General features: G+C 32.1%; 1 protein-coding gene and 1 long non-coding RNA gene across 4 annotated transcripts; one reads left to right on the top strand and one right to left on the bottom strand.

Moving 5' to 3' along the window:
• Positions 1–1,264: 1,264 nt before the first annotated feature.
• Positions 1,265–43,666, bottom strand: LOC127733296 (SH2 domain-containing adapter protein F-like). 2 transcript variants are annotated; one of them, XM_052242656.1, is made up of 6 exons: positions 43,332–43,666; positions 30,184–30,301; positions 15,098–16,063; positions 10,633–10,732; positions 8,070–8,189; positions 1,265–5,190 (listed from the first exon to the last, which is right to left on the bottom strand). In XM_052242656.1, exons 1-6 carry the CDS (start codon positions 43,599–43,601, stop codon positions 5,007–5,009), a joined length of 1,758 nt encoding a protein of 585 aa, XP_052098616.1. In that variant the 5' UTR covers positions 43,602–43,666; the 3' UTR covers positions 1,265–5,006. The 2 variants fall into 2 exon arrangements, with proteins under 2 accessions (XP_052098616.1, XP_052098617.1); XM_052242657.1 differs by lacking the exon at positions 43,332–43,666 and adding an exon at positions 31,668–32,343.
• Positions 21,412–40,548, top strand: LOC127733325 (uncharacterized). Of its 2 annotated transcripts, XR_007997075.1 has the most exons (4): positions 21,412–21,662; positions 29,508–29,565; positions 32,357–32,440; positions 38,755–40,548. It is a non-coding gene; the product is annotated as an uncharacterized LOC127733325 (long non-coding RNA). The 2 variants fall into 2 exon arrangements; XR_007997076.1 differs by lacking the exon at positions 29,508–29,565 and having other exon boundaries at positions 21,424–21,662.
• Positions 43,667–60,948: the final 17,282 nt, after the last annotated feature.

The following is a 60,948-nucleotide window of genomic DNA, read 5'->3' as shown; positions in this document are numbered from 1 at the left end:
TTACAGGAAATTTTACAGTAGCTTCCTAATATTAGAGATACAATCTAGAGTTAAGTTTTCTTTCATTTTCACTAATAAGTGGTCCTGTTTTTTTTGGCAGGCAACATATAAGTACAGTTTGTGGTAACTGATTTCAAAACTTGAATAACTTTGTCAATCCTGCACGGTATTTTACAAAACTGTGGAGAGAAGTTCTAGATTTTTGGTTTTCATTTCCTGAATTTATAGAATCGACAGTCTACATTACACTGTAACAAGTCAGGCTGTCTGGACCATGTGTTTTTCGTTATTGTTTGTAGGTCTTATTGAGGAGTGGGTCGTTGTTGGTTGGTGGGTTTGTTTATCTTATATATGTATTATACAGTTTCACAATCACGTTTATGGACAGAAATATAATCGGCTTTATACTAGCCGGATAAGCTGAGACTGTCTTTTTTTAAATGTGCTAGCTCAACAGAAAGACATATCACCTAACTCAAACACATTAATTTTAACCTGAGCAGACAAGTGTTTGGTCTTACTTCTGAATGTTTTGTGCTTTGTAGAGAAGCAGCAAATAACAATTTCAAGTCATTGTTTACGACTATAGGAATAGGAATGGAAGCTTCACCATTTGGAAAATCTGCAAGAATTGGCTAAAGGTGTACAGCGTTAAGTGTATATTTTTAATGTACAAACACACAGAAAACATGAAGGTTCTGGGTTGAAAACTGTAGGAGGATATAAGAGAAGATTACAAGAAATGGGTACCCTACACCAACGATTTGTATACAAATCTATGCCTACATCAATGAAAGTTTTGTCATCTGGAAAAACTACAAATAATATCCTAATACGAACACATTCTGAGACGTGGATAAAAAACATTTTAGAAAATTTGAATACTCTGGTTCCAAAAAAAAATGACAGGAGTTGGTTATAAAAAATAAGGTAGTTTTTCTTTTAAATTTCTACGCACAGAATTCACTGTGTTATAAGCAAGACTAACACTATGCACAACCTGGCCAAATTAGAGCACTTAAAATTATTGTAATGTTCTGGCCAATACAATTTCACAGCAAAAATTGGGAGTGATAAACATGCTCTTCCATAAAAACTGAAAAGAAAACAGTCTGAGTAAGGTGTTCGAGAATGGTGCAACTGGAAATGAAGTCAAAGAAGAGTAATTTCCTCTTGGAGGGTGTACCGGGAAATAAAGGCAGATAGAGTAAGGTGTTCTGGAAGGGTGTATCTGGAAATAAAGGCAGATTGAGCAAAAAAAACATAACATTTCTTTTTATTTTTTAATCAAAACAAGTCTAATTAGGACTTTTATCATTTATATAATAACCAGATTTATCATTCATTTCTGATATAATACTTTCTATAAGTTTTACTCCTCTTTTAATAAAGAACGAATAATAAATGTTTCAATGAGGATTGTGTGCAGAGCATGTAATTGTATGAAATATGAAAATATGTAAAGCTTTGTTTACATGCCTTCCTAGAAAGTCAAATGAAATATAAATAGTATACGATACAAATGCAGTGACCTTGTAACTTCATTAAAATATATAAAAATAAGGTGAAGTGGTATGATTGCCAATGGGACAACTATCCACCAAAGTTCAAATGAAGTTAATGTAAGCAATTACAGGCAATTGTACGGACTTCAACAATGATAAAAAACCTATACTGTATAGTTGGCTATAAAAGGCCCTGACATGAAAAATATGCAACAATTCAAAAGAAAACAAATGTACCTAAATTTGCGGCTACCCTTTATCCAGCAAATCCATTGAAAATAATCATTTTAGTATTATTGAATATACAGTAATCATTGGTGGTTGCTTTTAACAATATCACATTTGAAGAGTCTTAAGGTGGTACCTAACACTACAGGGAGATAACTCTGTAAAAATCAGCTAAACGTTTTAATTACGTTGTATTGTTAAGGAAATATTAAGCTTCTCAATGATCAAAATTAGTGTTTGTCAAATTGCTATATAACCAAAGAAATTTTTCTGATAAAGTGGTTGGTTCAAATTTTTTGAAATTTTTATATTTTTGTCAAAGGGTCAAAGTAAACATTTTGTCAAAATTTTATGAAAATTAAACGAGCCAAATTAATATTAGTCAAGGTGTTGGGTACCACCTTAAGAGGTCAAACTCAAGGTACAAAATTATAAGCCTGGTATCTTTGGTGAGTTTTTAAAAGGACATATGCAGTTAAAGTTACAACTAGGCCCTACTGATTGTATTATTGATACACAGAATATAAATGATTGAATAGTATCCTATTAATAATATCTCAGATTTATTTTTGACTATAATTTTCACTCTTACATACACAGTACTAAATCTTATATCCTGGCACTTATTAAAAGAGTTGTAACTTACATTCAATATTGTACATGTCTATATATGGATTTTAAGAATCATACCCTTGAAGGAGTACAAGATTGGGAAATCCCATACACCTGAAGTAGAGATTCACGTTTTCAACAAGGCTTGTTTAAATCCAAAATTGATTGAAAATCTATTCTTGCCTGCATTTAATATTTTGGTTGAATGAGACAGGAATATCTCAGCCAATGGAATATTATGAATTCATTATTATTTGCGTGATACCAATTTTTGTGGATATTGTGGGTACAAAGGTGAACCATGAAATTAAATGTTCAAAATGGAATTACAAAATTTTACTCGCCTTGTATGCAGACTTTTGCAAAACCACCAATTCAACTATCCACGAAAATCTATTTTTCAACAATCCATAAAAACTGGTACCCCACAAAAATAAATGAATCTACATTAGTAAACTGTCAACAAGGCAACAGGGTGATCTGAAACCATCTTTAAAGCAAATAAGAAAATCCTTCAAGCCAGATCTACTTATATCCATATATACTTATTGTTGAATGCTGACAGTTTATCTTTAATACACTGTCAAGATATGAATTCTGATGGTTTACTTATTCTTGCAGCACTTACAAAACCATGAAATACTGTACCCAAGAAAATGCTTATTCTTGCAGTACTTACAAAACCATGAAATACTGTACCCAAGAAAATGCTTATTCTTGCAGCACTTACAAAACCATGAAATACTGTACCCAAGAAAATGCACTATAGATGAATATATTTTATAAAATAGCCGTAAAATATAACTAGATTAATTAATTTAGTGTGACTCACAAAACATCAAAAATTGGATGACGAAAACATTAATGAGACTTGAATTCAAATCATTGTCATTCATATTATACTAAAGAACCAAGCAAGATTTTGTAAAAAGCTTGCAAAATAGATATTAAAAAAAAAAAAAAAAAAAATAGAAATTTTCTCTATAATTTCAGTCATATAAATAATAGCATTCATCTAGAAATATAATGAAGCACCAATAGCAGTTAGTTTTATATAATATCTACACCAGTGTTAGAAGAACATGCAGTTGTTAAGAAGATAGGCAAAACAAAATTGTTTTGACAAGCAAAATGGAAAAAACAAGAGAGAAAGAAAAAAGGTTGAGAATGCAACTGAATTAACAATACAATGAAAACAACAGAAAAAATGATGTACTTGAAGAACTATAATATGAATTTTTAAGAACGTGTTTGAATATTCCATATTCCATCAACTATGGTTGACATATAACAAAGATCACATATTACAAAACACATATACCACATATGTTATAACAAATAAGGCACTTATATCACATAAGCCATTAAACATATATCACATGGAACTTTTTCTCTTAAAATTAACAATAACAAAATATCATAATTTCTGCTGTACACATTTTTTTAAAAGGTCAAACCAATGATCAAAATGAAATATGCATGGTCCCAAAAAATGTCTGATTCTGAATTACTGTAAATCTTAGGGACAAAAACATATTTCATGCTAAATACCGTACAATAATTGAAAACTGTCGGTCCTAGCTGTTTATAATGTGAGTTTTGGTGAAAAGTAAATATTCAATAACAAAGTGAAACAATCAACAATTCATCATCATCATCAACATTAAACAAAAACCTTGAATAATTATTATTCAAAACACTTAAAAATGGGTTCTGTTAATGACAGCATGTTTTCATAAAAATAGCCTTTGAATATCTTCAAAATTAATAGTTATCAAAATATATATCTATAACTTTTTTAGAGAGAGGGATTCGATTGCTCTCACATCTGCCATGGCCTTTTGAGGATTTGCTGGGTCAAGGTCTTACAGCCACAAGCAAGCCCCAGAATAGGCTTTCAGAGGAATCTTTGGTTTGGGCTTGTGTGACAATTTCATAAACTTTAGTATCTTGATTATTTTTTTTCCGCTCAATTTGACCCTTTTTAAATGTAGATTTAAATCATCATAATAAAAATGTATAAAGTGTAACAGAAACAGCTTTTATGTCTTTTAATTATGAATACATCGACTATGACCTTGAAATTGAGGTTAAGGTCAAAGGGCAATTTAACTTTCTAGATTTTGTCCTTGGCTTGTTATCTTTAATATGTATGCAAGGCATAACAAGTAAAAAATCTCAACAACAATACTGTTTCTTTGGTTAATTTTAACTACAAAATTTACGTCAAAAGAAGCACCACATAACAACCAGAAAGAAGTCTTTGTTGACCTAGTTATTTATTTACAAATATTCATCTACACATAAACTTTAATGACCTTGAGTTTGTCATAATACTTATGTTGTATGCCTATTGTTATTCTAGAAATGAGTACACTGCTGAAGCTGAAATACATGTTTTTATAGACTGTTACCATGCATAACATTGTAATTATTTTTCAAAATATATTAAATGTAACATTTACATTAAAATGAATGATAACATGATCTTACTTATATTTAAACATAACCACGTAAAAAATGCAAAAATATTGAAATAATTTTCATTTTCTATCACATTCAGACTCTGTGAATGAGCAATGTTAAATGATTATAAAACAAAAATAAATAGTGAACAATTCAAATCACAGTCTGTATATGTTTTCTATGATTTCCAACCTCTCAACTATGCCTTGGAACAGGATGCAAAAGTTTTATACGATCGGCCTTAAGAACTGGCAATTCAGACTGTGTATAATGATCAATCATTTCTGGCACTGTAGGAAATGGTTTACTGTTTTCACCAAGGATATACATTCCGTTTGCCAAACTTATTCTTAAATGCATCGGCATTCCTCCAACTCCCCTATAAAAACAAACAGAGAATAAAATAAAAGTAACAAGCATTCTGAGAGTATTGCATGGCAATACATGGTCCCCTACCGGGTAAAAATTCATTATACTGGAACAAAATGCTAACTTGTTCTATAACTTGTCATGGTGTAAACAAAAAGTAAATATCATGTCAATATCTTTAAGCATGACTAAAAACAGTGTGGAAAACTGATTATATGAGTGAATTTTTCAAGTTCAAGGACCATAACTCTGCACAAAATTATAAGACCGAAACAAAAATTTGAACTTGATCTGTAACTTGTCATGATAAAACTATATACCAATTATCAATCAATATCTTAAAAGCATGATGAAAAAAAAACATTAGATATGATTAATAGTTCTCTAAAATTAGATATGATGTAATACAGTGTATATCTATTTTCAAATTATAATCAAATATAATTAATAGTTCCAAATATTTTTTCTTTCATTTGTCACAAACTAATATAGATTTGTAACTTATCTATAAAATGTCAACAACTTTTATCTACACAATGTAATGTATTGAAATATATACATCAATAAAAATAGATTATTATCTAATCAAAGGATTTCTCTTCATAATTTTTTTTTATATATATATAGCATTCAGAAAATTAGTTTATACTAAATAACAAACAAACCTGCCAAAAAATTCTTCAAATAATTTACCAAAGAATGATCTCCCTTTGAACAGAAATATGGTTTAGTACTCTAACATTAGATATGGTGTAGAGTTATGGTCCATAACTCTAGACTAAATCATCAGACCGGAACAAAATTAGAACTTGATCTATAACTTGTCATGATAAAACTATATACCAAATATCAAATCAATATCTTCAAGAACAAAGAAAAAAAGTGTGGAAAGCTGATTTGCCGGACTGACGGATGGACAGACGGACAGACGGATGGAGTGCAAACCTAAAGTCCCCTTCGACTTCGTCGGTAGGGGACTAAATAAAAGATATGTATATAGTGTTGTCTGTGAGTTAATGACAGACATCAAACCCTATCCTTCAATATTTTACACCTTAGTATCTGTTGAATTGTTGTAAAACCTTTGGACAGATATATACTCATAATAATATAAACTTCATGGTAATAATTTACAACACGTTTAGATCTGATCACATCTGCTACACACTGTGAATAAATTCTCAGTTAACTAAGTTCAGAAATTATTACGAGGTTTTTGTTGATGTAAATGACTGGGTGAGTATCGCAATAATAAGAACTTGCATTAAGATATTGATACGTGTATCTGTATGCAGCCTTTCTTGCAATTTACAGTAATTATTATTGTGTAATTGATGTTTAGAGCAATATATACCTTCATATTTATGATACAAGTGAGTGAGCGTGCAAGTGTGACTTTACTATTGTTGGAGTATTCTCTGTGAAATCTTATAGTTTAAGTGTATAAATCATACCTTTGAGTTGTGTTGATGATGATTACAGCGACAAAGACTGACAACAATTATTCATGTGCCTGTCCCTGTAGTTCAGTGAAATTTTTTGGTTCATGTCTGTCATATTTGTTTTTCGTATATTGTTTTGTTACAAATTAGGCTGTAAGTTTTTTCTTGTTTGAATTGTTACAGGTTTTTGATATCTGGGCCTTTTATAGCCAACTTTATGGTATGGATTTTTCTCATTGTTGAAGGCTGTACAGTGGCCTTGCTTACTTCCACTTCATTTGAACTCTGGTGGATAGTTGTTTCATTGGCAATCATACCACATCTCCTTATCTTTATAAAGTCAGTATACCATTATCAGCAATCAAAGAGCATACTATTTACTGTCTAACATAACCTTTTAAGCAATACCAAGATGCCATTAGTTTCTACACGACGCAGTGGTTGTATCTATAATTTATCAATTTTGCAACTTTCTTCTTGTTGCTGCTTATACAGTGGTAATAATGGGTAACTGCAGATATTGATTAAGTTTTAGTACCGTAAACTGGGAAATTTTTTAGGCAGTCTTTTAGTCAGGATTACTTGATTGAATTTAAATTCATGTTGCTTTGAATTTTCGATTTCTAGATGGTATTTATTCATGTGAGGTTCTATCCTATGAACTGAGTTTCCATGAAAAATTTGTAGTAGTTACGTTTTTCCTGTATGACGTCTTACAGTGCAAAAGTGAATATAAAAGTGCTGCTAAAATTTAGCCTGTTTACATTATTCTTTTAATTGACCATCCGACTTTTGTAGATAGCTTGAATTTGAATTCATAAAAGAAAGTTGCCTGCATTCTAATTCAGTATGCAGGTATTGCTTCAGTAGATATATTTTTAAACAATGAAAAGATTTGGACGGTTATCCAACTTGCTGTGAGTGATGGATAGTTATTTAACTTTAAACAAACCATACTTGATAAAGTCAATTCTATTCTTAACATAAAATATAGAAACATAAAACAATCAAAGACAATAGTTGTTTTTCATAATAGTATATATATGTAGGTAAAAACACCATATATATTTTTATCTTTATACCAGGAAGTAAAACATTGCCAATGATCTTCTAAAGGAAATTTTTTTTTTTTTAATTTTTCAAATTGTAGAGTCAAATTATCTTTAAGATTTGAAAGGTAGTTTCAAATTCACGTAAATTGAATTTGAAAAGAAATTTATATAAACGAAAACATATATGCATGACTCAAACCATATTGATCAGCCACAAATGAATGGATTAACTGCCACTCCTAAACTTTTCCAGCAAATTCTTTTCTAAATAGCGGGTAGAGATACTAAAATTCCTGATATATTCGTTTATATATATAGCCTATGTGAGACCACCATAGTACAAGGGAACAAATTCACATGATACAAGGTGTATTTACAAGAGAGCAGTAACTTACTTTAATGACAAGGAGAAGACATTGTCTTGTGTTTCACTTCTTCGTACCAAGTAACTCCCTTCTCGATGGATAAGAAGCAACGATTCGGCTTGTTTTCTTCCAATTTTACCATGATAAAACCTTCAAAAGAAACAAAAATGCAAATACTGATATTAAAATAGCAATACATGTAAGTTGTGGAAAATATTCAAAGTCAATGAACCATGACTGAAGGAACAGGGCCAAACAATCTCCATGGAAATGAGATATGCTAATGTTAATACAACTGCATACCAAAAATCATTGACCTACCACTAGATGTTCCCCATAAACTGACCTAATCACAAACAAATACATGTAAACTAAGCAAAAGTTTCAAAGTCAATAGACCATGACTGAGTTGGTGTGGCCAAAAATAATCTCCATAGAAATGAGATGTGCCAATTCTAATGCAACTGCAAACCAAATATCATTGACCTACCACTAGTGGTTCCCCTTAAACTGAACTTATCACAAACTAATACATGCAAACTAAGCAAAAGTTTCAAAGTCAATATACCATGACTGAGGGGGTGGGCCAAATAATCTCCATGGAAATGAGGTGTGCCAATGCTTATACAACTGCAAACCAATTATCATTGACCAACCACTAGTGGTTCTCCTTAAACTGACATAATCACAAACTAATACATGCAAACGAACCAAAAGTTTCAAAGTCAATAGACCATAACTGAGGGAGTGGGGCCAAATAATCTCCATGGAAATAAGGTGTGCCAATGCTTATACAACTGCACACCAAATATCATTGACCTACCACTAGTGGTTCTCCTTAAACTGAACTAATCACATACTAATACATGCAAACTATGCAAAAGTTTCAAAGTCACTAGACCATGACAAAGTGGGTGGGGCCAACTAATCTCCATGGAAATGACTAATATCACTGCATACCAAATATCATTGACCTACCACTAGTGGTTCCCCATAAACTGACCTAATCACAAACTAAAACATTGTTGAAGCCGAAGCCGGAAACAGCATACCTATGTCTCGCCTTTTAACTCCGTCAAGGCAAGACAATAAAAAATAAACCACCAATTCAAACGGTGAATCAGGTCTTGAACTTTCTGAACTTTGAATGGCATTTAATCTTTTTCCATCATACCTACCACCAAAGAGGAGAGTCACAGGAACACCATTTGTTGACAAGATTGCCAAATACCTTTTCAATGATTGAAATGGTCACTTCAGCATTTTTGTGAAAGACAATTTCAATTTGTGAAAACAATTTCTTAAAATTTCATTTAACTTTCATTAAATGCATAATTAAAAAGCTGTTTCAATTGACTGTAAGTTGCTTATCATAATTTTATTACAAATAATTATGAATATACAAATTATGACTGATTTCTATGTAAAAAATTTTAAGATCAAGGTTTTATTGCAGGTATCACAAACACTTGAACATTATCAATGATCCATGAAAATAAGGTCAGATGAACCCTGCCAGATTACATTACATGTACAATCATCCCATACACCAAATACACCTACTGGTCACATACCTGCCAACTTCTCAAATTTTTCATGGGGAATTTTAGGCACAAAAGGACCTAATACATCTCTCATACCTGGCTTTAATTTAATATTCTGGGCCAAAAATAAAATTTAAATTGTTTGATGTTGCCTACCTATAGCTACCCACCTAAAAAGCAGCCTACCTGATAAGTTTTATGACACAAATCATTTCAAATTTTTTTTTAAATATTTTTTCCTGCTCTAACGTCGTTTTCTTATCTAAAACGTGTAATGTAGGGTATGAATGATTCTTTCATTGTTGAAGACCCTACATCAACTTTCAAAATGAAGAACAGGAATAAAAGCCCTGTTCATTGATAATTTGCTATGTATTGTGTGCGATTTTGTCCCATGTAAATTTACTCCATATCCTTTCATTTTCTTTAGATTGTTGGCAAAAAAAAAAAAAAATCCCTACCTATCTACCAAACCCTATGAGGCATGGGTAGGCAACATGAAATAAATATTTTTTTAAGGGTGACCCTATGGTTTAAAATAACTAAATATGTACTTTAATGTCATTTTAATTCCTATGAATGCCTCATTTGTGGTATTCAGCTTATATATAAGGATTTCCAGAGTTAGGTCAACACCTCTCAAAGGGGGAACTTTCCCTAAATTTGAAAATTTGACAGGTCTGACTGATTCAGATGGCATGTCCAGTGAGCCTTTCCTCGTGTATGCAAACCCTAAAGACTGCAAACTTAATGACAAGAATAATAAATGTTCATAGACCACCATGCCCTGCATTGCATTATCACATTTCCATGTGAAACATGAAATCTGGGTCAAACCTTTATTTGGCATATAGTTTCAAAATTTTACTACATAAGGAACATGTATACTAAGTTTCAAGTTGATGTGACCACAAACTACCTTTTACCAAAACTTGAACCTAATACTGGTGGACAAACAAAAATCTACCGGACACATGCAATGAAAAGAAAACATAATGCCTGTCTACTATTGTGGGTTAATGTAGCATAAAAATGAGTCATTCAATTACTTTTGTATATCTAATGGAATATCAGGGTTAATTCGTTCTGCAATCTCTGTCCGACTTGTTCTCATTCCTTCTGACTGTCTTCTTTGGTTTGGTGAATTACCTGAAAAAAATAATCAAAAGATTTTTGAAAAATTCTTCAATTCTACAAATGTTTTTAATTTCCTTATTCCATTTAATAATTTTCCATGTAATCATGAGAAAAGATCCATGCAAAGCAAACATCACTATTTCCAAATTTGTCTGGAATTTGAATACATTATATTCATCTAGTAAATTTCTTTAGGATAACGACACAATTTTTTTTTACTACATGTACTGGGAAATACATGTACTATAAAGTTAATAGAAAATTTATGAAGGATGTGTCCATGGGACACATATGCCTACCGCTTGTAAATATATGGCAAATTCTGCAATTTTTCAATTTACAAAGGGACATAACTCAAGAACAGTAAAAGTGACACCACCCAAATTCAACTTGATCTGGGTTTTGTGATAATAAGCATTGTATATGAGGTTCATAACATTTGGTTGAGGCAAACTTATTTAAGTTAATTTCGAGAATGGAAACGAAAAATTCAGCAATTCTTCCATTTGTAATGGGGCATTAACACTAGAACGGTAAAAATGACACGACCCAAATTTAAATTTATCTGTATTGTGTGGTAATAAGGATTGTGTATTAGTTTCATAACATTTGGTTGAGGCAAACTAAAGTTAGAACAGAAACTTATTTTGGGACTACTTACAGAAGGACGTAGACGGACATGGGTAACACTTAATGTCCCCTCTGCTGCCGCAGGGGCATAAAAAAAAAGGCCAAAAAAGTACAAAGTTGAAGAGCATTGAGGGCCAAAAATACAGGAGGTTTTGCCAGATACAGCTACGGTAATCTATTCTTGGGGTAGAACATCCTTAGTGTAACTCATGGTTTGATGTAACAAAAATAAATGGAGAATGTGTCCATTGGCCACAGATGATGCGCATGCTTGCATACAATGTTATAAAGGGAAATAACTAGAGAACTAAAAGTGATGCCACCCAAATTCGAATTTGATGTGTTTTATGGTAATAAGCATTGTGTCTAACGTAAGTCTCATAATATTTGGTTGAGGCAAACTAAAGTTAGGTAACGGAAACGAAAAATTCAGCAATTTTTCCATTTGTAAAGGGGCATAACTCATGAAAGGTAAAAGTGATGCCACCCAAATTCAATTTGATCTGTGTTTTGTGGTATTAAGCTTTGTGCATAAGTTTCATTACATTTGGTGAAGGGAGACCGGAGAACGGTGACCAATTTTGGGACAGACGTACAGACGGATAAGGGTAAACCTTAATGCCCCCTCCACCACAGCAGGGGCATAAAAATTCTAATTATCTTACAGCAATTTTTTTGTGGGTGCAGATAAGTTATCATGATGTGGCTAATTGTGTGAATACATTCAGGGTGCCTTAATTGTAAATATCTGGATTTGAATCTTGCATGTTAGAATGTTAGTGTTTATAAAAACTTCCACTTTAATCACATGTAACATGTGTAATAGACTTCTTTATGATTATTTTTTTTTAAATGTGTATAAATCACAGCTAACCAGTATGTAACCTTCAAACCTTTAGGAGCTACAAAGTGGGAGATCTTCCTCTTTGCAGCTTCACTAAGGGGAGAGATTATATGAGATGACCTTATTTTCATTCAATTTTTTTTGTACAATTAAGATACTTTCAGCAAAAACAGCAGATAGAATTTAATTTCTATATCATAAAACATGAAAAATTCCTACAGCTTCATTATTATTGATTATATCAAATATTATATTTCACCCTCCAATAATCTCCAAACAAATATTTAAACAACAATGCATTTCCTGAAAATATTTTCCCTCAGTGAACAAAATGATCATGAACATGTCAATAAATGCAATTTCCTAAAAACATAATTTTAAATTATAAAACTTAAAAAAAAAAAATTTTGTTTAAGATATGTTCATAATTATGCTAGACATAATTTATAAGTTAATCTATTAAGATACCCTAGGCTTCTTTCTATTTGTGAACAAACTTAGAATTCAATCAACAAATTTGTTACATGTGCTTCACAATAATGTTTTGAAAGATACTGGACATCAAAATGAATCAACAAAATCTTTAAAACACTAAAATTAAATTATTTTTTGAAACGTTTTTTATTCGTGATAAATCAAAATGGCTGCATTTCAAATGTTTGTTATAGGTCCACTTCAAAGGAAAAAAGTTCTCAATTTTCCTTTAAGAATTTGTATAAATCTTTAATGTCATGCTGTATATATGCTACTTTTAACAAGGATAGGGATACTTTTGGTTCATATTTTATCCCTTGCTAATGCTTAGTGTAAAGACAAACCTAACCCATGTTACATTGAACTAAAGAGCAGACATATTTCTTAATCAGGAAATTCAACTGACATTTAATTACCTCTGCATTCATCCAATGCATTAATAGTATTCTATACTGTTACCTCATCTTTAAATACATTTCGGCAATATAAGACTGAAATAACATCTTTACAATGGCAATATCTGATTATGTCTATGAATGAGTAGAGCACCTCATAAAAGGCATTGAAAATGATTATAAATCTGTCTTATCCAATATTTAAATATATATGCTTACCCTTTCTTTTTTAAATATAATTAGATCTATATACATGTAATTAAATAATCCTATGCTTACCAGTAACCGTGTGGTCCTTAACACCAGGTATTGAGGGTATCTTAGTTCCATGAAACATTTCAAACAGAAAATATTTTATTTCCCAGGTAAAAATTGATAAACGATAAATTGAGATTAATTTTCATGATTTATGCAGTAAAACTAAAGCAATTTCTTTTCGCATCAATGCATCCAGGAAGAAAGAGACTTTTATTTTAAAGCTTTTGATCGTTTGTGAAAGCTTGTTCAAATAAAATAATTTTCACAAAAGTATAAGAATAAAACAAATTCAATGGCATTCAAACAATATTCAGGAAGAAGGAATCTGCATTTTGGATATTAGTGACAATTTCACCCCAAAATATTCCATATGATTAGAGCCCTGACATACGCTTCAATTTAACAAACAAACAAAAAACATCAAGGTTTTGAAATTGATATAAATTTTTACTTGGCCCACTCTTAAAATAATATTCGTTTGATGTTGCCTACCCATGCCTCATAGGGTTCGGTAGGTAAGTATGGGTTTTATTTTTTTATGGCCAACAACATAAGTAACATGTTTAAGACAAGAAAACGTCATTAGAGCAGGAAAATATATATTCATATACACAGATGATGCCCCTGCTTGCATATAACTTTATAAAGGGACAAAACTCAAATTCCGAACTTGATCTGTGTTTTGTGGTAATACATACATGTAATAAGCATTGTGTATAAGTTTCATAACATTTGGTTGAGACAAACTTAAGTTAGAAAACGGAAACGAAAAATTCAGCAATTTTCCAATTTGTAAAAGAGCACAACTCTAGAACAGTACGAGTGACACCACCCAAATTCAAACTTGAGATGTGTTTTGTGGTAATTAGCATTGTGTATAAGTTTCATAACATTTGGTTGAGGCAAACTAACGTTAGAGAACAGAAACCAATTTCAGGACGTACAGAAGTATGCTGCGGTGGGGGCATACAAAATTGAAATGATATGTGTCATAAATTTTTTTCAGGTTGGCTGCTTTTTAGGTGGGTAGGTAGGCAACATCAAACAATTTCAATTTTATTTTTGACCTTGTTATACAAATCTAATATTAAGCATCTTTTTTGCAAGACTTTAATATTAAAGTAAACATCTATCAAAAGATCATTTGTAGTATTCCTTGCAGTATTTTTTTCTTCATTGCACAACTTTTAAGATGGCTGAATTTAAGATCAACAATATTTTTAAAATATTTAGTTCTGCTTCAGGATGATTCAGTTTGGTTCAAAATTGTTAATATATATAGATTTTTCAGATCTGGCAAAAGACTATGTGGGGTATACATCAATGAAACAGCAACCAAGGTAAGAAAAACAACCCCAAAACATCTAGGTCAACATTCATATATAGATTTAAAAGATAGGCATGTGTCTATACCATATAAGGATCATTAATTTTAATCTGAAGTAGTGAATAAATTTAAATCTGGCAATGATTTGTCATAAAAATGTACTTAAAGAACAAACTAGAGGCTCTAAGGAGTTTGTTCCTATGAATTATGAAAAGTATGGTTCCTGTCAAATTTTAAAAAACATGGTGCTTTGAAATGGCTTTATAATGTCCCCCAAAAATTAGAATGACAATACACACATTGTCATGCAAAATACACTGAACTTGTTATTATATATAGACATCATAAAAAAAATCAAGCTATAAATTGTTATGATATGAAAGCTAAAGTTAAAATCTTAAATCATAACCAATTCTATGAAATATGAGAATACAATATTTATCATTTACCTGAATGATGAGATGTCCGATTAACAAATTGATTTTTATCCCATGTTTCTTCATATGTTTGTATATTTGGCGGTGGGGGTGCAGGAAAACTTGGCACATCCATATGATCGTGACTATTTGGTAATTTTGGTGATTTTGGTGAAATTGCAGCACTATTAAATCGTTTTTCTAAAGCTTTTACTTTTTCACGCTGTTTAATATCCCACGGATCCTCATAGGCTTCTGAATACACTGGGTTCTCTGGATTTCCATTTTTGACCTTTGAACTGGGTTCAGGTTGACCTTTCAGTACTGCCCATGGTTCCTTGTACTCATAAGTATCTCTTCGCTTTACTAAGTTTTGCTGTCCCTCACTCATTCTCCTGTGAGCTTCCTGTACTGTACTTTCTAATTTTTGTTCCCTAGGTTTTAAATCCCAAGCTTCTTCATAAGTTGCTGAAGTTGAATTTGAAGTTGAAGTTGATACAGGTTCTTCATAATCATCTGAATGAGACTTTTTACGATATTCTTTTTTAGCCTTGTCCATAATCTTGTCGAATTTCAACTGGCTATCAGTTGTGTCCCATGCATCCTCATAAGGTGCAGCATACACTGTAGTCTCTTTTTTATGAACATCAGGATTTGTTTGCAAACTGGGATCTTCATTTTCACTGTGTTCATGTATAATATGTTTTTCTGTCTGAATAGAAGTAGGATTAGGTATTACCTGCGCCATTCTGTTTTTACCACTGTTTGTGACCCACGTCACAGTATGATCATATTCATCTGGGTCCTCAACTCCCGAATCTACACTTGTCCCACTTAATGAAGTACAAACTTGTTTACTTCCTTCAGTATAAGTATGGCGGAAACTTTCCTTTTGTGATTTGGATAGATGATCGTTGTCTTCAAGAGGTTTAGCTAAAGAATAAGTAAGATCCTCAACTGGAGCAGAGAAACGAGGTCCTCCTCCTCTACTTCTTAAAGCTGTAAGAAAGAAAAGACTGAATAAATATCGTATTAAAGAAAAAATTTCACCTGAAATATTTATATGAGATATCCAGATATAATAAGTATAACATGTTCATAATGCAGTAATTTCAGATGTGTCATTAAATATTCTGAAAGACAATAGAACTGTTTGCCGCAGTTTAACTGAATTTTGAAGTTTGAGGAAAAGTCGAATTCAAGATAAACTTCATCCCCCTACCCAGCTTTCTGTAAAAAACATTCTATATAAAAAAGAAATTAATAAAATTGAGAATGGAAACGGGGAATGCGTCAGAGACAACAACCCGACCAAAGAGCAGATAACAGCCCAAGGCCACCAATGGGTTTTCAACACAGCGAGAAAATCCTGCAACAGGAGGCGGGCTTCAGCTGGCCCCTAAACAATAATGTATACTAGAAGTATTAATGTAGTTTTTTTGGCATTCAGATTTGTTTCCTCTTGACCTATTGCAAAAAGTTACTATACATCCAAAGAAAATCAACAAGTGGTTTTAAGAAGATCAATTGCTACTAAATTGGATAAATATCTATGTCTTCAATGGTAAAAGTCAAAGGTACATATACAAACAGAACAAACTGTAACTCCTGTTCACAGAATATTTAGTACAGAAATGTCAAATAAAAATATGAGTGTGTATTAATACAGGATTCACAAATGTTAAAACATTTGATGTGACATATTTAGTAAAGTCACATGTTTTGTTTATATCTTAATTAATTACAAATCTTATATTTTTTCATATCTACAAAAGTCTTTACTGTAATACTATCAGCATTGTCAAGATTGAAAACAAAAATCACCAGACTTTTAATTTGGTAAGCAAGACGCCCATTTTGTCTACACAAGACTCATCAGGAGCGCTCAAACACAAGACTCATCAGGAGCGCTCAATTTAAAAACAGTTGGAAGCCTAACATATTTCAAAGTGGAAAACCAAATATCCAAGTAATAAAAAAATTGTTCCAAATCTGGCTACACCTTCATCTATGCCTAGGGGTAGACTAACATTTGTGTTTGGAATTACCAGTTTTTTAAACATTTTTAAGGACATGTAACTTTACAGAGAATGACCACATCAATGAGCATATTCACAGTGAGTTCTAGACAGTTGATTATTCTCTGTGGATCTCCTGTAAATTTTTGTGATAATATCTGGCAAATACTGTAAATTCAGAAATTATTGCGTGCATTTATTATTGCGATTTTTTCATTTTAGACTAAAATGCGATTTTAATTTTTGCGATATTGAGAATAAGATGTTTAATTCATATAAAAAAATTCAAAACGCGAGTTTAAATTATTGCGATTATAACCCTGACGCATTTTTCGCAATAATAAAAACATCGCAATAATTTCTGAATTTACAGTAGACATATAAGTGCCAATAGTGTCAATATCTGACAAATAGACATATAAGTGCCAATAGTGTCAATATCTGGCAAATAGACATATAAGTGCCAATAGTGTCAATTTTTCAAGGTTTATGCAACATCATACAGCAGATTTTAAAACAATTTTACGATTAATTTCTCCTTTATTTATTTGATTTCTTAATTTACTAGAACAATTTACAAACTTTCAAACTATAAATATTTAAGGTGGTACCCAACACCTTGACTAATATTAATTTGGCTCGTTTAATTTTCATAAAATTTTGACCAAATGTTTACTTTGACCCTTTGACAAAAAATATAAAAATTTCAAAAAATTTGAACCAACCACTTTATCAGAAAAATTTCATTGGTTATATAGCAGTTTGACAAACACCAATTTTGATCATTGAGAAGCTTAATATTTCCTTAACAATACAACGTAATTAAAACGTTTAGCTGATTTTTACAGAGTTATCTCCCTGTAGTGTTAGGTACCTTAAAATGAAAGATATTAAGATTTATTTTTTCTCCAACCAATAAATCCTTATAAGTTTAAATAAACTGCAGTTTAACAATTTATTTAAGGGATTTGCCTTATCATGGTGCAGTTCTTGACCTTTTCAAGATTTCTACTTGAAATATATCATGAACTTGTAAATAAATTTCTGTCTTAACTGAACCCTTAGAACATGTGTTAGAAACAAGCCTACACGGAACTGCTGTATAAATACTTACAATGAATATACTTATATGATATAGCCTATTCTAACCAATACCTGTCTATATTAGTAGAACAAACTATTATGTCCAAAAGAGTTTTATTTAGTCAGATTTAATTGTAGTTACCTCATAATTATACACATTTATGTATCATGTCTATATAAATCTACTTTTCTTCTTTAATACAAAGATTAGTAACACACTTATGAGTCATTTAAAATCTGTGACATTTTTAACATATTTATTTGTATGTGGTCATTTTGTATACAATCAATTTGACATGCTTGTATTATCCATGTCAATATATCTATGCATGTTATATTTACATTTCCACCCCCTCATGTCAGGAAATATACATAATATTTTAAAGTTTTTCCTAAAAAATACTGAATTTGAATCTTAAAATAAAGTTATCATATTTAACTAATTTCAGCCCTAACCTGCAGTATTGGTGATAATACATAATTCTAGCAGTTTAAAGAAAATGTGTAAGAATGTCAGTCCTCATTTTACATCCATTTTTTAGCATGTTTTTTTTTTCTTAAAAGAATAGCAAATGACACACATTATTGGGTTTTTGGGTAATTTTTGGGAAAAAATATGTGTTATAAATCTTGAGACCCCAGCAGAAAAAAATCCATCACATCTATTCAAAACCTTCCCTGTAGGTCAAACAGGGACTAAGATATTTATAAAGAATAAACAATTGACCTTTCAAATTCTCTATTTAAAAGATAAATAAAGTCACAAGATTTACAAACGACTTATATCATTTTATTCTGTCTTAGTAATACTTTCAAGTTCCGGATTGTCCTATTGTTTTATCTTATACTTAAACCCATTAATTAAATATTTGGATTATACTTAGAAGAAATTACCTCTATTTTCTTCCCTGTCCTCGAATAACACAAGGAAACAATTCAAAATATGTCCTCATGTTTAAATAACTCAAAAAATTTACCTGATCTTCTTTATAAAGTTTGTATAGCTATCCTAGACCTTGATCATAGTTGAACAAAAGTCATGTGTTTATAATTCAACATTCAACTTAGGATCATTGAAAAAAGTAAAAAGTAAAAATAGCTGTTTACTTTGTAAATAAGGAAATTCATCCATACACACATAAACTATTACGAATGATTAAAATATTTATGATAACTAATGAAACTCATATCACCCAAAGGGGATAAAATATATTACATGTATAATAATAGATTCCTTCGGGCAAAGACGTGTATACATAATATTGTGTTTACATTAATGAAGATCTCAAGTGGAAAAATACATTATAATGGGGTGAAATGCTAATCTTTTCTTTATTTAAAATGACCATTGTGAGAAATTTAGAACATTTAAATAAAATAATGTGTAAAAAAAAACTAATTTTCTAAAAAAAAAAAAAAAAGAAGTCAGTTTTTAGAATAAATTTCAATCACATGTCCATATTAAAAATTCTAATTATGAATGATCAGCTAGAAGGAAATATTATAACAACACTTGTTTGGAAGTCATGGCAGAAGTATTTGTCAACAGTCATACACTAGGATTAAAAGTAAATGCATATTTTCATGACTTGGTTATACAGAAGTATTTAAATAAAAAAAAAATTATGTCTAATTACACAATGTTTGAGGAGAAAGATCTTAAGTAGTTCCATACAATTCATATGAATTCATATTTAGAGCTTGACATAATTATTGTAAAGAGACTCTCATATTGTTATAGAGTATGCCCTGTAAAAAATGTCTTCAATTTTTTTTTAATTTTGTGTTGCATTTGCATATATCCAACAACTTCTTTTATTCATTTACAAGTCTATAGGTCTAAATACTAACTTCATTCAAGGGTTTAGTCCTACTACTAAATCTAAACTTATAATTATTTCTCACTGTAGATTTTTCAGAAAATTTCTATTATTAGTTCATTAATTTGTAGTATTTTTTTCTATATGTAGCCATTTCCAAAAAGTCCATTTCATAAATAAGGAATCTTTGTGTTAAATATATATTTTTAAGCAAGTTATTTCCATTACAGCAAGCATATGAAGTTATTCCAATATTGACAATTGAGGATGAATGATATTATATTGAGTACTTTTTAATCTCATTTATATTGGCACATTATTTTTGGCCAACTTATAATAATCTTTCAATGATTGGTAATTTGTCTATCCAATATGTCAAGAACTTTCTAAATCTTCAAGAGTCTAAAAATTTGTCAACAAGTTGAACTGTGATCTATGGCTCACTAATGATACCCCAAAATAAGTATTTTCTAAACAGGAAGTTGATGAGCAATGTATGTGAAAACTTATCACTCTGTTAGCATGCTCACATGAAGCTTCATGCTAAATTTTAGAAAGTTCTGATTTGTAGTTCCAAGGAAAAATTTGACAAAAATTTCATTCATGGCCATTTTGTGTAAAAATTGTAAGATTATATAAAGTTTTCAATAAGCAGGAAGTTACTAACCAATGAAAATACATCAAGTGGTATAACATGCTCACATGAAGCTTAATACCAAATTTCAGAAAGTTGAACTGTTCGTATTTTCTGAGAAAAATGTGACAAAAGTTTCAAACATGGCCATGTGTAAGAGTATATTCCCTGGAAGGATGTTGATGAACAATGAATGTGAAAAAGCATCACTAGTTGTAGAATGCACATGAAACCTAGTACCAAATTTCAGTAAACTCTAATTTGTAGATGAAGTTCCTGAGAGAAATGCAACAAAATTTCATGGGACAGACACATATAATAAAGGATGGACAGACAGGGGTAAAAAAGTATACCCCTTTCTTTAGGAGCTTGGGTATAAAAAGTATGCCAGAATACATGGGAGTGAAGGAAGGATAGATATGGAAGGTAAACCAGTACAGCCAACAACTTCAAACTGCAGGAACAGTGGACTGTGGAACTATATAATAAAAAAAAAAACAAAAACAAAAGTGGAAAAATTCTTAAAGAAGTATGCATAAAACACATAACTGTGTAGAGAAGGACAAACCTATCACTTCCATAATCATGACAATTAGTGGAAAGAAGCTACTGTTTATGTATGTAGCTTTTTCACTTTTTTACATATTCTGGAAGAAAGGTGTATTAAAGTTGATAAAGTTAGAATTCAATACAAACCTTTGATTTCTGAAAACAATACAAATTGTTGATTAACAATCCACTAATCATCCAGATATTAAAGTAAGCCATATATGTAATAGTCTATTTGTTCATATCATGCAGTGCCTACTTCAAATAAACAATTCATACTTTTCCGCTGGCACTTGAAAAACAATCCCTTGGTCATAAAGTTATATTAAAAAACACCAATAATACGTAAATCTTGTCTAACCTTATTAGAACCAAAACAGTTGTGTTATTATTGCTCCAGGCAAACTTGTATGTCATGTCTCGGAAATGAATAATACTGTCAACAACTCTCAACAATAACTTTCTTTCAAGGAGGGAATTCCTGATTATAAAAGGTTCGTTCTTGATTTACTTATGTACTTGTTAAAGAGATTTCAATTATGAAAACATGCATCTTTTCTTGTCAGATTAAAAATTAGTTTGGAATTTATATAAACAAAAAACAACAAAAAAACAATAAAAGAAAAGAGTTCCTAAAGGCTTGCACTACATTTCTTTTGAATTGACCATACATTTTCAGAGAAAAATTCCATAGGGTTTTATATCAAGCATATTCTGTTGTGCAGCCAATTTGATTTTAAGTGAACTATCACAAAATATTTCCCTGTGACTGCATGATCTAGCATTTGACCATGTCAAAAAAGGAGATGTGATGTACATGTCAAGGTGAACATATACAATCTTCAACAATAGATGTGTGTCTTCACAATATTTGTCAGGCTTTTAATTGCCAGGTGTTAACATGAATTAAAAAAATCTTTTAAGGGGGAGGAATCCAGGGAGCTTATTCATGAAACATTCATTAACTAAGGGACCCATTAATAACTCCGTTAAGTTTCCGCTAATTTCAATTCGTATTCACAAAGTCTCCGTTAATTAACGCACCCGTTAACGTCTCCATTAAATGTTCCGTTAAGCCCGACATTTATTGGGCACTTTTAAAAAGTGCATTGTATATAAATTCAAGTTTCATAATATTTTTTATATGCAAAACAAACACAAATATGATTTTTTATTTCAAAGAAAACTGCAGAACAGTCATAGAATTAAGCAAGATTACAGAAAACTCAATATTGAGCAAATGTTGAGTAGGGGGAACCCAAGCATAATCAATTTCTGTCGTCGCTATGAATCAAGCGTAATCCAATGATAAGTTCTGTGATAAGTATATGTATGAAGGGCCTATTATGACATCGACTAACTTAACTTATAGTCACGGTAAACTGACACACACACACATGTATTTTTAACGGTCATCCAAAGTGATCATTCGGGTTATGGAAGATTGAGATTGGTTTAGTTATTTATGCTTAACTAGTTGTACATATTTTGTATATATACATCTAAATTATATTTCATTTTACAGTTCTTTTTTGATTTTCTTGTCACATACTAAGTAAGTATAGGGCTAATTAACAAAAATATTGAAATGAATAAAATATAAAGACAATTAAGAGAAAAAGTACAAACAGTGAAAAACAACTAAATTATAAAGTGTATAATCAAATGGCAAATTATTTTTACTTGTCAAACTATTTATTTTTGCGATTCAAGGACCCCAGCAAAAATGAGAGGTTTTATATTTGCGATTCGATGAGATCCCATTGAATTTATACAGTCGTTGGTCCAATTAAGTTGTTTACGTTTTTTGTATTCCTAATCGTTGATCAAATGACCTACAACTCTATTTCTGTGATCGAATAAAAGAAATTATTCTTTATTGGCATAGTTTTGAGTTTATGGAAAAACGGAAATTATTAAAAAAATAGGGTATAAAAGAAGACGTTTTATTTCCATTCATTGATTTCACAAGCAGCACATTGTTTTAGAAAAAGCAGAAAAAATAAATTTATCTGGGAATAATCCTGTTTATTTCAAAAATAAAAAACATACAAAAGGGCATATTATTATTGGTACCACCATGCCATCCTTGTGTCTAGTGTAGAGAAGATTATAGATGATTTTCATTTGGCATTCATCAATCAAGTTACAAACAGAAATTAATATATACTGCAGCTGTGCTATTTGCGCAGTCAACTTGCATTGACCGTATATTCATTTGTGATATACAGTCACTGACCGTATATCGCCTTGTTTGTGACGTTGACAAAGTGCTTCCGTAGAGTTTTATTTATGACTTCAATAAAAAATACAGGTTCACGGAAATTTTACGTCGTCCGCTCCAAATTATAACATGCTGGTTTTTCCTCTAAATATTTCATTTGGAACAGTTATAGAAGTTGCAGTATATAATGATGAATAACCATAAATTGTCTCGAAATATAAATTTATTTGTACTCGGCTCAAAACAGGATAGAAATGCTCAGCAAAGCCTTGCTTTCTAACTGTTGATAAGCCTTGTACAAATAAAATTTATATTTCGAGACAATGTATGGTTATTCTATATCTGTTTTACCAGGAAGTGACGTGATAACGACCTTGCTCTATCATTAGTCTATGTGACGCAATAAGCAAGTGAGTGAATTTTCACTCTCGCTCAGGGGATCGTAATATAATCAGATGTCTTTCAAGACCAACATTTTTCTTGAAGGCGTTGTAGCTACAGAGCTTTCTATCAATGCAGATATGCATTTTGAGTCTCCATGGATCCCCTTAGTACTGATACAGATTGCTTTTGCATAAAAATGTATGCCTATAATAGCTTGTAGAAGCTAAACTGCCAACACATTTTATATTCTTTTGTAAGAAGTTGAGGGAATGTTTACTCGTGTAGCAATGTTGACTCAAAATATGCTTCCTTTATAAAATGAAAAGATGAACTAAAATCTTTAAGCCTACGTCACTATCTGATTATACACTTTGTTATGCCAAAATGCGGAGGGAATTGCCTTAGTTCTGAAAGGGTGGCTGTGTTGTCCTTTCCCACACACCAAGTAATAGTTTACAAACATCCTGAAAGAAGATCAGGATAAGCCTCATCTACTGTTGTAGTCTGAGATTAAAAATTTCTTTTGAAAGGCTTAAAATATCTGAAAATTTCTAAACTATTTCTATTTCTAAAAGAATTGTATGATCAAACACATGAAGAATGTTTTATATTTGGATTCAATGACAAGAAGTCCTTTACAGCTTGTAGTATGCTTTTAATGCCTTGTCATACAATTCCCTTTGACCGAAGGAAAGAGATCGAGATGCACTAAAATGTTGATCACATTCAATAAATATTTCATTATTATAAAGCGCTTGATATGCCTGTCAGCTTTTTTAAAAACAAGCATCTTATTATTGTTTTATTGGGTGAAATTCTAAAACACCAGCCTTTGTAATAGTACTTAATAGATTAAGTCCTTTCCTGATCTTTCCTGAGGATGAGAAAATGACAATATTATCATTTGCATATAATAAACAATGGTCTGCTCATCAATTACCAAAGACTGGATTAGGTGATTTTTGGAGACAATCAAGAAGGTAATTTTTGAATATTTTAATAATTTTAAAGGACCTTTAAAAAGTCTGTCGCTCTATCTTTATGATAGAACACAAGATTTACTCAGGGCATACGATACTCTTAATGATATTGTAAAAGTTTGAACCTTACCGATTTTTAATAACTTGAGTTTTATTCCTTGGTGAATGACAATATTGAAAGCCTTCTCTAAATCAAATAAACTGTTGCGCCATGAGCGCATGATACGCCCGTCACATTTTCAAGGAATAAAGTTCAATAACTTCTCAATGTCATATCCGAAATTTATAAAAAAAAACTAAAGGGAGGTTATCTTAATAGATATAAATCAGTCACCAAAGTTTAATGAAAACAGCTCAAAGCACTTTAAGGATATTGTCCGAAAACTTGAAAATACCCCTTTTTTAAATGAATAAAAACCCATAAATAGTAAACGTAACATCTGAAATTTATAAAAATCAAAAGGAGCTTACGTCAATAGATATAAACAATTTACCAAAGTTTCATGAAAACTGCTGAAAGCATTTTTGAATTATTGTCCAAAAACTGGAAAATCCCCCTTTTTTTAATGAATAAAACCCTATAACTAGTAAATGTAAAATCTGAAATTTATAAAAATCAAATGGGATTTTAAATCAATAGATATAAACAATTCAACAAAGTTTAAGGAAAACTGCTCAAAGCATTTTTGAGTTGTTTTCAGAAAACTGGAAAATCCCCCTTTTTGTAATGAATAAAACCCCATAACTCGGAAAGGTAAAATCTAAAATTTATAAAAATCAAAAGGGAGCTCATGTCAACATATATAAACAGTTCATCAAAGTTTCTTGCAAATTGGTGAAAGCGTTTTTGAGTTATTGTCCAAAAGCTGGAAAATTACCCTTTTTGTAATGAATAAAACCCCAAAATTCGGAAACGTCAAATCTAAAATTTATAAAAAACGAAAGGGAGCGGCCCAGCCTCACGTCAATTGATATAAACAATTCACCTAAGTTTCATGCAAATTGGTTAAAGCGTTTTTGAGTTAATGTCGGACATGTTGACGACAGACGGACGGACAACAGTATACCATAATACGTCCGTAAACGCGCGTATAAAAAGCAGGAAACACTTTTTCTTCTTTTGTGCTACATTACTTATCATCAATAATGGTCTTAAGAATGATCGGATATGGTGCTTTTTTTTAAATTGATTTGGCTATCATTTATGATAAGATTCTTATCTAAGGACCTGCAATGACACTGAGTTTTTTTAACAACCTTGATAAAGTGTTCAATAATTTATTTGTTTTTATGCCAGAAAAAATTCATTGATATTAGGAAATCTTCTACTGTACACACAAGGTGTGTTAAAAGTTACTGTTGGTGGTCACTTTTACTGTTAATGATGGTAATTTAGGCTGAAATGTATCTGTTTATATTCCAGAAGGAATTTTTTTTTAAAAGACACGGATACAAGATTACAAGCTTATTTGCCAGTCAGGGCCCTTGAGGGGCAGTTTATTCAACACAAACATTAATGATTCAAGCAAATTTTCTAAAAGAAAGGTAATCTTAAATTTTCTTGTATAAACAAAAATCAAAATACTGTTTTTATATTATCAATTTAATCTCATTATACCTGAATCCAGAAGAAAACAAAGTTTTTTTCAAAATGCTGTACAATTTAGTGCTTGGGGGAAAGTTTTAAGAAAATTACTATTTGAGTTGGAAATAAAACAAAATAGCTTGGAATTTGTGCTTATAAAATTAGGACAATCATCAATGAAATGTATGTCATCCTCTACCACATTTAGATTACATGTATCACAAATACATATTTGACATACATTGTACTAATCTATCCATTTCAATTTTTAATTTATATTGGCTAAATTGGAATTTTGTAATCCTTGTTTAGGATTTATCATGTCACAGATCAGAGTGTTAGCAACTTGAATTATCAGCAATCACCCTGATTCACAGTGTTTCATCACTGAACACCTGCAAAAGTGATAATAAACTGAATCCCCATGTTTACTGTACCTCATGTCAATTTCCAGTTATCTCCCTTAGTCAACAGTTTGAAATAACTACTTTATTATCAGCTTTCAATTAAGTATAGATAAACAGCACTTGTTTAGTATTAACTGAATTTATAAAAAAAAAAAATTTTTTTTTATTTTAATATACTTAATATTGCCCAGTGTTTAATGGGATTTTTTGAAATTTAAAAAAATTTAAAGTAAGGATTGAGGAAAATTCTCTTTTCAAATGTTACAGTGCTTTTCAAACAAAAGTAATTCAATGGCTTATACATGTAGTTCGAAATAAACTGTTGACACAAAGATATGTCTCGTGTTTTGTAATTTTGATGGTATAATGCAAATGTTGAATTAAAATGGCAATATCTAAAATTTAAACTTTGCAAATCATTCAATGTAAATGAACCCTGACTGAAGTTGCAGGGCCAAATAATCTCCATGGAAATGTGAAATGCCAATGCTTATAAAACTCCATACCAAATACAATTGACTTATAATAAGTGGTTCCCTTAAGTGTCAGACTACCAATTCAAAATCCCTATCTATTCAACCAAATTTTTAAATTTCCACAGCTTTCTAAATATTTTACCTTAAGTTTAACTTCATAGAAACCAGGTATATCCTGAATTGTACATGTATCACCTTTCTACATGTCAATTTTCAACCCATGTTTAAAGTCTTTTAATAAATACCAACGTTCCGAAGGTAACTACTACCAAAAATAACAGCTGGTTTTCTGGAAACCTTAAATAAGTATACTGTGAAGCGCATTAATTTAAAAAAATTTTTTTTAATGCAAACTCATGGACAAGTAAATTTTGGCTCAAAATGGTCTTAATATATTTCTCTTTCATCAGCAGTTTCATTTCTGCAAATTGGTTGGTTAGCTTAAGTTAACAATGACATCAAAAGCATTATTTTTTGTCAGGGAAGGACTTCTTTTACATTCATTCTAAATTGGAGTGAGTGAATTGGTGGTGTGACACCTTAAAACTAACCAAAACACAAACTTTAACTTGTAAACTATGCAAAAGTTTCAAAGTAAATGAACCATTACGAGGGGGTGGGGCCATATAATGTCCATGGAAATGAGACTTGCAAATGCCAATACAACTGCATACCAAATATCATTGACCTACCACTAGTAGGTCTCTTCAAACTGACCTAATTACAAACTAATACATGTAAACTATGCAAAAGTTTCCATGTCAATATACCATGACTAATAATAATAATAATAATAATTCCTTTATCTAAAGAGGGTTACACAGTTAGCTACAAAACTAATCTTCCCTGAGGCCCTCATGAAGTACATTGAAATATAACAAACAAAGACTGAGGGGGAGGGGCAAATAATCTCCATGGAAATGAGATGTACCATGCAATGCTTATACAACTGCATACCAAATATCATTGACCTACCACTAATGGTTCCCCTTAAACTGACCTAATCACAAACTAGTACACGTAAACTAAACAAAAGCCTCAAGGTCAATAGACCATGCTTGAGGGGGCAGGGCCTAATAATCTCCATTGAAATGAGATGTGTCAATGCTAATACAACTGCATATCACTGACCTACCACTGGTGGTTCCCCATAAACTTGACCTAATTAAAAACTAATATATAGTTGAAGGCACTGCTGCGGCCGGCCGGAAACAGCAAGCTAAAGCCTCACTTTTTTAACTTATTTGGAAACAAGACAAAGAGCACTGTAGACATTTATATGACAACTATATATATACTTTATTATAATTCTAAATATTTTTTAAATGTATCTGGATTGTGAAATATAAATATAGTGGTCTAATTTTTAGTTTCCATTGTATACCTTATATATTTTCTTAAGTTAACCCTTTATTCCCCAATGATGCCTTTACAGCTTTAGGTTTTGCCTGGAATGTGCTCAACAATGCCTCAAGGGATCGCCTGCCATACACACAACGATGCCTCAGAGGAATTATTTTTTTCATTATTTTTTAAATCTATTTAGCAATGAAATGACTGAGAAAATTGACAGTCAATGAGCATTTTCTGAAATATGTTTCTAGGCTTACTTTTGTGCAATCATACTGTTTATAATAGGGACAGTAGAAGCTTGGTACAAGCTGAGAGAAAATTAATGGCGAACACCATGGAGCCACTTCTGTTCATCAACCTTTTGGTTAAATGTTTTTATTTTCAACATGTGCTTAACCTTGTTAAAATCTAGATTATTTTTTCAGTGACCTCATTTGCATGTCAGTGCAGATATTTAGACTTGACTATAAGCAGCTATGAACACGAAATACACTTAAAGGACTGAAATTGTTCTTCATGAATATGTGACAAGAAATAAAATGTGCTCCATTGTATTTTCCCAAATAGATTAAAAACAATGCAAGTTGGTGAACTTGCATTCACAAACATGCATGCAGATCAAGATACAAAGTCTCAACAGGCTGGACTGAAATAAATACATGATTAGTGAAACAATATTTATGTTGAGTCCTGTTACTTAGTTATATTAATAGCAATAAAAGGCAATAGGAGTTAATGAACTACATTTAAAAAGAAATTAAACTAAAAGGCAAATTAGGCACTCTTATAATTACCCAGTACCCCGGTAATAAGCTAAAATTTAGTTCAGAAATTGTTTGTTGAATGGGATAATTTATGATGGACTCATGCCATTTTCTATTTATATATAAGTTTTTATATTGTTTTATATATGTATGTTCTTTTTTGAAGGTCAGCGCCTCAGGTTCAGCATGTAATGTGAGATACCATTTTGCAATTGATTTATAAGGTACAAAATTCATAAAAATAGATCAAAGACTTAAATGGCCGGGTTGCGCAGAATGTTTTTTAACCAATGGAGAATGCTCTATATATACTGAACATTTAAATATTTGAAATATCTGAAGTAAATTTTCCTCAAACAATTCTATAACAGCAAGGCACAACTTCCTTATATATGTGAAAATCTTCCTGTGATGTTTCAGGGATCTGGGTTGAAAACTGTTGGAGGAGTTGATTACACAGAGCGTGTACTCTGTTACATAAATTTTGCTGTAAAAAGACTAAGTTTCCATGTCTGGCAAAATGAGATAAAATTCCTTGGACAATTCCATAATACACAATGTATAGTAGGTGCACAACTTCAACATATATGCAATCTTCCTGTGAAATATAAGGGATCTGGGTTGAAAACTGTAGAAGGAGTTGATAACACAAAGAAGGTACCCATTTTTCAGAACAACAAACCATTTTTTCCCCCAAAACAATTTAAGCTGGGAATTCAAAGCTAAAATTTCTTATACAGTGCTACTAAGGTACTGAATGGAAAAATGTATTTATTTTGTAGGACAAAAGTATAAACAAACTAACAATGGTAAGGGGATAAAATAAAATTTAAGATGAATACCTTCTAACATCTGTCTTGTTTCATATGGATCGGCATATTCAGTTGTCCTACTGGAGGCTATTCCACCAAGTGTCTCCTCCTTTTTGTCAGGGGGTAAACAATAGTCCCCTAACTGGATCTGAAATGACATTTTATACATCCTTTACATAAAATTAAGATTGTATCCGTCCTTCAATAATTAATAATTCTGAACAAATTTTAAATAATATATCAATTTCCCTAGGATCTAAATATAAGGTAACATTCTGTACCAATTTCCTGAACGTCATTAAAGATTGAGTGTAAGTCACTTGACTTTTAGTTCATTTACTAAAAAAGAATATTTTTGGGATCTACCGTGACCTTTCGTGAGTACAATGTTACTTTTACTGAGACTAGACAAAAAACATAAAATTCATGTACATGCATCTTTATTTATAGCTTATAAAAAAAAACTTACCACACTTGTTAACAAACCAGATGAAATCTAATACTCAAATTGAATCATGAACTATGTCTTGTTTGATATTGAGTAGCAGATAAAATTCAAGTTATAGACTGGTGACAAACAGCAATACAGTGCCATGAAGTAAATTCCAGCAAAATTTTAGTAATATTCTAAATAGACATTATTTATTTACATTTCATTTTAAAAAAAACTTTTTTTCTCTCTTAAAAGTAATGTACCCATATAATTGAAAGTATTAATTTATGAAAAAATAAATACTCAATGTACATGATTTTAAGGACAGTTTGAAAACATTTATATGAAAGTTGATAGTTGATAAATTACCAAATGGAATAATCAGAACCTCCATGTCTCTATAGAAATAAGGGTGTTTGAAAGTATAAATGCAGACCCTTTTATAAACTTTAAACATCATATGATTAGGGATATCAATTTCAGCACACACATTACCTTTCAATAACACAGAACGGACAGATATATTCCGAAAATGTTTATTGTTTTTTATATCTTGATTAAGATAAAATCTAAAAAATATCCCTTGCACAAACTTAATGGTTTAAAATCTGAATCAGGTACAAGGAAATAATAAATAAATAAAACCTTACAGTGATCAAAATGAATCATTTAAATGAAGCCAGTACATATTTAGTTACTACTTGACAGATGCCACATTTGGGGACTCTCAGTCCATTGACCCATCAGCAAAAGCTACAAATCAAAATTGCAAAATTATCATTGCACACAAAATATGTTTCCTGGTTTAACCCTTTGACAATGACCTTTATCCAATGACAGATTAAATAGCCAGAGGAGAGGCCTGTCCCCACAGACCCCCTTTTTTCAGAATACCAAAAGGCCTCCTTTGTCAGCTTACAAATCATAGAAAGAAGAAATTTTAGGGGGTAAGCATTGGTAAGGGAACAGAAATACCAAATCTGCCACTGATAATTATAAGAACAGTTATGCTTTATTCTGCCCCCCCCACTATTTTCTGAAATTCTGTAAACAATCTGTGAGGTTTGGTGCATATACATACCTTGTCCTCATCATTCATTGCTCAACAATGCACAAAAAGTCTCAAAATAAACACAGAACTATTACTCCTTTTGAGAATTCCTTGTTTGTCCTTTATTCACTGATAAAATTTAGATCATTTAAAATGCATATATATGTATAAATGATGAAAATATGTAATAGTACATAAATACATAATCCATCCCTGGATGAACAGTTGCAAATGCAAGTTTGTATTTCAAGGAAGCAGATGTGTTTCCTTTTTGTTTCAATAAAATTTGTTGAAAAAGTACATTTTACACTCAAATTGCAAATACTCCATTTGTAGTAATAAGAATACAATTGTAAGTCCAACAATATGTGCAAACTTTTACTAAAGTTTTTCTTGAAAATTCATTGTTAAATTTAAAAGTATTTTTCTTTCCTCAAAGCTGTCTTTAGATACATTAACGACAGGATATCAGCAATTTGTTTTTCCTTCAATTTATTATGATGTCATTTTCTTTGTGGTTTTGTGTTACTGGATGTAGCCTAACATCCATGACTTTACCAGTAATTAGGGAGAAAACACATGTTTATAATAAATCACTACAAAAATACTGACATAAGCAGATATTCACAAATCAAGATTTCAAGTACTTGTTTTTAATTCCAACAAAAATATTATTTTCATGTTGCCCATACAACTGATACTCCTGTTTTTTAAAACAGGAAAATGAAAACTTCATTTGGGGTTTCCCATCCGGGAGAGGAAATGAATCTTTTATTATGGTAAACCTATTAACTTCTATGCAGGTAAGATTATTTAGCAGATTATGTCAATGAGTACTCAATTAACAATTTTTTTTAAAGTTCATTCTACCAGAATTCTTTTTTCAACAATATACATTTTGTACATGTATGAACATTTATAGGGAAATCAGAAAATTATTCTAATATGTAATTTATTTATCATTTTCTGAATGATACAAACATTTCCTTAAGTCTAATATTTATTACTCATAAGTTTTCTTTATGGTTTATTACAAAATTCATACAATCGTTTAAATCAGTTGCAATGATAACTTAAACAGCCCCAAGGTGTTTGATAAGCTCACAAAGTGTCTATGCATGTATATGTAATTAAATGTAATATAAAAATGTTCTCCACAAGTAGGCATGCATCATCTGATATACTTGATATCATTTTAATTCGAGTAACCAGTCTTGAGGTGATTGAGTCTATTTCATGTATATTTTGAATTAAAAATGTAGTATAAGCACTGAAATCAAAAATTCACAGACCCTTCAAGCAAACTTAAATAACACTAATAAAAAAACACATTTTTTTTTTTTCACTTTTAGTTTTTTTTAAGAATCAATTTACATTAAATCAAAGTACTGACATACTGTATACTTTGATCATCCAAAAAAATTGATGGCTGGTAAATTTATAATACAGATTTCAATCATTTTAGATTTCCAGAAGTAATTTGCAGATGTTTTTATTTCTTCTATGTCAAATATTCATGTAACCCTGGCATGTGTCCACACAATGCAGTGGTTGTCCAAAGACACTTGCTTACCATTATTATTCCTCCCTTAAATTTTTTTTAAAAATCCATGTAGCAAAGACCTTTCTTATTTTCTAGACTTTCTATTATGGCTGTTTGTGTAAAGTTCTAAATAGTTCTTATTTCAAAATCAAAACATTATCCTATTTATTTATCTTGCCATTATCTAAAAATAAAATGACAAATTCATGAATCTAGTAAAAGTTGTTTTCGGTGTCTGATATGAAAGTATGAGTGTGGTTTATATTCAAAGGGAGATAACAATTATGTTCCTCTTCAATTATAGATTAAAACTTTAAAAGTGTTATTGTACAACTTGTATAAAACTCAATGTTTGTGTATAAAAAATAACAGTAGAGTGAGAAAGGAATTATAAATTAAATGACATTCTCAAATTATTTATAAATAACTTGCATCATGGCATGCCATCAAGAGATCATTAAAAAATACAGTAATTTTTTTTATCATTTCTTAACCTTTTAAACCAAAATAATATATCGCCAGATCCCATGACCATTCATCAGCTTTGGCCAGTTTCCACACCTTTTACGGCTGTTCTTTTAAAACTTCAAGTTTTAAAATTCAAAATCTTTACAATTATTAATCAAAGATTCGAATAAAGTGCCTACATGGATTCTGCTTTTTCATCTATAAACTAAACTTACATAATTTGTAGCATACTTGAAAAAAAGTTAACAGCATGTATCAAAAATAAATCTACACAAAAAATTATAAAAATTCAACATAGGTTCATGTATTAAAATATCTCTTGTTGATAAACAGTCATCACATTATCAAAGTTTACTACTTTTTTTAACAGCCTATGAAACACCTCTGTATCATACCAATCTGATTGGAATAGATTGTGTGTGAAACCTTTTTTTACAATACTTGACTACTACTTTGTTCTGTTTTTTACAACATCAACCAATGAAATTTCTACCACTAAAGTGTTGAAGGCAGGTATTGATATGTCATTTTAAATCAAAGGAAACTGAAAAGGGTTTAACAAAAGTAGGTAAAAGAGAGCACTGTCAGATCCTCGCAAAACAAAGCATGGACACATGATCTGTATCTCAATCAGATTGATATAATACAGACTCAGCTACACATGGTCAAAGTAGGACACATGATCTGTATCTCAATCAGATTGATATAATACAGACTCAGCTACACATGGTCAAAGTAGGACACATGATCTGTATCTCAATCAGACTGATATAATACAGACTCAGCTACACATGGTCAAAGTAGGACACATGATCTGTATCTCAATCAGATTGATATAATACAGACTCAGCTACACATGGTCAAAGTAGGACACATGATCTGTATCTCAATCAGACTGATATAATACAGACTCAGCTACACATGGTCAAAGCATGGACACATGATCTGTATCTCAATCAGACTGATATAATACAGACTCAGCTACACATGGTCAAAGTAGGACACATGATCTGTATCTCAATCAGACTGATATAATACAGACTCAGCTACACATGGTCAAAGCATGGACACATGATCTGTATCTCAATCAGATTGATATAATACAGACTCAGCTACACATGGTCAAAGTAGGACACATGATCTGTATCTCAATCAGACTGATATAATACAGACTCAGCTACACATGGTCAAAGTAGGACACATGATCTGTATCTCAATCAGATTGATATAATACAGACTCAGCTACACATGGTCAAAGTAGGACACATGATCTGTATCTCAATCAGATTGATATAATACAGACTCAGCTACACATGGTCAAAGTAGGACACATGATCTGTATCTCAATCAGATTGATATAGTACAGACTCAGCTACACATGGTCAAAGTAGGACACATGATCTGTATCTCAATCAGATTGATATAATACAGACTCAGCTACACATGGTCAAAGTAGGACACATGATCTGTATCTCAATCAGATTGATATAATACAAACTCAGCTACACATGGTCAAAGTAGGACACATGATCTGTATCTCAATCAGATTGATATAATACAGACTCAGCTACACATGGTCAAAGCATGGACACATGATCTGTATCTCAATCAGATTGATATAATACAGACTCAGCTCAACACATGGTCAAAGTAGGACACATGATCTGTATCTCAATCAGATTGATATAATACAGACTCAGCTACACATGGTCAAAGTAGGACACATGATCTGTATCTCAATCAGACTGATATAATACAGACTCAGCTACACATGGTCAAAGCATGGACACATGATCTGTATCTCAATCAGATTGATATAATACAGACTCAGCTACACATGGTCAAAGTAGGACACATGATCTGTGTCTCAATCAGATTGATATAATACAGACTCAGCTCAACACATGGTCAAAGCATGGACACATGATCTGTATCTCAATCAGATTGATATAATACAGACTCAGCTACACATGGTCAAAGTAGGACACATGATCTGTGTCTCAATCAGATTGATATAATACAGACTCAGCTACACATGGTCAAAGTAGGACACATGATCTGTATCTCAATCAGATTGATATAATACAGACTCAGCTACACATGGTCAAAGTAGGACACATGATCTGTATCTCAATCAGATTGATATAATACAGACTCAGCTACACATGGTCAAAGCATGGACACATGATCTGTATCTCAATCAGATTGATATAATACAGACTCAGCTACACATGGTCAAAGCATGGACACATGATCTGTATCTCAATCAGATTGATATAATACAGACTCAGCTACACATGGTCAAAGTAGGACACATGATCTGTGTCTCAATCAGATTGATATAATACAGACTCAGCTCAACACATGGTCAAAGTAGGACACATGATCTGTGTCTCAATCAGATTGATATAATACAGACTCAGCTACACATGGTCAAAGTAGGACACATGATCTGTATCTCAATCAGATTGATATAATACAGACTCAGCTACACATGGTCAAAGTAGGACACATGATCTGTATCTCAATCAGATTGATATAATACAGACTCAGCTACACATGGTCAAAGCATGGACACATGATCTGAATCTCAACCAGATTGATATAATACAGACTCAGCTACACATGGTCAAAGTAGGACACATGATCTGTATCTCAATCAGACTGATATAATACAGACTCAGCTACACATGGTCAAAGTAGGACACATGATCTGTATCTCAATCAGATTGATATAATACAGACTCAGCTACACATGGTCAAAGTAGGACACATGATCTGTATCTCAATCAGATTGATATAATACAGACTCAGCTACACATGGTCAAAGTAGGACACATGATCTGTATCTCAATCAGACTGATATAATACAGACTCAGCTACACATGGTCAAAGTAGGACACATGATCTGTATCTCAATCAGATTGATATAATACAGACTCAGCTACACATGGTCAAAGTAGGACACATGATCTGTATCTCAATCAGACTGATATAATACAGACTCAGCTACACATGGTCAAAGTAGGACACATGATCTGTATCTCAATCAGATTGATATAATACAGACTCAGCTACACATGGTCAAAGTAGGACACATGATCTGTATCTCAATCAGATTGATATAATACAGACTCAGCTACACATGGTCAAAGTAGGACACATGATCTGTATCTCAATCAGATTGATATAATACAGACTCAGCTACACATGGTCAAAGTAGGACACATGATCTGTATCTCAATCAGATTGATATAATACAAACTCAGCTACACATGGTCAAAGTAGGACACATGATCTGTATCTCAATCAGACTGATATAATACAGACTCAGCTACACATGGTCAAAGTAGGACACATGATCTGTATCTCAATCAGATTGATATAATACAGACTCAGCTACACATGGTCAAAGTAGGACACATGATCTGTATCTCAATCAGATTGATATAATACAGACTCAGCTCAACACATGGTCAAAGTATTCATATTCCATCATAAAAATTCAACTTCTGCATTTGTGTCAACTTTTCAAGTCTCCAATATTGGACATCTCCCTCTTTATAGGAGTAATTTTTAGTGGGAGAGTATGAATAATTAATTAAACCAATTATCTGCCCATAATTTTCATGTTGCATATAATGATACAAATAGACGTAAGTTAAAAAACAAAAAACAAACAAACAGAAAACTAGATGTGCTATTAAACATATTTCACAATGTTTCTATATTTGGTTATACTTTAACAGTAAAATTGTTAATGTTTAAAAAATACTTAGATTTATTGCTGAAATAATACAGATCACGGTCTGCTTGGCCTTCATTGATTGTATTAAAATAAGATGTGGTATGATTGCTGTACGCTTTCAACAATGAGTCAAGTAAGCATATAAAAAGCCCTGATACAGACAAATGAAAACAAATCAATTATATAGTATATAAATGCTTTCACAAATTTAAAGTGGAGAAGATTAGATATGGCATTGTTAAAGAATTTAATAGATTTGTTCAACAAACAACATGTGATGGACTTATTACATGTACTTTTGATTTCTTTTTATTCATGGAAGGATATCTCACAAGGAATATATAAGATATTATTAATCATGCCACACTCAAGAGGCACTTTAAACTTTATGATCTTGATAAGAACAGTATCTTATAGGAAAAGCACTTATAAACTGAACTCAATGCTTCTACAATATTTTATAAAGTTAAAACCATATATCATTAGCCACCCACATTTAAAATTACCAAATACAGTCAGTTTGTAACGTCATCCATCAATTTGCATTTACATGCTAATATCCTGCACATAAACATGTAAATTTAGAAATATAAAAGGATATATACATTTAAAGAAAATGATATACATGATGTATTTTAAAGTACTTTCCATGTAATGCAAGTTAGGACAGAGAAATCAGACTGATAGATTAGTCTCTTTATGCCGTGCTTAGTTTTTCTTGTTTGAATTGTTTTACATTTGTGTCATTTCGGTGCCTTTTATAGCTGACTATACGTTATTGGTTTTGCTCAATGGTGAAGGCTGTACGGTGACCTATAGTTGTTAACTTCTATGTCATTTGGTCTCTGGTGGAGAGTTAATTGTCTCGTTGGCAACTATGTAACCACATCTTCTTATTTCTATACAGTATTATGATAATATGGTGGATTAAGTTTTTTTCCATGAATGTATCATGGGAAATATACCCCAATTCAATCCTTTGCACTTCTTGTGATGGTGGCAAGCTATAACCTGTTGTAGAAGCAGGCTGTAAATGTCATAAAAATTAGTTTTAACATTTACTGTGGTATTCATTATTATTTGTTGGGTACCAATTTTTCGTGAATTCATGGGTTGAAGCAAACCATGAATTCAAATGTTCAACAAGTATAAATTTCCTATAGGCTTGTATGGTTACATTTGCATAACCATGAAATCCAGTATCCAAGAAAATACAATGTTTCTTTTACTCACAATAATTGGTAACCATGAAAATAAATGAATGCACAGTATAGATACAAGTATATGTGTTGGTGATATTTTTTTTAGGAATTTGTCTATGCAAAAGTCTTCATGAACAGGTTTTTTTTTCATTCTAGGATGAAGCACTGTATGGTTTAAGGCCAGCCAAATTTGTGTGTACATGTGGAACTGATGTAGCAGGTTCAAAAGTCATTTTGGAAAATGAAATCATCCTGACCATGTTCCAAAATTAATATATGGATATAAAATTTGAAATTTTTTTTTTCTATTTTTGTCTCCCTCAAATGAAGATTTAAGAGTTCAAGATTGTGCCTTTGGTGACTTGAAGTTTGAACCCCTCAAGCAAATGTAAAACAAAATTTAAATATATAAACATTAATATGATGTAATATGATCATGATATATATATAACTGTTTTGTGAACCTCTGAAGGATTTTATTTGATATTTGATTTTCTAATTCTTGGGGGCAAAAACGTGACTTAAAAACATACCTTCTCCATTATAGAGAAAAAACAAATATATATGTAAGCCTATTCATACAAGAAAGAATGAACAATACCTCCTAATCTGTAACTACTGGCAGTTCTAATACATAAATAATACACAAGTTTTAAAATTTGTAATATATTGGACATTGTTCTTTTCTAGGACAATGTAATTTTACATTTAATATGAAAATAAGAAGATGTGGTATGATTAGCAATGCGACCTGAACTTCCTCAATAACTATGATTGCCAATGAGGCCTGAACTTCCTCAATAATTTTGATTGTTGGATGACCTGGAATTATCCACTGATTTAATTTATCAGCATTTTATCTCAAAGGTGTATACAGTCAAACCTGCTGTAGGTCACCTCTATTCAGCAAAAACCTGTCTCCTTTGGTCATCCTCTTCTTTTCCCACTGTCATGACTGTAGTACTAATACCTATATATTTTGAACTTAAACTCAAAGGTCCACTCTCTCATACGGTCAGTTTTCTCTTGTCCTTATAGTGACCTTTATAAACAGGTGTTATCATGATCAGGGTTTGAATTTAACTATTTTAACAAGGTTGTCCAAGGGACTAAAACAGCTCAAAATTGACTCATCCTACAAAAAGGTTTGCAGTCCTGAATTTAGAAATTTATCAGCTTCATGGTTATATCTGGAAGGTCAACAGTACTAGCTTGAAGCAATTTTTTGTTAATCCAAAATTTAAATGCACAAGACTAACAGATTATTGCCAGAATCAATTTGAAACCTAAATTAATCAACTGATAGGTAGCTTTCTTTCATGGTTTAATCAAATAAAATTTATATGTAACCTTAAATACTCTTATCGTAAAAATTATTATTAGTCAGCGATACATATTGCATACTGCATTATTTTCTATATTTAACCCCTTGACACCCTTGTCAGGTGGTAGTGTAGGGGGTATGATAAATCCTGACAATTGAAAAACAAATAATAAAAAAAAAAAAAAAGCTTTCTTTCATGGTTCAGGTCTAGATCTGTTAACTATTTCCCCCATGAAGAGGTATTTCTTGTATCACAGAGAACAGAGTGTGATATGATTAAGTGAAACTATAAATGCATTAATTTGGTTGACCTATCCAACAATGTATTACTTGGTACCTACTTCTTCTCAGGGGTTATAAAGATTTCTAATTTTTTCAATATTATGCAAATGAAACACTCACATCTTTTAGCCTAAAACTATTCTGTTCATCAAAATTTGATTACATTCTATAGCGTACATGGAGGACAAATAACAGAGCAAAAAATTGTTATTCAATTTCTCACTCGTATTGAAAGCTACATGTACTAGTTTTTGGGGTTAGAAATATAGTTATTTGAAACATCTCGCAGCATTCTCGCTGTATGTATTTTTTTTATTTAAATATAAAATTTCAATTTTTACATGTTTTTGGCTGATTGTTAATTTAACCATGATAACTCGCAAGGATTTTGTGATTTCAAGAGCCTGATTTTGGAACTTTTCAACTTCTTGATTATTACATGTATATATACATTTGTATATTCAGATATTTTAAGTAGAAATTCAAAACTCACTGGTGCAGTTATACTGCTCTTAATATTTTGTGATAACCACGATAATATTACATAATAAATGTATATATATCATTATATATACATGTTTTATCAGCAATGTAGAAAAGTCTTTCCACTCCCAGACATCAATAGATACATGTATTTATAAATTTGGGTGCTCACTTGTTGATTGACACTCCACCTGAATATTGACCAGATTAACACAAATACTTAAATTGTTAAACCATGGGTTTTGTGTGTTTTGCAGCACCCTGCCATACTACTGTCATACTACTGTCATACTACTGCCATACTACTGCCATACTACTGCCATACTACTGTCATACTACTGTCAGATTGAAACGGATGTGAACATGATGAGTAATTTTTAGGGAGAATCAAACCTCACAAGTTGAAGGGAGACAAAAAACTAAAATTTATTTAAATGTTGCATACATGTCTACATGCAATTTATGTAACATTTATGGTATGTTATTTTGTTTTTTATGATGAACCTGCATGATAATCAAAAAGACAAAATTTCTTACTTCAATAGTTTACACCAAACCTTAGAAAGACATACATAGATATAAGAAGATGTGGTATGAGTGCCAATGAGACAACTCTCCATCCAAGTCAAAATTTATAAAAGTAAACCATTATAGGTCACAGTACGGTCTGTCAACACGGAGCCTTGAATGCATGTGTTGTTCATTGTTGAAGGCAGTAGTGACATATAGTTGCTAACATAAAGTCTGATACTGTGGATTCATTTATTTTCATTGGTACCAATTTTTTCATGGATTGAAGAGAAAACTCGCATTTTCATGGATATTTGATTTCATGGTTTTGCCTAAGTCTGTATGATGTAGAATCCTATAGAAAATTTGTTCTTCGTTGAACATTTATATTTGTGGTTCACCTGTACCCACAAAATCCACGAAAATTGGTATCACATAAATAAAAAAATGAATCAACTGTACATCATTTGAACTCTGAAAGAAATTTGTCTCATTGGCAATCATATCACATTTCATTATTTTATATGTATTCATTTGTACTCTGTACTTCATGATTTATATTTTCATTCATTTCTTTTTTCACTATGAAACATAAACCTATAGGCATAACTGTCACATTACACACTATATATTTACTTAGTTCTCTCTAAATTTATCTCAGAAAGGTATATATGTATTCTGCTTCATACATCATGTACATCTAATTTGTAGTCCTAAGCCTTACAGCTTAAAAAACTAAAAGGAAAATATATATACGGTGCAGAATATTTCAAATTTGGACTTTGGAAAATGGTTTGAAATTGCATACATGTACATGTATATACATGCATATTTATACAACAATGAATTAAATGAACAATTATAAGTTATTCATAATCAATTATTGTTTTGATCGGACTGAAAATAAAAAATTTCATCAGGCTTGCATATACTATATTATGTATATATAGCTATATACATTGTAATTGTCTAAATTGCTTCCCAAAGTTTTTTTTTATCTCAACAAATAAACACACTTTCAATTATAAGGCCTTAAGGTAGGAATGGCCTTAATCATCAAGCGTCAAGAACTACCCCTCCCCTACCATAGAATCAAAGGAACTTTAAAATGTTATCAACATTCACCACATAGCATATTTTAACTTGATCGTTGATGTTGGTATCAAACAGAGAACAAAATGTTAACCCTAAAACGTCATGGGAAACCCCATTCCCTGGCCCTCAAATATCTTCACTCAACTGCACAATTACAATTTTTTGCATGGTAAATTCATATGCAAGTATACCCCAAATAGGTTATATAATAAATGATATGGTCAGATGTTCTCAACCTGTCAAACAGCTTAGTTACAACTGACTGTACCTATAAATTAGTTCAGTCCTACACTACAGAGACGGATTTTAAGGGGGGTGTCCCCCTTATGGAGCTACATTTATGATTCATCCAGACTTTTTTACTGTATCAGGTCTGTTCGCTCCCAATACATGTTCGCACCCTACATGTTCGCACCCCACACGTTCGCACCCTGGGTTGTTTGCACCCTATTTTTATTCAAATACTGGTTGAATCATTAGATGTTTTTTAGATGTATTTATCAAACTATTTAAATTTTCATTAAAAAAAATCGGGAATTTATGAAATTATTTTTTGAGGAAACAATACAAAATACTTATTTATAGCGATACATTTATTTAAACACGATTAAAAATGTATTCAACACAAAACCTATAAAAAGGGTGCGAATGGACCCATGGTACATGTAGGAACATGAAAGGGGGCGAACGTGAATATGAGCGAAAGTGATTTTGGGCGAATGGACCCGGATTCACTTTTTACTTGTTCCACTCCAAACTTTAAAAATTGTCTAGTTTGGGGGAGCGTGGGCCCCTTTTTCAAAATCCTTGATCCACATCTGTACTAGTCCAGCCCTACACTAACATGACTTGTCTAAATAATCATGATGTCTTGCAAGGCTACATCTATGGTCTTAAACACTGAGACTAGGGGAAACTAGTTAACTACTTGACATCACATGATTTAGTGAACTCAAGATAATAGTATTAGTAAATATAACATGCACATGAAAGGGGGGTATGAAAGGAAAGGGGAGGGTTATGCTCATCATAATCATACCTGACTGTTTGAATTTATTTCTTTTCCTCTCTTAACATTCACAGAACATTTTACGGAATTGTCATCACAATTGGAATCAAAATTTATCTCTGATAATTTGCCTGCATTATTTCCCATTCCTTGGAGTGCTTTCTCTGACGTTCGCGTGTCTTTGATAGCTCTCCGAGTGTTTTGGTTGCGTTTTGGCTTTGTTTTAGGCAGTACATCCGAGGAGAAACCTCCGCTGTTTGACTCATAAAACCCATCTTGTCCTCTGTTTCCTGCTAACATTATAAGGAAATTGATACTTATCGCACTTAAAAGTTATACTTCATTTTCTTCAATGTTTATTTATAAGTTCCTTGTCACTTTAGTCTGATTGTAACATCAGCTTTCATTGGCTGATTGTTGATAAAGAAAGTAACTTTGCGGGAAATTTAAAACCGATATGCGTAAAACAGAGGCCAAAGATACCAAAGCATGCAAAGAGAAATTCAAACTCATAGTAATTACATACAGTGGCGGATCCAGGGGGGGGGGGGGGAGGAGGGGGGGTTTCCGGGGGTTGGAACCCCCATTTTTTTGACGATCAATGCTTTTGACTCTTGAATGGGGACATAAATGGTTGGAAATCCCCCCTCCCTTGTCCTGGGTTGGAACCCCCTTTTAAAAATGGCTGGATCCGTCGCTTAATAAGTCGAAAATAACTGACAATGCCAGGTATCTGTCTAACTTTTCTCTTGCTGCTTGCAGTTTTCTTGAAGGAATATACCAAGGAATACAACTAATTTCGACTAAAACGATGTCGTGTTTTGATACCACTGGAAGTTGTTCAACTATTATGAAGATTTGCTATTAGCACTATTAGCAAATCTAGCGTCTTTGGATGCCTTGTTGGTTCTTCAACAGTCTTGTATTTCTCCGAATCTTTTAATGTATTCCAACATGTTGTGTGAAACTTCAGCTAAAACAATGAAGTAGTTTTTAATACTTGCTGTTTGGTGGATGCTGCTCAAGTTTGTATTCCAAATGGTCAGGTTCATTACTGTCTGTGGCATGTAAAACGACAATACAGGCATAGTTTTCTGTCTGGCCAGTTTTAATTTACATAAGATAATTTCATATTCTGTGTCAAGCTGTGAAACAGTGATTTGATGAGTTTGTTTTTATGTTGTGCTGTTAAACATTTGTCACCAGTAAGGGGAGGATTTAACACTAACATACATATGTATGTTAAAGCATGCCATACCATCTGTCCCAAATCAGGAGCCTGTAATTCAGTGGTTGTCGTTGGTTGCTGTCTACTGTATTTGTTTTTCGTTTGTTAGTTAATGAGAAAAAATATTGCCGTTGGTTTTCTCTTTTGAATTGTGTCACAGTTTGTCGTGCAGGGACAATTTTTACAGGACATCGGTTTTGCTCATTGTTGAAGGTCGTAAAGCGTCCTATGTGTTTTTTTTCTCTGTTGGATTATTGTCTCAATGGCAATCATAACACCTCTCATTATTTTAAATTCAGAAAAAAATTTCAAATAGCACGTACCTATCAGATATGTTTTTGGATTGGGAAAAGGTGCCAGAAGACTGATATCAGGGCCGTAATTAGCCTCTTTTAAAAGTGAGGCAAAATATATTCGCCGAGGTGTCTGGGGGCCGCCCAAGGCCCCGAGAAGCTGAAGCTCTGGTAAAAATGACGCAAAATCGTGCATTCTGAGCATTTCCCGGACCCTTTCTTAATCTGAAACGCAAGTTTTGTTTTAATCATTTTTTCGACAATATTCTGGTCTCAAAGCAAAATATATAGATTTAGTGTAAGACTTAGTTTTTATGCTTCCGGAAAAACGTATTATACCCGTCAATTATGTTTTTTTTCAAATTAAGTTAAGAGGGGACTGATTATCATTGATATAACTATATGAATTCAGTTTTATAACACATTTCAATTACAACTTGATGTAGTTCCTAACTGTGATAAAAGGGTACACTCAGAGTAGACTCAGGAAAACTCACGGTTCTTAGACCTCATTGCTATATTTTTGTGCAGTTTTAATATGTATACCGGCTGATTAATGTCGGATCTGTCTGTTCTGGTCTTGTATTGTGTTTAGACTTAGGTGTTATATTTTTGTGACTTTAAATTTATTCACAGTACAATATTTTAAGTACCGCTTAAGTCGACGCTAGGGGTCGTCTTGACCTTGTTGTAGGGTATGAATGATTCGTTCATTATTGAAGACCCTCCAGCGACTATCAAGATGAAGAACAGGAATAAAAGCCCTGTTCATTGATGATTTGTATTTTTTTTCTATGTATTGTGTGCGATTTTGTCCCATGCACATTTACTCCATATCCCTTTGTTTTCTATTTTAGGGCCTGCACACAGCTTAATGCAAGTTTAGCCCTTCAGTGTAAAAGGTCATATGGCAATACATTATTTACTTTTTCAGGGGCGTAGCTGGACTAAAATAAAGTGCAATCATAACTATCGCCGAGCGGAGCGAGGCTAATGTCGGCGATCGTAGCGAGGCGAAAAAAATTTTTTGAACCATTTTATGCAGAAAATGACAATTTTTTTCGAGCATTTTCCCGATATGCCATGCTTATGAAATTCACATCACTCCTTTACGCCCAAACTCCTATTTTGTGAATACTTGTGGACTTTATAGTGATTCGGCAAGGGAGGGGGCTATGGACCGCTCAATGTCCCCAGCTGGTCCAGGGTAGCAATCTAGTCAAGAATCCAAGGCAGCACCCTAGACGGTGGTCCAGGGAAGCGAATCCCCCGGAAGCTCCGGGCAAATGAGTAATTACAGTGACTACTTTGAACATGAAAAATACCCTATCTGTTTCTTACTATACCAGATTTTCATGAAACGATAGTAAAATTCTAATGAGTCCCGTAATTTGCTGATAATATGGTTATTTTTAAATATAAAATAAATTTTATAAAACGGGAAGATCAGGAAGATTCGACAACCGAAGCGTCAATCAATAGAAGGACAATCAATGAAATGGACACATGCCAAACCCGGGAACAGATAAGACACAAAAGGACAAACAAAAACATTCAACATGGAAAACTAAATACAGATGAAAAACACGGACCCCGAAAAAAATGTGGCGACCTCCGGTGCTCCGGAAGGGTAAGCAGATCCTGCTTCTTGCAAAACACCCGTAGTGTTTCTCATGAAGGTCATTTTCAAATCAAAGGAGATGTTACTACGACAACGGTAGAAGGTCATTTGGCACACAGATACCCCAGGTCAATTAATAGTTTTGGACAAACGGACAATGGGAATACGAAATCGAACGACCACTTTTAAGTCTTGACCCGAAGCCGACTAAGTTACTACAGGAATGGGTTTGGATATTACCCCCGTTAATATATCTCAACATCTAAAAGTCAAATTGTTTTTTTTTTCATATTCTAATTACCTAGATGGGAAAGAGTAGTTTCCATACGAGTTTGGCTCCCATTCATGCTGCAGTAGGTTGACTTTTGTTTCATGTTTTGACAACTCGTCATTTGCCAGGTTAGACATATCAGGATAAGGGGGGGGGGGGGGGGGGGGGGGGGGGGGTCAAACAATGTTATTTTCTTTGCAGTAACGTCTTGTAAACTCGACGTACATGGTTCATTTATAACTTTGCTTGGCGAACTATATATAACGTTTTGGATTTCGTTATCCGCTGCCCTATTGATAAAATAAAAATCTACCTCTTCATCTTTATTCTGATTTCTACCGTGGTTAAACTTTGTGACGTGAATGATTGTAGCTGCAAGTACAGTAAAGACTAAAGACTATCCGTAATTCAATTTCAGAATATTTTTTTTTTTGTGAAAAAAATGTGCAAGCAAATGATTTTTTGCGTAAAGGCAGCTACGCGCCTGTTTTTAAATGATTCGATTCCAGGAGATTGGTTGTCTCACTTTAATTAACTCATGTCAGTTTTTTAGTTTTATTTACAGAAAAGAGAGCCAGTTTTGTATTCTTTAATATAAGGTTTAATTTTCCATGAACAATCGACAAATTTTACTATGTCCGGTAGCATCGTATCTTCTCAAAATATTTTATCGAACAATATCTGGACATCGGTGGGCATGTAACATAGCCAAACCCTATATGACCGTTCACTAGTTATTTCTTTTTTGAAATTTCCAACATGAGGTATTTGCCTCATTTGCCTCAATGTAAAGTTACGGCCCTGGATATGCGTTTCGGCTAACCTAGAACACATACCAGTTGACTGGCCCCGTGACTGGTACATATTCGACCCCAAAAAATCAATGATGCACAATTGAGAACGCATACATTGCGACTGGCACATATTTCCCATTTAAAAACATCTATGATACTAACCTGTAAATGGACAAGAGTCTTTAACTTAGTATATCTTGCAAATTTCAATGATTTCCTGCAACGTCCCTGTCCTGCAGTTATATCATCTATGAAAGCGACTATTTGTCACGGAGTTATGGCATCTGTTGATGGGCAAATTTTATTTAAAAATGCTGTGAGTCAAAAAATTCGAAAAAATGTATCAAAAACACTAATTTTCGGACGATTTACATGAATATTAGGTCATAGGCGTCTTACAATTTCTACGTGAATAAATATGATACCATTTCTGCAGCCGACAATAAAATACCGGTATATTGATCACACAAAGAAGAAAATTTGAGACCATCAATAGAATAACAAGAGTACTACTCAAAGCGATATTTATAAGTAAAAACAAAACGTCAATAGAACACCATGAAGAGGATAGTTGAGATTATTTTAAGCTGTATGACTTTACAGTAAAGTATAATAACGAATATTCATTAGCGGATATTTGATTTGATTGTCGTTGTGACAACTATATCACAGAGACCAAAGTACGATGACCTAAACAACCACAGGACACTGTCGCGCCTTAACCAACAAACAAAATCCAAACCGTATTGCAAGTCACAAAAGGCACCGGCACGGCAGAATGTGAAACAATTCAAGAGAAAAACAACGCAGGGGATTTTTTAAAAGCTGAATCTACGGTAAACGTATACATGTGTATTACTCATTGTATAAGGCTGTACGATGACCTATTATATAGTTCCTAACATGCTTGGACGCTGGTATAGATAGTTGTCTCATTGGCAATCATACCGCTAACTTAAGCCTGGTGATACCACTACACCGTATTTGTATCAGAATTTTCAACTGAAATTCCCGAATTCATATGAATACGTGTTTTAATTGCAAACGGAACTATAGTTTATATTCAATCGGATGCAAAATTTTATACCCATTAAGTCCGCTTTTCGGTTCTATTGAGATCTTGCAACTGAATAGAAATTAGTAAGCTTTGGTTGGATTTAAAAGACATAGTGTCTCAGGTAGAATGAGTTTATAGTTTATTGAAAAAAGTTTTAATATATTAAAGCTACCTACAAGTCTAGATTTATAATTTTAAGATGCTGTATCATTGATACCAATAGTTTCTTATCAACAGATTTTTTATGATCGGAAGGAAAATAATATACATTTGAAGATGGAAAGCTGACTTTATGGATAAATTTTAAATAAATCCCAATCTTTGAGGAACACTTAAGCTAAACCATCTGATAGAAATTATACATTTATATTAAAATAACTTTCCTCATAACAGATTATTGGGATACGAAACAATGTTCACTTAATATGGCACTATTAATTAAAAGTTTATCTATCCACAAAGAAGATTACTAATGACAAAAGTCAACATTTATGAAAGCTATAATTGTGATTTTTGTCCCGATAAACTTCCTGGAAGCTTTCCCTTTTCATTTATTTCTTTATTGTTTATTCTGTTCTCTGGAGGTAGACACATTTCTATCTTGTAAGCCAAAAGATATCTGTATAAGTATAGAAGTTAAAGCTTACAATACCATTAGTATATTATTAAGTGCAGTAAATACGGTTCTTGATTTATATTGGTCAGAATGTTGATATAAAACATTCGAATATTGCACTGTAGAGGCGCTAAAAAGAAATGGATTTATTTCAAATTACGATGATGGTATTCTTCTTTTGCTTAAAACGCTACAAATGTCACATTTGCGAAATACATGATTTATCTGCCAATTGCACGTATAAAGAACTTAGAAATGTTCCGAACGATTTACCAGAGGGTATAGTTATTTTAGATTTGAGGTTCAATGTTATAAATCGAATAGATGGTGATGTGTTTTGGAAATATCGTAATCTGAAAAGTCTTCATCTGGATTACAATAAAATTTCGTTTCTTCCAACGAATGCATTTGATGGCTTGGAACATCTTCAAGGTCTATTTTTAACTAACAACAATCTGGATTTTTCTGTTTCTTACGAAGTCGATGTGTTTAGTCCTCTAAAAAGACTTCAACAGTTGGATATAAGACATAACATGAAAAAGAAATATACATCAAAAGTGCAATATCCTTTGTTTGAAAACCTTCATAATCTAAGAAAGCTATCGTTGGACTTGATTGATGATCCTGTTTTCGACAATTGTGGGTTCGAAAAACTACAAAATATAACTAAAATCGTCTTTGAAAACTGTGATTTAAGAATGATATTGAATAACACGTTTTCGATGCTACCAAACAATTTGGAAGAAATTCATTTAAGGAAATGTAACATGATTCGCGGTGTTGAAGCAGACGCCTTTAGATCATTACGAAATTTGAAAATATTAATTATACATCATTCAAATATGAAATTGGAATCTGCTTTAAAATTATTGTATCCATTTGAAAATAAGCACATGCGCATGATTCAGTTCACAAGAGTTAATCCTGGGTACAAATGTCCCATAGAAACGCCATCAGCAGTCATACTTACAAGACAAATGATGCAGCATTTGCAGAAAATTTGTTTGAATACGTTAGTTTTGACAGAGAATGGGATTGTTGATTTTGAACATAATTCTTTGCTGTGGAACCAATACCCAGAATGCATACAAAGCATAGAATTGTCAGGTAACAGATTTTCCCTGATGAACGGATTCAAACTGACAGAGTTATGGAACATTAGTAGAAAGCTTATCAACCTGACATCTTTTGACATGTCTTATAATCCCCTTTCGTACAGAAATGTTGAACAAAACATTAAAAATCTCCCTGACAATAAGTTATCGAACCTTAATTCGATTTTTTGGAAAAATACAGAAATTGAAAAGCCTCCGTGTAGTAACATTACATTTTTGTCGCGAAATCGAAATTATGCAACACCAACAAGGGAATCTCCTATAGAGACTGTCTTCTTTTCGCTTCCCCAAAACTTGAAACAGATACGACATAGATATTACCTTGCAAATGAACGGCTTGGGGAAAAAATCGTACTCTTAAATGCTTCAAATCTGACATATTTAGATATGGCATATTTCGATGTGGGAAATCTTCCTGAAATTGTACTGAAAGGTCAAAATAACATCAAGTATATAGATTTTTCTGGAATACCATCTTGGAACACTTCAATGTCTTTATTTGCACATTCGAAAACCGTGCTTCTTAGATATAATGGGATATGGAGTACTGTTCAACAAACCCAACACTATTTCAGTTTCATTCCGGAAGTGGAAGAATTAGACATTTCTGGTAACCAGTTATGGCAGCTTAGATACGATACATTTTTATATAACAAAAAATTAAGAAAAATTATAATGCAGAACAATTTATTTGATGAGTTACCAACGGCTTTAATGCCAATAGAGAAATTAAATTTTCTTGATTTTTCGGGAAATATTTTAGATTCAATAAACGAAACTATGAGGAACTGGCTTGACAAACAACAGAAAAAGAATGGAACTTTCAAGATTTTTCTGAGATATAACATATTTAAGTGTACCTGTGAGACAAAGGATTTCATTCGCTGGATATTTGAAACTAGTATTGAATTTGACGAACCAAACAAAGAATATAAATGCATGTTGAGTAATGGTTCTATTACTACAACTGTCAAAGTTTACCAGAATTTTCATGACTATTTCAGCATCTGTAACAATGAAATATGGCTTCGAGTCGGCATTGGGTTGCTTGTTTCGTTTATCACAGTTACCGTACCTTTAGCTATTATTATAAATTTCAAATGGCAAATAACATATTGGTTTTATCGAAAATTTCGGAAAGCTGTTGAAATAGAACTTAAAAAGAAATTTGTGTATGATATTTATTTATCATATTCAAATCAAAGTCTTTACTGGGTGAAAAACATCCTAATGGCGAAAATTGAAAATTGCTGGAGAATGAAGATGTGTCTAGAAGACCGTGATATTTCAGTTGGTGATGCTTATGTAGATGCAATTTGTGACTCAATCCAGCAAAGCCGGAACATTATTTTTATCATAACAAAAGATTTTTCAGACAAACACTGGGGGCGTTTTGAAATTGAAAGAGCAAAGTATGAAAAATATGCAAGTAATTTACAGAAAATTATTATTATTACAAAGCAGGTTCCAGTAGAAAATTTTCCAACAGAATTTGAACATATTTTGAATGATGTAATTCTTATAAATTGGAGTGAAGCGGAGAATGAAAATGACTGGGAAAACTTAAGAAGAGCTCTCGTCACAGACATACTGTAACTTTGTATCACGAAAATACAATTTTATATGAAAGGATATTAACCAAGTTAATCAAGCAAAATTTACTGTTTTTTTCTACATGTTGTGGTATTCGTATGGGCACCAGGTGTGTCCCTTTAATTGCACTGTTTTTGCCAATCTCAATAAAGATTCGTCTATTTCCATTTAATTGAAAAATTAAAAAGACTTGATGATTTTTTTTGCTTTATTTAATTAAGAATTCTCTAATTATACTTCTTACATTACCATAATGTAACTGACTTGGAATAAATATAATATAAAGAGCAATATCTGTCGTTTTCTAGATTTTGATATTTCAGTTTTACACGAGAAACTCTTTATAAAAATTCACGACATGAACGATGGTGTTTATAGAGACCATAAATTTAAATGCAATTCATGTGAACTTATTGATTCATGGAATAAAATTATTCTTAAAGGTTATCAATTTTACACTGTAGTGAATTTTATTGCTAGTGACAAATGAATGGCTGCTTTGATCATAAATTGAACCTCTATGTGTATAAGTTGGATGTTGATTGATTGATTGTTGCTTGCTTAACTTCCTGTGGAAAATATTTCATGCATATTCATGGGTAGGTTCTACAAGGTTGGTCTACCTGCATGAAGGGGTGTGAATTTTGAATGCTACTGGAAAAATGAAGGGGATTAAAGTTTTGCCTTTCAAAAGGCCACATACGAACCCCTCAGAAAACTGCTACAAGACTTCTTGAACATGCAGAGAGTGTGGTACTCGGGTCGTCGGATTTAACGGTCCAATTTCGACCGGACGTGGCTGCGTACTTATACATCCAACACAACAAAACAGACGCCCAATTCTAACAAGAGTTTAACTGCCGGATGGAAGAAGTCCAGGGATGTCCCTATTTCTATACATATTTACTAATTCAACAACTTATGTTATTTTTAAAGATTTATAAAACTCAACCGGACTTTAGTGCTGTTTCTGGTGTAAAATATCAATAATCAATCAACCAATCAACCAGATCATGTATCATCCGTTAGACAGCATTTCTACCTGACTAAAATATGAGGCCAAAAAACAATTAATTGTTGGCTGTTAACTTGAAAATACTATGCTAAACATATAATACAACTCAGGACCACTAGCATAGATAAATGACAAACGCCTTAACAATATAACATTCATTTGTTGTACTGTAACTATTTTTAATGTAGTAAATCGGAATATCCAATTATATACCCGGTTACCACCACGGGTGTTTGTGGACAAGACAATTTTTTTCCTCCCGCATTTTTCCAAAATCCGTTATTTTGTTTTGTTTTAGCCTCTATAGATATATTACCAGTGACCGCTGTGGATAGTAAACAAGCAATTATTAGTAAATGGTAAACAAATGTTATATCAATCAATTTATATAAATTTGACGGAGAAAAACACGAAAATAATTGAAATGAAAAGAAAACAAAAAAAATAAAGGATTTTGGACGAAAGGGGGGGCAAAAAAAATGAAATTGTCCTCCCCCTCCAAGTACCTGTGGTTACCACTCACATCTGTACTCATTTATGAGTTTGTTGCTTAATTAGATATAAGAAGATGTGATATGAGTGCCAATGAGACAACTCTCCATCCAAGTCAAAATTTATAAAAGTAAACCATTATAGGTCACAGTACGGTCTTCAACACGGAGACTTGGCTCACACCGAACAGTAAGCTATAAAGGGCCCCAAAAAATTACTAGTGTAAAACCATTCAAACGGGAAAACCAACGGTCTAATCTATATAAAAAACGAGAAACGAGAAACACTTATGAAACACATCAACAAACGACAACTACTGAACATCAGATTCCTAACTTAGGACAGGTGCAAACAAATGCAGCGGGTTTAAACGTTTTAATGGTACCAAACCTTCACCCTTTTTCTGAAACAATAGTGTAACATCACAACATAGAAAGACACACTATAAAATATCAACTGAAATAGCTTAATTCAATCAAAGGACATATTAACACCATTGAACATACACTGAACAAATAAATTTGACCTATGACACAATGTAAATACAAAATAAATAAACTAAGGGAAGAATAATAAAAGTAACATGTTATAAGTTGACAAAGAGGGTGACAGGTGTGCAAACACGTTTGACCTTATCAACCTTCATAAAAGAAATATGCAAATATTCTCTCAAAAGTACCACTCAAATTTACGACATATAGGAAATTGATACCGTAAAATAAGTAGAAAAAAAAGAAAAAATATTGGAAATTGAAGGATGTAAACTGGTTTTACATGAAAAAAGAGATCTATATTTATTATAATATTTAACAGCGAAAAAAAGATTTTATCGATTCTGTGCCCACACGGTCCTGTAAGAGAAACTGAAGTGTTCAAATCATAAAGTTAGAACAAAATGGTTCCTAGAGTGGAATTACAAGGTACTATTTATAATTAATTGATTGTTGTTTGCTTAAACATCCGGTACTGAATATATATACATATTCAGGACGAGAACAAATTGAAATTAAATAAATCCAATATGTAGTTTTTGCACAGTGAGTCGACAGGGTCGAAGGGTGGGTATTTCGAATGCCACTGGAAAGTAATAGTATACTGGAAAGAGAAAGACAATTTGCCTTGCAACAGGTCTTGTGATGGATCATCTATGAACCCCGCATAGTGTTCTTGCAAGGGTTTCTTTCACGTTCAGAGAGTGCGAAACTCTACCTAAAAGAAACAAGGGAATTAACGTCTGCATTCGGAAGAGTTGGGGTTGCGTATTTACACATCTCAAACAATCAAACTGATTCCTCTCTTTAGCAGTCTGAACTTCGTTGCTGACATGCATAAAATATCATTGAAACTGTAATTTTCTTAAATAACTAATTATTAAATGTCGAACTATTCGAAAAACAAAGATTTTCTCCCCTAGGCATTAGATGGCCTAAGCCAGAGTTGGCATATGGAGTATATATCTCCGAGTTGATAAGATATTCCAGAGCTTGCATTTCCTATCATGATATTCTTGATAGAGGGTTGCTTCTCACAAGGAAGCTATTAAACCAAAAGTTCCAAGTGGTGAAGTTGATATCTCTTTGAAAATTTAAGGACGCCATCACGAGTTGGTTGACCGTTATTGAATATCTGTTTCACAGATGACGACGGATAATTATGTTCCAATTGTCATAACCACAATCCCGTCCCCTTTTCCTCGAATGTGACTTTTCACCGGGTTTGTACTTACATGAGCAACACAACGGGTGCCACTAGTGGAGTAGGATATGTTTACTCTACCGGAGTACCTGCGATCACCCCCAATTTTTAGTGGGGTTCGTGTTGCTCAACCTTTAGTTTTCTATATTGTGTTTTGTAAACTGTTGTTTGTCTTTTGTTTTTTTTTTACGTTTTTTTTTTGCTATGGCGTTGCCAGTTTATTTTTAACTTATGAGTTTGAATGTCTTATAGTATCTTATGTGTCTCTTTTTTGAAATTTTGATTTTCACAATTCTTCTACTTGACCTTCCATCTGTTTTGAACCAAGCAACACTGATGAGTTTTATGTAGACGAAACGTGCGTATGACGTACAAAATTGTGAGCCTGGTATCTCTGAGTTTTTGCAAACGATGACACTCAATTTGCTGAAACCAATTGCAAGTAATTTTCTGATTTGTGTTTTATTTTATGATGAAGGTTGTTTGGGAGAACTTCAATTTCGTGTATAAAAGGATAAAAGAATAAAAATAAAAATAAATGATCAACGATCATACGCAGTCGGTTTCTTGAAAGAAATTCAGGAAGTCGTACACGTCATATCTTAATGTTTTCCGTTATTTAGAGAGTTGGGTTGAATGTACAACTATAACTGTTCTGTTAAATTCATTCATAACTTTAAAAGATTCGGGAAGATTTAGCGTTTGACATTTTGTATAGACACCGGTATATTGCTGAATACTGTATATTGCCCTCTTAATGTCGTTTGGTTACTTTTGTCTTTGGTTGCTGTCTCACTGACCTCTACCCCAATACGCAAAAAGATATTCCCAGAGGATGGAACCTGGAGTTAAATATCATGGCATCCTTTGACAATCGTCTTCAGACAAACTCTTACCCCAAAGAAATATAAATAAACAATAAAAGCACTTTAAATACAGATACTTATAATGATAATGTTTTACAAATTCGTGCTAAATGTCGTAGGACATCGAAATTTACGATAACAGATGAACATCAACAGATCAAAGAACTATATTTATGCAGTGTGAACTTTTGCAACTGTGAAGAAGAGTATCGTGGAAGGCAATAGCAGGTATTTGTGACACGTGATTTGTGGTGTATGAAAGATAACTCCGATTTTTTTTCTTTTTCTAAAAAGAATCATGATAGAAAATACTTTAATTAGCTTAAAAAATAATGTTTCAAGATTCTAAAGTATTGAAGCATTATTTACGATTAGTTTCAAATGTTTTGAAATAAGATGTATAGAAGATAATCTAGATTAATGGTCACAGCAAGTGATAAAAAATCTTAACATTTGACCAATTGTGAAAATGTTTGGGTCCAAGGAGCATTACTGAAGAGACCGTGTCCTATCTATACTACTAAAGGAAGAGACCGACTAAGTTTCTTTGAGCCGCATGTTCTCTGAAACCATACAAAGTCAGAAATATTTGTGATATGACGTATAAATGTAGTGTTTTGTACTTCCTAAATTTGTCTTTGAAACAATCTTTTTTCCACAGAAAACGACAATTTTTGAGAAAATATTCAAATTCGGAGACCGTTATCGATCCGTGTCTTCTACGCACTTCCGGTATTTGAAACTAATTACGGACTCAGACTCGGAAAAACCATGATAATTTTCTGGATTTCGTTTACCATGTCACAAAAAAATAAAAATAAAAAAAAATAAATTTTCCGACCTACCGACCATATTTTTCAAAATGATGTTAGCATGGCAGCCTTGGTCAACGCTTACAATTTGTCACATGCACAATGCATATGGCATACACCACAATCGTATTATTCATGTCATAGATTCAAAATATTTGTCATCAAACAATGCAGGCTGAAATGTCCTTACCCCCACATAAATTTGTGACTGAATCTGTTGTAAATTAGTGGTGCAATCTCCTCAAACACAAGCTGAAATGTCGATACCTATTAATACGTACCCCACATAAAATTGGGACTGAAGTTGTCGTATTACGTCCCCCACACAAATTTGGGACTGAAGCATTCATACTGAAACCATAGAAAATAAGTGGTGCACCCTCCTCAAACACTGGGAAAAATATTGTGACCATAAATTACCCCCTCCTATATAGATTGCGGACTGAAATACACGTATACCTTAGATCAGACACTCGATGGCTGAAATGTCATGACCTAAACTTACTTCCCTCATATAAATTTGTGTGCTATGTGCTGAAATATGCCTCTGAGCAGACGATCGCAGGCTGAAATGTTGTTACCTAAATTGCCTCCCCTATATAAACTTGCGGACTGAATTTTCTATACATTTTACATACGAGCCGACAGTCTGGAGTATCAGTGGCGTAGCTATGGGTAAAACAATGTGGATACTTTCAATTACAAGAAAAAAGTGGGGTGATACATTTTGGTTACTTTCTACTGGAAACATTTGGATTCTTAAGCATACAAGCTAACTACAGTATAATTAATATTATATACAGTGAAACCTGCCTAAACCGAACACCTTTGGGACTGAACATTTTGTTCAGTTTAGACAGGTTTCACTGTAATAATACTTAGTTACTGTATGTAATATACAAAATATACTTTAAAATTTCATGTCGGGTGCTCTTTGTTTCAACACTTGCCCAATTGTACCGCGATTTCGCGGGCATCTTCTAGTAATACTAATGACAATAGAAATTATTGGAAGCTTAAGCATGAGAACATCAAATACCAATGAACTTCGAATGAACCCAACCAGGAAACGCGTTTATTAGAATAAGCAAAAGGTAAGAATTGCAAATATAAGAACAAAATGTTAACATATTTGCAACCCCTCCGAAGATCACTTCAAAAGAAATAAGATCACCATACAGATCAATGCTTAACTGGTTTTCAGATGTATGTCGTTCGGTTTTTTTCTATTTGATATTGACATTAAACTGAACAAAATCTAAAAAAAAGTACAGACTTCGTCATTACTTATCCTTTCATTTGTTGCTAAATGACAATGTTGTTGATATACGCGAATAACTTATTACATGTGTTGTGAAGGTTTTTATGGTCCTTTTTGTTGTATACTTCACAGGGGAACACTTGTTAAGGTGGGACTATGATTGTGCTTTATGACTTCTATATTGATAAACATGATGGTGATTTCCCTTCTCTCGTTTGTTAAGTTCTTTTACGGTTCCTGTAGGTAGAAAGATGTCTGGGCATCTGGGGACTACATGTCGTTGTTATGGACTGGCTTGGCAGCGAGAGTGGGACTCGCGCCTTCCGACCTTTTTAATGAAATAAATAAGACAACTCAATCTGCTGGTAGGAACAAGGATAGTTTAATTATTCTTTTCTTTTCTTTTTGATCATAAAATATCACAGTGCATAAATCATACAGACTAACAATAAATAACATTATCAGTTGACAATAACACATGTATTTCTATTTCAAATATTGCTTGAATTACCTTGTAAACTACGTTCATTCTATTTGTTATACATGAGTGAATAACCTCATGAAACGCAATGACTAAAATGTTATATCTGAATATATATATTTATATTTATATTTATTGAATTATATAGCAATTAACTTCTTTCTTTAAATAAGTTTAAGTAACAGTATATAACTTACCTTTTTAATGAAATAAATCAGACAACTCAATCTGCTGGTAGGAACAAGGATAGTACGGGCAGTAGACTTATATTTGCTTTTATAGTCACTATTGAATACCCGACATTCTTGTTCCCCAGCCGTAATTGAGCTTCTTTTGCAAACGATGGAATTTGCTGCCAAAACAATTATTGCTTCATGATATGCAAAATGCATTTATTTGATTTTGAAAAGCATCAGAATTATGTTTTCTAAAATTAAAAAAAATAATATTTTTGGAAGAATTTTAATTTCTGATCTTAATAATAAAAGATAATTAAAAATTTGTTAAATTTTAATTATTATCTTGTTTACATCAATCTTCGTATCTCAGCTGTTTGATTGGTTGTTAATAACATTCTCGTGTGCCTTAATGTATTACTGAATATTCATGATTCTGAGAATATGGTTATAACCTTGGATGTAATAGCAATTCGACATACATCTGTCCGGCAACCTAATAACCTTCTTTACGCGTGCCAAATAACTTATTTAATGAGGTTCTTGACTTTGTACTATTACTGATTATCTTGCATCTAAAATAAAGTTCGTTTTTCTTACGAATCTTGATCTATTTTACTCATGTATTTTCTTCTTATATCAACGAATTATTTGAAATTTATATTCCATTTTACTTTTCACTATCTTAAAAAACTAGAAATATATTTGTTTGTTTAACTAATATCTCCTTGATTTTAATTTCTAATTATTTCGAATAACGTCCTAAATCCTTTCATAACACATGTAAACAATCTTAATCCGTTACCATATTAAACGAATTTGATAATGAATATCAAGAAAGATCTTTCAGATTGTAGGCTTCAGCTTAATAAATCATCTGCGACGGTTTTACAAAATAATAAGCTTGGTACATGTTTCTTTAATTAGTTTTAACAATTAATGGGTCGATGCAACTGATGGTCTGGAATGGTGAAGGTTTATACCACGAGAATATCACAAAAAAAGGGGGGGGGCACTTACATTTTTGTACTATGTAATAAATGTATATATGTTGAATGTTTTAATCTACTCAATCATTGAAATCATTTAAGTATTAATTAAAAAATAAGGAGATGTGGTATGATTGCCAATGAGACAACTATCCACCAAAGTTCAAATGAGGTGGATGTAAGTAGTTATAGGCAACCGCACGGCCTTCAACAATGAGAAAACCCCATGTTTTGTCTTGTAGCGATAATTCAATTGTACTTATTCTGCTCTCATGAAAGCACTTTGATTATTTAATAAAATTATCGTATTGTTTTATAACAATTAGTAATTGATCACTATTTCAAGCTTTATAATGTATAATAAGGGCGAGACATTTAGATTAAATATATGATAAGGTTGCAGATTATATTAAAAGTATATGAAACTACTAAATCAGATGATGGTATTAATTAAAGATGCGACCAAAACCACAGTCTTAAATGCATCAAATGTTTGTCAAATCTATCTATAGGCCCATATTTTTAGGTACTTAATTCAAAATAAATATATGAAAAAGTGTAAATATTTTGTAAATTAATAAGTCAATGTATCAATATAGTACTTTGATGTGAACCACAGATAAACTTGAAACATTGACCTTAAACGTTTTTCTGTAAATTCATTGCTGATTTTTTAAGTCAGATAATACATTAAATTCATGATAGTAAAATAATAAATCAACATTCATGCAAAGTTAATAAATATTAGCATATCGGCTTTGCAGTGCATCTACGTATTCAACGACATCTTTTGCGATTCGGTACTCTATATCCATTCGTTGCCATTCTACCTGATATTTGGATATCCTTAAGGGTTTACAGTTCATTTGCTTTCGGATGAAGGAGAAGTCACGTGTTATATTTTCTATATCTTTTGAATACATTGAAGACATTAGATTATTTATAAGTATCGTCAGGTTTTCTAGGGACTCACAGTCAGCTCTAAAACATTTGTTGATCTAGAAAATATATTGATTAATAAATGAAAAATCAGTTTATATTTTGCAAGGATTATACATAAAAACTCAGTACAACATGACTAGAAAGAAGGTAAAATAAAAACGATAGTACATGTATAAAATTGGGAAATAAATTATCTATGTGGATTGCTCGAAAAACGCGTTCAGATTAACAAAATATAGTAGTGAACACGACATTTTTAACTGTATAAAACTTAATCTTCTGAGTTATCTTCCCTTACACACTATCATCTTGTTTTTAGAAAACAATATT

This window comes from Mytilus californianus, unplaced genomic scaffold, assembly GCF_021869535.1.
Source record: "Mytilus californianus isolate M0D057914Y unplaced genomic scaffold, xbMytCali1.0.p SCAF_3, whole genome shotgun sequence".
Lineage (NCBI taxonomy): Eukaryota > Metazoa > Mollusca > Bivalvia > Mytilida > Mytilidae > Mytilus > Mytilus californianus.
The sequence above is the reverse complement of the archived record's forward strand: the minus strand, read 5'-3'. Positions and strand labels throughout refer to the sequence as shown.

Excerpts from the sequence above, each read along its gene's own strand:
- LOC127733296 (XM_052242656.1), bottom strand. The coding sequence starts at position 43,601 with ATGTTAGCAGGAAACAGAGGACAAGATGGGTTTTATGAGTCAAACAGC. Across the intron at positions 30,302-43,331 it reads AAATAAATTCAAACAGTCAG|ATCCAGTTAGGGGACTATTG; the intron begins GTATGATTATGA and ends ATGTCATTTCAG. Across the intron at positions 16,064-30,183 it reads AACAAGACAGATGTTAGAAG|CTTTAAGAAGTAGAGGAGGA; the intron begins GTATTCATCTTA and ends TCTTTCTTACAG.